The sequence below is a fragment of the Olea europaea genome, chromosome 7, assembly GCF_002742605.1.
Source record: "Olea europaea var. sylvestris chromosome 7, O_europaea_v1, whole genome shotgun sequence".
NCBI lineage: Eukaryota > Viridiplantae > Streptophyta > Magnoliopsida > Lamiales > Oleaceae > Olea > Olea europaea.
Genome location: NC_036243.1, coordinates 24432933 through 24505021, shown reverse-complemented (window position 1 = coordinate 24505021; position 72089 = coordinate 24432933). Strand labels below are relative to the sequence as shown.

Sequence of the window (72089 nt, the reverse complement as noted above, 5' to 3'; positions counted from 1 at the left end):
TAGAATAATTTTTACCCGTGAATCGCACACCGAAAGTTTCAGACATGTTGGTTGACATGATGTACGTAGTTAAAAACAAAAGAACCCAATATAAATTCAGCAAAACCAAAGTCCAGCAAAAAGCCCAATATAAACCGAGCCCAAGTAAACTTTAAGACCCAAATTAAACAATGGATAAATTCTCCAAGTAAACTTTAACACCCCAATTAAACAATGGATTAATTAGCCCAATAAACAGAGGTTAATATCAAACCTCTAATTCACGTCGGGTTCACAAGTCTCGGCCTCACGTTCACCGCACCAATCTTGGCCTCCACGTTCACCGCACGGTCTCGGCCACCATGGGAGCCACCACAGGAAATGCCGGCAGCACCAAAGAAATCCAAAAAATCGGACACCAAGTAGGACCCAAATGAACAGTCTTGACAAAACCCAAAGAAGGCGTCGCCAGTCACCACAGAAGATGCCGACAGCACCCAAGAGGTCGGAAAATTCCGACACCACCGAAAACCTACTCTATCGCACGAGAAACCACGAAGAAATTCAGAATTATGGCTCTGATACCATGTCAAGGTATTCAATTTATCCTTTGACTCGATAATCCTCATTGTGAGGGTTCCTTTGTATATATAGGAATAATAAGGCAAATTACACGGCTGAATGTTAGCTATCACTGTACACAAATGAAAACTAAGCAATTTTCTACCAATTACAACTATTATACAAGCTATACAAATCATTCTGGCGTTAATTACTCATCTAGTTGACAAAGAGTAGTGTGCTTTCTATAAAGTAAAATTGAAGAAGAAGAATGATTAATGAAATCTATGAAAATAATAAAGTTTTATTTATTTGTTTATTTTTGTAATGATAATTGACGCAATTATGCAAATGATAGTTTAGTATGTGCAGACCCAGTGATTAAGGTTGCACATAAACTACAAATATGCAACCTTGTAGTCATCGTCACTCAGTGTTATTCCAATTAAGCTCCTATTCGACAACCATTATTTGAGATAAATGGAGTTTTGAATAGTGATTGTTAGGAGAATGTGTGGTTAAAAAGTAAAGAAAAATTTTGAGTTTACATGTTGAATATTTTATTGTATGAATGTATGGTTAAAAATGAGTATGTAAAAAAAGAGTTTCAAAATAATGGTTGTCAAATAGGGACTAAGTGTGAGGATGCTTTTCTCCTTAAGAGACATGTACACATTTCGATACCATATCATCAAGTCTAAATGAGGAAAGAGGGTTTTATTTTTTTGGTGGCTGGTTGGTTTGGGACACCATGTTTGTGGTCGTGTTTTCCAAGGTTTCATTTTCTGAACTTTTCAACATCGTAGGTAACAAATAGAAACAAGACATGAGAGAATAAATGTGCTACAGTAAAAGTTGAAAGTTGGTGCTACCTCTAATTTTCCATAGCTTTTGTTGTTGAAATTTTGTGTTTCATAAGAAATTCGTTGACAAGGAATCAGAATAGCGAAAGTTTTCCAATTATAGCAGAAGGAAATGTAGGAACAAAACCAAAGATATTTTCTATTTTATTTTGAGAAGTAAATTTCGCTTTAGGCAGTGTTCTGAAAAGCTCTCGTAGCTGCAAAGATTGCCTTGCACCAACCATTAGGGGTAGACATTGTTCCATTTAGTTTTGGTTCTAAGAAAATTGAACCATGAACTAATGGTTTTTTTAAGATATGATTTGGTTTGGTTTTGGTTCATTACTTAAATTTTTTCCAATGATAAATGCAAATTAAAATCTATTACTACATCTATAAGTTAGTAACATATGCCTATATGAAAAAATGAACATAAAACAGTTAGCAAATTCAACTTTAAATTATCAATCATCAAATGAAATATTGTGTAATAAAATTCATTTAGAAAAGTCCAAACTAACGTACAAAACATAGTCACAATTTAAATACACAAACATCAAGTTTTCACTAATATATATGAATGAGTCACTTACAAAAGCTGATTTTTTTGGTACATAAAATAGCCTTTGTTTGGGCTCCAATAAAATTAAATTTTGGAGAAAATATATTTTGGAATAGTGATTTTTTGAAAAATGTGTGTTAAAAAAGAAGGAAAATTTTAGGACTTACGTGAAATATTATTTTATTGAAAAATTTGTGGCTAAAAAAGGGAGAAAAATATATTTTGAATAAAATGGAGCCCAAACACAAGCTTAATAAAAATTGAGTTTGGTTCTGATTCTAGAACTAGAACTAAATGGTTGATGGTTTTAAGAACCAAAATCGTTAAATTTTTTTTTTTTAGAATTGAACTGAATCGCTTGACTTGGCTCTAATCTGGTCATTTTGTCCATCCCTACCAACCATGTTCTGATCTAGTAAGGCCTTGGGTTTGCTTTTCAATGGTCATCAGTTCGAGTCTCCTCAGGGCCACTGAGGTGAGTATCCAACTGTAAATTTCAAAGTCTCGTGGAATTAGTCGACGTGCGCGTAAGCTGACCGAACACTCACGGTTATAAAATAATAATAATAATAAAAATCCACTTAGGCTACAAAAGCTTGAGTCTAACCTTGCTGTCTAATCATGCTTTATACTTTCTAGAATACCGCTTTAGATGATAAAGCCAAGTTTGTTAAATTGCAATACGAATTGTAGAATTGTACGATGCTATGGTTTAGGAAGATCAAAGCGATAAGGATTGAGTATGGAATCTCAATCTTTTAGATTCGCTATTAAAGTTGGTTCCAAGTCCTAAGATCAGAAGACTTGAAACTATTTGGACCTTGTTTGACCCCCTTTATGTAAATTCACTTTCAACTATACATTTTATGATATCTACAATTTATATCAATTTTCGACCTTATGTTTCATCAATTTTTATCAAAATTTACTAAAAATCTGGTTTTTTTAGCAGAATCAAACAAGGGTAGATAATAATAAGCTTAGCCCTCATTTGGCCCCCATTAAATTAAATTATATTTTTCTGTCTCATCTTTAATCAAGATTACGATCATGACAACCTTGGATAAAGCTTTGTAAGGCCTATGTGCTCTACAAGTCATTAGACATTATTAAGACAAGTCACCTTTGCCCATCTTATTAAGGAGCATAGATCAAATGAAACCTTTACTTGGAAGGGGGTGTTTTTTTGAAATAAAGTAATGGGAAAATTGGAACTTGAGAACGAATAAGATAACAGTAAGATGATTTGTAGGAATACACTCCCGAACTATCTAGACTTAAAAATCCTTCCATCAAATAGAAGGGTGAATTAAGCGTCAAACCAAGATCCTCTACTTTACATCGCATCAAGATACGCTGCCTATTTAACATTTTATATTGTAAAAATAGTGAAAATTGCAGGAAATAGACGCTTAATCTAAAATGTGGATATGGCTTTAGTTTCTATTTAATGTTAAACCATTGTTTGAGCCATATTATTTTTATAAGAATGCATTTTTGAATAGTGAATTAATGGGAAATGTATGGTTAAAAAATAAGAAAAAGTTTTAGATTTGCATGTAATATTATTTTACTGAAGAATGTGTGCTTAAAATGATGTCAAATAACTGCTTAAAAATGCAATTTTTTGAAAGAATGTTGGTTAAACAGGGCCTAAATATACTCTTCTACTCTTTAGGATTTTTAATTTGTTATCCGTTTCCGTTAATTATTTCAGGTATACAGATAGAAGGCAGAATGCTATTCATCACTTCAATCAGGCTTTGTCGATGGATCCATTATTATGGGCTGCTTATGAGGAACTCTGTATATTAGGTTGGAATGAAGAATACTGGTGCAATTTTAGAATCTTTTGTTGTTGACTTTCTCTGATTAGTTTGTTGTTTGTTAGGGTCATAAATTTACCCTTATAATCTAATTTTGACTACTGTACATATTGAGCTAGACCAGCTACGTTCCCTACGTCAAGTCAGAAGATGAATTAAGAAGTTGACTGTTGAAATTAATTTATTTTTGACTCATTTCTCGTTGATCTTAAATTTGCCACTTGCTCATTCGGTAACTAAGAAGATTGGGATATATCATTTGCGTGTGAGCAAAAATTTTCAGTAGATAACATGAGGTTGTTAATTGAATTCACTTGAATATATTAATGACTCTGAAATGCATAAAGCTGTTTTATTGCATTGCTGGGTTGTGATGTTATAACTATTAAGAGAAATGTTCTTAAGACATATATCCCGACTGCGATCAATTATATCATTTATGAATTAATAATATTAATGGGAAAAGAAAGTAGGTGGGTACAAAAATAAAAGATATGAAGTAGACAGCCTCAATAAATGAGTTTATGGTGGGTTTTTAAAACTTTAATTCACTCTACTGCCTTACAGGCTGTGGAAGGCTGCATTAGGACTTGATATAAAGAGTAAAGACTTGAGGGGTGAATATGAAGGCTTCCGGGCACAGCTTAGACTGTGACCCACAATATGTGATTGGTAACATTAGGAAAGAGCTTGATGATGAGATTTTTCTTGTTGGGTTGTCTGGGATTTATAATGAATGTTAAGAGATAAGTATAGAGAAAAAAATTTGAAGCAGTTGCAGTCACAATTAAATCCACACAAAATGTTAATTTTTAAGAAAGTTCAGTCTTTCCTTTTCTTTTTGTGCTTTTGTTCCACATCGAGCAGAAAACGAGACTTTTGCTTCTGATTTAGAAATGTCTCTGCCCTTTTTATATTCTTAAGCAGGCACAATTTATTTCCGTGTAGTTTATTCAAACAAACTGCTATGATTTGTTGCCGTACACACAGAAGCTATAAGTATCTCTCCCTGGTCTCACTGCATAGTCTGTACATACACTTGCATGATATATTTGGTTCTCAGTCCTCTATTTGTGTGCTTATTTATCTTGACTTTGTTCACACGTCTGTTAACTGGTGCAATGCTACTACCGTTGCTTTTCTTATTTGCTCAATCCGGTTATTACTTTTCTTATAATCTCAGGAGCAGCTGAAGAAGCAACTTCAATTTTTAGTGAAGGTGCTTCTCTATGCGTTGAAAAGCAATACATGCATGATGAATTGAGTTCCAAGAGTTTGCAAGCATCAATCGATGACCATATTGTTGTTCCTAACAGAAGTCCAATAGTAGAAGATGTTAGTCCAAGGCAATTGAAAGATATGCATGGCTATGATGTACGAGTTATCTCCCAGAACTATCATGGAGTAGCTTCTAACCAGCCTCTAAATGGCGGTTCTGCTAATTTTTCATTTTATAATACTCCTTCTCCAATGGCTACACATTCACAGGTATATTCCTACATATTGTGCATAGTTTCTTTCTTTGAGCTTACTCATTGTTGGGCGCACTCTTGACCTCTACCGTGTTTAATGGGTGACTAAGTTGTGCTACAAATATCTTTTTTACTTCATTGGCTCCATTTATGAATATCTTACAATGCTGGAGAGTCAATCCAGAAGTAGGACTTACAATTAATCTTGCACTTTCTAAGTTTTTTATTTGATAGTAATGGAATATCAAAATTTATATGTCCTATTGTGGTTTGAGGGTTAGTGGGCCATGCTGCCCAAATGGGCTAATTTCAAATAAACATTCACAATTTATGGTAAAATAAAAAGTTTTTTATTCAAGTTTTTGTCAAGTCCAGACGGGTCAACCCTCTAGGACTTGGTTATGGTGGGCTTGGGCAGCCCAACCCATATTACATCGTGGATTGTGGTTGCTTGCATCTCTCTAGTGATGAACTGAATGAAATAGCCAAAAAGGATTCATTTAGCTGGCCTCAATTTGGAATGAGACACAGGTTTTTGTTCAACATCAACCCATACGATTTCTCATATCCTTGATATTGTCTACTTGTTCAATTCTCCTATGAAAGCAACATATTTAATTATTGCTTCTATATCATCCATTTTTGATTTCTTTGTGTGTTATTAGTTGACTGATTTGCTATTCCATTTATCTTTAAAGATTATGCTGCCTAATGTTGCAATTGGCATATTGTAAACCCCTTTTTGTTCACGTTTGTAGGGATGGATACAATTGTGGTTCTACTCATTGCTTTCCCTCTCATTAGCGATGGCAATGGGCCGAGCTGGCTTGACTCTTTAACCCACCAGTTCGGCTCCGGCTCGTGGCGAGCTGAGTTCGAGCTCGGCTCGGCCCATGAGCTCAGGCTTGGGCTCGTCACGAGCACGAGCCGAGCGACCTAGCCGACGAGCCGCTTGGCCTGTTTGACATCCCTACCTCTCATGCATGAGCGCGCACAATTAAAAACAACCTCCACCACCTTAATCTCCCAAATTTGTACCATTTGAATTCCAGTTGCTTGTAGTGCTTGTCAAAGCTGTAGCTTCATAATTTTCACTCTGTTTTTGAATCACATTGAGGGCTTCAACTGATATTTGTTTAATTGCTACTAGATAATAAAACAGAGCAGTTTTCATAATTTGTTGTTCTTTCTTCATTGTATTCATGTGATCAAGCTTTAACCCTGCTGCTCCAATTTACCCCTTTTTGCTATTGTCCGGCTCCTTCAGTTCTTGAGTAATATGAATCATGTACTGAGTGATAGAGCATGACACTTTGACATATGTTATTTTTCCATTTTCCTTTTCCTCAACAATTCCTTCCTTTTGTTAGTCTGTGTTCATTTAACTCTTAATGGAAATAATATATGCTGTTTCTTCTTGGACTGTATTGAATTTGATTTTCCTATTTCAGGAAGGCACTTTATATATTCAGTTATATCTAGGAAAAACACGATTTGTCTGTATTTTCATACTGTTATGCTAAATGGTTTGATCTTAAACTCTTACATGCCTTGCAGTTGTCAGGTGTTGCTCCACCTCCAATATGTGAAAATGCTCAATTGAATGGCCAAAACCTGAGAGCATTAGGAGCTGATAATTCTCCACGATCAGTAGTGAACTCTGCTGTTCCTGGTCCTAGGAGAAAGTTTGTGGATGAAGGAAAATTAAGAAAGGTTGGGACTGTGTAAATTTTTCTGTTATATTTATATTTTGTTAATGATCGTTACATGATAGGCACTCCTTCATTTCATTGTTGTCATGATTCTTCCATTATCACTTGTACTTCCACTGTCTTGAAACGAAAAATTGAAAAATAGTAACAACACATGATATAATGCAATTCCGCAATGAGCCTAGGCCCGTGAGAGAGAGAGTGATGCAGGGTAAATAGAAAGAAATAAGAAGGAAAAAGGAGGAGAGGAGAAGAAGGGGAAACCGGGGGGGAAGAAAACACAAAGAGGAGAAAACGGGGCGGCAGCCAACTTTTTATTCAATCAATTCATTATCGTCTACTGAAATTATAACTGAAAACCATATAAATAGTAAAAGCATAACCCTATTAGTGATGAGTTTGGGTCAAACCAATAATACAAGCCCAATAACTAAAAAAAGTAAAATAGTGCGATAATAATATAATGATGTCCGCATCAGAGAGAGAGAGAGAGAGAGAGAGAGAGTTCTTTCATTGAATTACAATTCAACATGTAGTGGAATGAGCCACAGATCACTAAAACCATTTTATTTATTTATTTATTTATTATTATTATTTATTTTTGGGGTGGTTAATCAAGGGCCTAATATGGATTATGACGCCAATGACCCACTGGTAGAGCACTCAGTCGTCAATCACCCTAATGAAGTGTTCATTACCAAAATTTTAGCATAACCTCTTCATATGAAAGAAGGAACATTGACCGGCTAATGAAGTAACCACCTATCATCCCTCATAATCTCATCTCTACCAGCACTATATGAACTTAAAACACTAGCATTAGCCTTGAATGTGGGACGTCTTGGTCATATCATCTTCACAGGAATTTCACATTTGGACTTGTGTCTTTTTCTTTTTCTTAAGTTTGTATTTATAATTTCTTGGCGTAAGGTTGAAATAAAAATACTTCTTATGCTATTAGTTTATCATCTTCATCTTTTGATATCGACATATTTGGCAAGTGTTGTAAGAGAGAAGGAAAAGACCCAGTTACCATCAGTTCGGAAGAAGGAAGAGGCACCACCACAAGTGCCCCTACCCTCAAGCACTAAATGACCGGCGAACAACTTCTTGCCGCCCACCTTTTCCACCACACTATCTGATCCTATCCCATAATACCTCTATGAGCGCCTCTCCATGAAGTAGTACTCATCAACACATACCATGCAATACTGTTATTGCCAATTGACCTGGTCCAGTGTTTGTCGGAACCAAAACAAGCTGGTAGTGTTCTCCATGTAAAAGATATCCTTACCAGACCGGACTGTTCTGTTTGGTTCTTTGGGGCTTAAGCAATGGGTTAGACTAGGTGTGGCAGCATTGTAATTAGATCTACCTACTAATGAAAAATGCTCCTAAGCTGTTGAAACATGATACAATGAATGCACTAGAAGTTCACTCTGGGAAGGATGAACTTGGACAGCCACGTGGTGAGATAAGTGACCGTTTTTTTCTTTTTGCTCTTCATTGAAAAATGAAAAGATCAAATAAATAAACTGGTAAATGCTGTCCAGATCTGGTCCAGGTCCTGTTCCAGGTGTTGTTGCGTGCTGTCAATCGACTGCTGCAGTACCCTCCTCCCACATGTCTAGATCGCTTCTCTTCGAACCACTACTGCATGATCATGTTCAGGCCTAGAAATGTGAGAAAGATTGTTGTCCAGATACAATTTTTTCATTTTTTTTCCTTTTTCATTTGGTAATTAGTGCACACCCTCTAATACTAGGCAGTTGTAAGGGGTTCTTGAACATTATTGTTTCAGTTGGTGGAACTGGTTTGATGGTTATCTTTTATTTTATGTCAATGAAAGTTTAGACAGTTATGCAATGTCGTGGCGGACGAGGTATAACAGGTGTTGTTGGCTTGTGACATTTGCAGTCAGGCAGCACTGATTTTCTGAGATTGATGTGTTTATGGCGGTGGGGAGTTTAAAATGAAGCCATTTGTAATTTATTTAGTTCTTTTGTTTATGTTATGCGTAGCTAAGGGCAATTCAGTCATAAACTCTAGTTTGTCTGAGCGCATGAATTTTTGCTGGTAAATATGATAGCAATGCTAACAAATTGGGTGCACTGAGTTAAAATCTTTAGGGGACTGATGGCTTACTATACAAGAAATTATTGGTGAAAAGTTGTGCATGTAAAAGACTCAACAAATGCATACCATAAGCATTTAAGTGCTGTCTGGGCGTTTGGCAACTCTTCCCTGTGGATTTTAGGTCATGTAAGTACATTTGAAGAAGTATTGAGCATTTGGTGGGTCATTCTAGATGGATATGTCCATCTTTGAAATGTCCATTACAGACTAGTGAACTTTGGTGGTATACGTACTTTATTTTCCCCAAAAAATTTAGCTGGAAGAAACTTTTAATCCCAATTACTTCTCCAGGGGTAAGTTCACCAAATATCAAATATAGTGGAGATGCAGATCTGGTGAACTCCATTCTGTCAAAGCTGTCGACATGTTGATCGCTCATCCTAGAAGTTGTGGAAGACTATACCTACACACACACAGAGAGAGAGAGAGAATGATATGTGCCAGGCTCATTTTCGTGTTATGTTATTTTATATGGCCAGGAGTCTAATTTCACAGAATTTTAGGTTAAAACTTTAAAGTATCAATTACATTTGGGGATGTTTAAATAACTATTTTGCTGTATCAATGGCTGCTGCTTTAGGAGCGTGGAATACCTTGTTGTCTTGGTTGGGATTTTCCTTTATACTAGCTAATTATTACTTTTGAGAACTGTCATCAATCTAAAAATTACGAACTTCATAATATGTTTTCTGTGAACTATACATGCATAATTGTTTTTATTTCCAATTATTGTTTTCTTGCTTGCAACACCCACTTTGATATTTTTTACACTCACTTCGCTACTTTCCCCTTCTATAATTGTTTGCGTTGCGAGTATGCAGCTTCAAGTAAATTGGTTTGTGGTTCAACTGGTGCTTAGTCCATTTTTTTTTTTAGACGTTTGTATATGTTTGGAGTTTCAGAGATGATGTTAAGCTCATGAAAATTCTTACTTTCAAGCTTTATTCTTACTTTCGAGCTACAGCTTAGACTTACTCATTGATTTTGTTTCTTTTTCGTTCCACCATACAGTTTTTGTTCCTTTTTATGTTTCCTTTAAATATGACATGATTTTATCAGTTATATGTCTCTAATCCTATCAGCATCCCTTCTCTTTGTTCCTTTGATATGTACTTGAATGTCTCTTGATCTTATTCAATGTTGATGCCTTGTTGTGTTTTAGTTTACTGAGTCGTTAATCCATTTGCATTCAGGTATCTGAGAGGTTATTTTCTGAGTCCAGACAACGACGAAGCACGAGACTTGGTGGAGAATCTCTGGTCAACACAAATTCAAGTGCATCAGTAGCTTCTGGGAATGGAACAAACCACTCTTCTAAATATCTTGGGGGTTATAAGTCAAGCTCCGTGGTATCAAGTTCAGTGTCAATTCAAAAGGGACCGTCATGGGCTAGTGAAAATTCAGATGAAGGTGATCTCATTTGTACAACGTGAATTTCTTTTATGATTTCTGGTCTTTACACTATTTTGTAAGAAATGTCACTAGCTTTTTAATTAATGATGGAAAGCAAAACCCTCAGTGGCCTGGATTGACTCCAACAAATTGTTGGCTGAGTTTTTTATAAAATTTGTAGGTTCTTGATATGAGCAAGGTATATCCTGCAGTGGAAAGAAAGGGGGAGCAGGACCAGTTGATTTTGCTTTAGTTTGTGCTCTTAGATTTGCAATATTAGTTTTTTTAAATTGATTTATTTTGCATTTAGCCTCGGGCCATTAGATGTGAGACCCCCTAGAATTCATAACAGTACTTATTGATAAAATCAGACTGATATTGTTTGAATTAACTTAATTCAACAGTCTAAACCATAATATGAACTACAAAATAAAGAAAGTGAAGGGAAGAGTGGATAAAAAAATTAATATTATTTGATGCTATTTTGGTAATCTTTTGAGTTTGTATCCTCGCTAACCGAAGTAATCTTACTCTTATGGGGACTCATTGTGATATTTATGATGATTCTCGTTTAGATATTACGACGTCCAGTTTATCCTTCCGCAGTGATGCTAGATCTCTTGAGCAAGAAGGGGCCGTTAGGCCTTCAGGTCCAGCTGTTGTGAGTAGCTCAAGAGTCGCAGCTGGTGCTTCTGAAATATTGGGCCTCTTAATGATTCTTGGCGAAGGCTACAGGCTCTTGTGTATCTATAGATGCCAGGTAGTAAGACTCTTGTTTGGAAGTTAGACTAAGTGCCGTGTGAAAGCCTTCAGTAATTTAAGATCTTGAATAAAAATTGCTAGCAATTAATATTCTGACAATATGTTGAATTTTCTAATGCTTCTGCTGGAGCAGGATGCACTGGATACATTTATCAAACTTCCACAAAAGCAATATAATACTGGATGGGTGCTTTCTCAGGTAAAATTATGATTGCACTTCCATTATTTCATGGTTGGCGTGTTACACATCCTCCTAGAACTCCACACCTTGTACTTATTATCACTTTATTATTGTTAGCTTACAAAGAACATCAGTTTTTCTGAGGCTTGTTTGTTTTAACTTTTAACACACAATCTTAGCTGAGCTTGAACCAATTCCTTCCTAGTATGGATTCGCAAGCTTATCAGAAATAGAGATGCATGGCGTCAACACATTCGAAGTGTAACTTCCCAACTTTTCATAAACACTGGAGTGTTACGAAAAATTTATTTTTCCTTTTAATAAAATTCGGAATGACACAAATAAAATAAAATAAATTATTTATTTTCAACCACACATAATTAAAACACGAGATCTGAGTTTCTAAGATTTAAGCATAATCAAATGACTAATAAAACAAGTGGGTTTTTTGAGTAATTTAAGCTAACAATTAAAATTAAAAACATAGCAGCAGACTATTGTTTATTTCCTCTTTCCTTTATTTGATTCAATTGGCAGTTCGTCACGGTCTAATCGACTCGTACTAACTTAAAAAAATTTGTAAGAGTGAGTATTCGAAAACACCCAATAAGATACGTGCACTTTTCATATACAAATATATAACAATAAAAATTATATATTTCATACCACTCTGATCTTATGGAGTATATCGGTGACCAAGTGATACATCCATCTTATATCGTTTTATAATCCCGTAGGATTTCATATCTCTTTAAAAAAAAAATGAATGCCTACTGGTAATCCATGCATATTTAATTGAATATAAAAGCATAAGAAAACGAAAGCACTTGCACATAAAGTATCTTTTATATATATATAAGTATTTGAATGCACGTTCCAAAATTCCTTCCTCTACTCTGGTGAAAGATTTATTGACCGACAATGATAATTGAGGTATGAAAATTTCTGATTTCAAACACTCTTTCCTCTCTCTCTCTCTCTCTCTCTGCGCCGTATGTGTTATAAGAATTGGTGTAAGTAAACTATTTCATCATGCCTATATATATAGGTGTAGATTAGAGTAGTAGATAAACCAAAAATTTGATTTGATAGAGCCAAATCTTGCAATAAAGATCTATTCAAAATGTACTTTATTATTATCTATTCAACCACAACAATCCACTATCTGTCCCGTGCAGCAATCTATAAGTCTTAAAATCAAAACAAATAAAAATATATAAGCATCACCTTATTTATCTACTTGTGGCAGCACCCTCATTCAATCCAAGAAGTAATTTAGATGAAAAGATATTATTATCATTATTATTTTTTATAACTGCAATATCTTGGTGCTGGCTTATGTTAATTGATTTTTTTCTCGAGTCGAAGAGTTCTAATTAATTACAAGCTTTAAAATGAATCCAATATTGATGTACTTCATCCCTTTTTATCAAAAACTAATTATTTGGACAAGAAATAGTTTTTAACTAAACCTAATTAAGATCTCCTTAATATGTATCTACACGTGACAAACCATCCCTATCCATTCCCAAAAATCAAGGTACATAATATTAAAATAAGAGTACTTGATAATTCCTATCGATTCCCAAAATCAAGGCATTTAAATAATATAAAGAGAACCTACTTTTGCTAACCTTTCTACATGTGTCTATCATCTAAATGATTTCAAAGCCAACTCCGTTGATAATTGAGAGAAATTGACTCTTTTGGTTGCATAAAACGTGGTGTACAATGTACTACGCTAGCTAAGAAAGTACCTATAATATATTATATTAAATCATTCAAACAAGGAAAATTCTTCTTCATTTAAAGTAGCACACGTGAGGATGGATTTAAAGGGTCTAAAATCAATATTAACATAATGTAAATTTAGGTAATATATTTCAACCTCAATAACATGGGCATAACTTATTCGAAATAATTATTTCTTGAGCCCAAAATGCGTAATGAATTACGAGCTATCCAACGAGTACAATATTGATATAAAATTTAATTATTTGACCCAAATAAAATATAATTTAAAACATATTTCATTTTAGTCCTCAAATTTTTGAAATATAAAATTATAACATATAAAGCAAATACATTTTAATTCTAAAATTTTTTGGTATGTTACAAGTAGTGTTGGACATTTACCGTTTTCTGACCATGTGGCCTCATATATGGTCATTCAAAGACAGGTTGGAAAAGTGTACTATGAAATGGTTGATTATATGGAAGCAGATCGTGCCTTCAGTCTTGCAAGGTTGGCTTCTCCTCACAGTTTGGAAGGAATGGATATACATTCTACAGTTCTATATGTGTGTTTTTACCATTTAAGTAAGTTTTATTCATTATCTGAAATCACAATAATTCTTGAAGTTCTATTCATTATCTGAAATCACGAGAATTCTTATGCTATCTATGCAAAACGTACATAGATCTAAATTATTGTCTCTCACCGAATGCCCTGTACGTGTGTCTAATACAGCAATAATTTTCATTTGTATTGCTTAAAATAGATTCCTTTCCATTTTTGGTGGTATTGATATGAATCACCTGTTTGAGGAGGAGCATTATTTTCTACTAGTAGTTTGCAAAAACCCCAGTTTATAAGTCTGATAATATTATATGAATTTCTGAATTTATTGATTATTTAATTAATGAAGAAATTTAGTTTATACTTGATCTCAAGAGTTTCTTGTATCTTACCAATGGATATTGTTGCTCTATTTTACCTGTACAGTCATGGCTGTCGAGTCTTGGGTTTTGTGTGATCTAATCCCTTGTTGAATTGCAAATGGTTTCTGTTCTTATGTTGCTTTATGATCTACTTGTTCTTTTAGCTGCTGTCCATTTATTCAAGGTTCTATTGACAATCAATTTCACTTCCATGTTTCAGCATTTGAAGGAAGACATGAAATTGAGTTACCTGGCCCAGGAGCTGATATCCACCGATCGTTTAGCTCCTCAATCTTGGTACCTTTTCTTCTATTTGCTGTTTTTTTTCCTATCATTAATTTTGAGATACTAATTGTGGGCTATAGGCGTACATCATAGACTACGTATTTATATAGTGTTAAGTGGTCTTTATCACATGCTTAAAAAGTGTTGGTTGTGTATGTGCCATAGTTAGTTTTCCTGATTCTTGTAAGGCATAATGCTTAATTGGTAGACCCCATTACAGGGCATAAAACTAATATATGAAGTCATTATTGTTTACTTGTTGCTTCAGCGTTATTCTGATTTCATTAATATAATATGACAGGTGTGCTATTGGAAATTGCTATAGCTTGCAGAAAGATCATGAAACTGCTCTTAAGAATTTCCAGCGAGCAGTGCAACTAAATTCAAGATTTGCATATGCCCACACCCTTTGTGGCCACGAGTATGACGCCATGTATTTTGTCAGATGTACTCTTCATGCAATTTTTTTATTTTACACTGGTGTTTTATCTATATTCACAGATATGTGGCCTTGGAGGATTTCGAGAATGGCATTAAGAGCTTCCAAAATGCCCTCCGGATAGACTCCAGGCATTACAATGCCTGGCATGGACTTGGGATGGTTTATCTCCGGCAAGAGAAGTTTGAGATTTCAGAGCATCACTTCCGACTGGCCTTCCAAATCAATCCATGTTCCTCCGTTATAATGTCGTATCTTGGGACGGCTTTACATACATTGAAGGTTGGATCAAATCGTAGCATGTTGCTTGGATCTACTTTGGCTTTCAAAATTTCTGAGCATCTTCTTTTACAGAAAAATAAGGAAGCATTGGAGATGATGGATAGGGCTATTTTAGCAGATAAGAAGAATCCCCTCCATTTCTATCAGAAGGCTAACATTCTTGTGAGCATGGAAAATTTTGACGGGGCTTTAGCAGTTCTGGAGGAGCTTAAAGAGTTTGCCCCCCGTGAGTGCAGTATTTATGCATTAATGGGTAGGATTTATAAACGACGTAATATGTATGACAGAGCCATGCTTAATTTCGGACTTGCATTGGATTTGAAACCATCCGCGACAGATGTTGCTGCCATTAAGGTGACCAAGTTTCTTATTCATCTTCTTTGCTTGTGGACGGGTTTATTTTTTAAATCGGCTTTCACCTCCGTCTAATTTCTCATCTTTGTAACAGGCTGCCATTGAAAAGTTGCATGTACCAGACGAGCTAGAGGACAAGGATGCCCTGTGAATGAATTCAATAGCATTGCAGAATTAGAGACGAAGTCAACCTGCTTCCTGCTTGTGCTTTTGGGCAGATGCTCGACAAAATTTTCTTGACCTTGCACATTCATTATAATTGAACGGATATCCTTGCAGCTGGGCAGCCAGAAACAATCGGATAATGTGGGTGAAACAAATTATAACACTGCCTGAAGAGGCATGTCTCAGTAGCCAAGTTATTTTTCGTAAATATACCAATATTTGATTCTTTCTCAAATGTAGCAACGATTTATAGTATTTCGTTTTATATGTAGGCTCAAGTCAAAGTATTATTTCATTCAATGTCGTTTAATTAGTCCACGATTGGGTCAAGAATTGTGGTTCTGTTGTGTAGCTCACTGATAAATGCCGACATTCATAGTTTGCATGGAGATTTGCGGTCAAGAACTTGTGGTGTTCTAAAATAATAGATCACTCGTTTCTATTTTTATCAACACTAGATTGGAATCAATGATTCATCTTGATCTCAAGCTAGTATCTTAGTCAGAACTTGAATACACGTCTAGGGCTGTAAATGGATCGGACATGGATTAGATATGACCAAATCCGAACCGATTTGCTAAGAAAATTATCTTATCCGATCCGATAATCTGACGGATATTTGATTGTTAAATACATATCCGACCCGTCATGTTCTTGGATATCCAATCCGATAACCCAATCCGAAATTGAAAAAATTAGAAAAATAAAAGTTTTAATAAACTTCTAACCCTAGAATTAAAAGGCTTAGATAGTTTTTATCCTATTTCTTGGCCCATTTATTTATAGATTGTAAATTTGATGGTATTTTAGTGAGTATCCGATGTGGGAAGTGATAAGTTGAAAATAATGGAAACAATTTTAATGTTGGCTCCTTTGGTTGTTTAATTTATAAAATAAATTAATTATTATTTTTATCTTATTTTAATTAATAAAAAATTAAATCTCTTCATATATTTCAATTAACAACATTATACTATTATCTAATATTATTAGTTATTTGAAAATCATGTTTAAATATAATACAAGTTTCAAAATGAAAAAATAAAATAAAATTATGTGATAATATATAAAATATATTATATCATTATAATAAATTGGATTGGATTGATCTATATCCATATTTGCTCTATTTAGTTAACGGATTATCAAATTCGGATCTTAATTGGATTATCGGATTGATGTCCTAAATCCATCTATCGTTAAATTTCATAGGATTCATATTGGATTCCGATCAAAATTCAATCCATTGACATCCCTATATACGTCTCCTTAAGGAATTGTCCATGTAAACTTAGTAACCTTTTCTTAATGGGAAATAATTTCACAGATGATCTACAGGGCATTCACATGGGAGTAAGCCTCGTGAGAATATTGTATGGGGGTGGGCTTCAATACTGTCTGTATTCTGTAAAATATCTGTATAAGTGTAACACTGTTCTAATTAATTTAGCTTGGACCAAACTTAAATCCACTTGAGATGGTGCAAACAACATTTATGTTTATCTTTATTGTATAACAAAAAAAGAATTCAACTTGTACTGTAGTTAAATCTAAACACGAAGATGCTTAAAAACGTTTGTTTGAACTTTTTTCAATTTCAAATGATATTTTAATTAATTATGAATTTCATGAACGTTAATAGATTTTCATATAATCAATAAGAATCTTATAAAAAAAATGGTGAAATTGTGTAAGAGTTTATTACGTGCATTTTTAAGTTTGAAATTCTTGTAAATCCACGAGTTATTAGGGACCCCTAGATCTATCTACACTAGTTTTGTGCAAGTCATATGGATGAATGACTTTTCTCAACAATAGATGCATGTTAACAATTTATACCCTAAACTTCTTTCTTATTTGACAAGCATATATGACATTGGTCGGGTGTTGGTTTATTTATTTCAAAATTTAGGACTAAGCCCCCTAACCTTTACGTGAGGTATGACTCGCCAACCATTAATATTGAGGTCCGGACCTCAACTTCTTTAAATATATAAATTTGGGTCTCCACGTTATTGAGATCGTCATTGTTACATGTGACTCTCAATTGCTCAAAAGAGAAATTTTAATGACTCGACAATTCTGTCCTCCAACTTTAAGTCGTGTAAAAGTCTTTGTTATTTTGACGTTAACATTGACGTTGTTAGCATAACTGTGGGTTTGTACAAGAATTAGTGGGGTTGCTTAATTATAGGAATTCTAGCTGACCCCCCAATCATGTAGATATTTTTTGTATCTTACTTCTATATCATAGGTTCTCTTGCTTGAATAGGGTTTACCTTTGTGACTTCATTTTTTTTAAGTCTCTACTTTTTGGCTTTATGATAAAGAAAGCGAAAATATCTTCTTCAATTGTTACTAAAATCTCCAAACATATTGCCACCACTGTGAATAGTTCCTACTACAACTTATGGGCTCAATGAATGAAGAGTTCTCTTTTATAGGTGCAAACTTTAGAGCATTGTTATAGGTGATCTCATCAAACCCACTCGTGGGATCAATAAGACTGATGAAAAATATGAAGATCTTATTGAAGATTAGGATAGCAAGAACCATCATATCATCACCTGGTTTCGAAACAATTTGTTCATTTGATTTATATTCAATTTGCCACTTATGATATCGCAAAAGAGAGATGAGATTTCCTAGCTAACAGGTATAAAACTATTGACCTTACTCATTATTATCAATTGTGGACTAATGTGCATAATCTAAAACAAGATAGTGATATTTTTTTTTTTTTTTAACTATGGTACAACCTATTTGGATTTAACTATCTTAAGCTACTTATGAAATTGTTCTTGCCATTACTCATGCTAGACCCTCCTACCACAAAATAGAGATAAAGTTTTGTAAATATTGTCCCCCAAAATGGTCACTCACTCTCGGATCTTTCGATATTGAGTGTCAATACTACCATGAAAAATAGTCATATTCTTGAAAATAGTCCCATTCAACCACCAAGGCCTAAATGGGTAGTTACTAGGTCTAAACATTTCTCTAAGCCCAGATCTTCTTCTTCTGTTGTTGCTACTATTGCTTCTAACAATTCTACTGCCATCATTATGAATGGTTTTGAGACCTAAGGATGACAAAAAAATCGATCATACCCAATATTAATCTGGTAATTGGCTCGATAACGAGGTGGGGATGGGTAACAAGGGCCCGCCCCATTTAATTTTTTTTTTAAGAATTCAATACATTAAATAAAAAATTTCACGAAATTTCATTAATTTTAAAAGAAGATGGCAAATAAGATTATCAAAGGAATATGATAAACAATAAAGACCTTGATTTACCAAATATATTCGAATAATTTAACTTTTAAAAATAAATAAATTAATTAAAATTTAATAACTATATTATTGTCTCACTTACTAAACTTTTCGTTTATTAGCAGATTGGCTCAAACCTTTCATTTGTGCCACCAAAGGCATCAAACCTTTAAAAAAATCGCAGGGCCAGTCCAAAATGACGGTTTCTGTTTGTTTGACCACAAAAACTGTTAATTGACCCTAGTAATGATATTTTTAAGAATTTTCCCCAAATAAGTAAAGGGCAATCTAGGCATTACACATATTTCCCTCCTATTATACATTTCATTGTTCCTTTCCCTCCATTTTTTTTACCACTATAATACCTCACACCTTTTCCCCCGCAGGTAGTCATAAAAAGTTAGCACGCACATGAAGATGAATGTATGCAAGTGTGGTTTCCTAGTGGAGATGAAGACCTCATGGATGAACCTGAACCCAAGAAGAAGATTTCTCACTTGTCCTCGAAGCCACGGTTAGGGATGACAATTTGAACAGTTAAAATCGAAAACCTCAGTTAACCGAATCGAATGGGGTGAAAAAAACTGAATCGATGGTGTAATGGGACGGATATGGTATTTGATTTTAATGAACCGGTTCGTGGCGGTACGGGTATGGTATTTATGCCATCGAATCGAAATTGAACTGATTACCTGCTTAAAAAAAATCATTCTTTTATTAGGGATGTCAAGATTTATTGAGGAGGAAGTTGACGAAGAGAAACATTTTTTTTATTTAAATCATAGTTAAAACCATTTTGGATTAGGTAGTATCATTGTATTCTCTACTTACATTTCTTATTTATTATATAGGAATCAATTTTGAGTGCTGACATATGCTAGTAAGAGTTGTGGGGAATAATGAAGAATTGTTGAGCATGAATTAAGTAACTACAATGCACAAGAATCAAGAATGAAGGAAAAATTTAGTATTATTATATTCATAATATTGGTTTTTAAAATTGTATTTTGCAATTGGAATTTGGGATAATGTTTACATTTTCGTTTGAAATATTGTGTTTTTGTTTTCATTGACTCTTTTTTCATAAATTGTTTTATATCAATTTGACGGATGGACCCATAAAAATAAGTTATTTTAGTGGTTATTAACCAAACTGAATCGAATCGAAACTGAACCGAGCTGAATCGAGATGCAAACCGAACTGATTTATATGGTTATGGTGCGGTTATGGTATGACAAAAGATTTGACGGTTTGGTGATGGTTTTGACCGAACCGAACCGAAACCGAAATCGAACCATTTTTATCCCTAGCCACGGTGTGAGTAGATGCACATGTTATATGGTGTGACCCTCTAATGTGTGAGAGATTGAGGAAAGTGATTCTTGGCCTACTACGGGCTAGGAGGGAAGTGGATGCTGAAATCAACACCCTTCAAGCAACAAGACCAAATGTGTGGAAGATCTGGCTCTTTGGATTTGTGTATGGAGTGTTTGCAAAATGGGTTTGTTCCTAAGTATTAGAATCGGTTTCTAGATGTGGGTATTTAGCTTTAGAAATTTGTGTTTAGGGTTTTGACGTGGGGGCTTGTATTAGATGTTGTGAAATGCAGATATAAAATAACTAATTGTGCAGTATCTTTTTCCTTGAAATGAAGTGCCCCATTTTCTGTATTTAATGTTGCCTTAATGCTAGTTCCCTGTGACAACATTATCTTTCTGCCATTTCTTTAATATAGAATTAAAGAGTATTTGCAAATGGTGCATCATAGGTACCAAACCTTGTAATGATTCATAGAATCAGTACCAAACCTTTTGTAAAAGTTTCACTGAAAGTACCAAACGTTTGGTAACATTTACAGAAGAAATATCAAATATTTCTATATAATTCCTAATCGCCCACACTTAGATTTTTCAAATACAATTCGAAAAACTGATGAAAACCCAGCATAATACAAGAAATTCAACATCAACATTCTTCAAACATCTAACAATTCCATCAGAAATTCCAGTTAAATCTACAAAATAATAGCAATGGAAGCACATATTTCCAGCTCACATTACAAAAATCATGGTATTTAAAAAAAAGAAAAAGAAAAAAAAAACTAACTATACAAGAGAAACCACATGATGTTCGAGATTTCGATCCTCTACTCTTGAACTTTTTCATCTGTGACTTGGAGGTTTATGTTGAATGCGGTTTTCTCTTCCCCTTCATTGATCTTGATTGTGTATCTTCTTGGGACTCTTCTTGTATGGTTGGTTGTGATTGTTGCTATGAACTACCTTCACCAGGTAAATGTCTCTTACAACTTCTTTTGTTATGTCTAGACCCTCCACAGTATTTACATGTCATCTTCATTCCAGTCCTTCCCATCTTAACTCACGCAAGTGGCTCTGTCTGTGACCTCTTTTCTCTTTTTTTGGGTTTGCCAACTTGTTTTCTCTTTCGCGGTTAATTGAGAGGGTGATTTTCCAATTCTGGCCACATTTTAGATCCTGACATTGGGTGGATCTCTGGGGAGCATATATGCTAATATCCCTCTAAAGCATGCCTGATATTGCATGGAGACATGGTATTTCAGTGAGCTGACATTTTTTGCACGCACACTCATGTTTTGTCAAGTGAACGCTCCTCATCAATCCATCTCTGTTGCTTATCTTAAACTTATGATTACTTGCATAGTCTACCTTCAAATACCTTGCCTCAAACTTGTCATTCTCAATGATTTTCACAATTCTTGGCCCAAATACATGATCCCATCTCTGTGTTGATTCCCCTTTTGCATTCATTCTTATCATTTGCTGATGCCTGATTTTCTCTAGCATTGAGATGATGGGCTTGTCTCTAGCAACAACAATGGAATGATTGAATGCCTCACATAAGTTATTAAGAAGAATATCACATTTCAAATGCTCTTTGAAGTGGGATCTGCCCCACTGGGAATGAGGTTTTCCAATGAACCAGTTGTAAGCCTCTTCACTTATATCTTTCAACTCATTCATTGCACTCCTTTACTCTGACACTGTTCTTGCTCTTGCTGTAGCCCAAAACAGGTTCTTAAGGGTTAGACCTTTGTGTGCCAAGGTAAAATTTCTATATAGATGTCTAGCACAACACCTTTGCTTCGTCCATTCACAGTTTGACTTATAGAATCCACCAAAATCCCTTTGTTTATCGAAAATGAATGTCCAAGCTCAAGGGTTGTGCATTCCTATGTCATCAACCAACAACTCTATAAACCATTGCCAATTTGTTTTGTTTTAAGCATGCACGATTGCCCATCTATGGGAACATACAATTCTCACCATTAATGACAACAACTGCTAGCAACTACCAACCTTCTACAGATTTTATAAAGCAACCATCCAACCCAACAACTAGTCTGCACCCATCCTTAAACCCTTCTTTACAAGCCCCTAAACAAATGTACAATCTCTTAAAAGTATAACCTGAACTTTCAATCAGCGTTGTACTACTAAGATTTGTTCTCTTTACTTCCTCACTATAGTCCCATAAAATTTTGTATTGTCCAGCAACAATCCCATGAATAACTTCTGTACATTTAGATATTGTCTTGTAGAACTGATGCTTTGAAATCTTATACTTGCAGTCATTTTTTATAGTATCCATAAAACTGCTCATTGGAATGTTGAGATCAAACCTAAACTTTCTTACGTATTTTTTTTGCCAGATAACCTGAATTAACCCTTTTATTTTGCCACACCATGGTACATGTGTCCTCATATCTCAATATGTTAATTCTAGGACTCTTATGTGGTTGTTAGTATGCATATAGAACCCAAGGGTGGTTATCTTGACATCGAACTCTCAACTGTCTCCTCATATTTTTCACGTATCTTAGTTACCTAGAATTTTTAACTGAGTAATGAACTACTGCAGTCCTTAGAATCTTGATATTGTCAAATTTCTTCCCTATAAAAAATGAACATAACATATTCTCATGCTCTGCATCTCCAATACCCACATTAGTTTTACCGTGATTAGGTTCTATTTCATGCATTGTAGTCTCTTCAACGTCATCTCCTGTAAAGATAACTTCCTCTTCATTTGCTTCCATGTCATCTACTTTATCAAATACGTACATGTCATTACCTTCTACTGATTCATCATAAATCTCAATAGCATAGCATGGCTACTGCTCATTCACTGGTTTATCATGTACTCCAAACTTCTAAACCTTTACCAACTCCTCACCAGTTTCATAGTCAACCACTTAAACATCCTTCTGTTCTATTTCATCCCGTGGCAACTCTAAAACCTCAACCAAGCAAGCAATATAGTTTAGCTATCCTATTATCACCAAGCCACTTCACTATTTTCATAAAATCTGAATCTTTAAACAACCAGAATGATGTTATGCTCATTCTCTTTTACTTCATCTTGTACAGATATTTGATTTTATCAAAAATATCCTAACATCTTCATGGCATTGTCTAGAAGAAATCAGGGTCAACATAGTTTATATAACTTATTTTTCCATGCTCATACATGAAATTTCTCATCTTTTCAAATAAAATTCCACCATGATGAAGTCATATGCTGGAGCATTTTGAATTTTTCCTGAACAAAGCAACAAAAAAAGAAAGTTTATGCCCTAACCCTTTTCAGTTCGAGCAATGAACATGTACAGAACAGATATTACATAGTACATGATGTTCGAAGTCATCAAATCACTCAAAATTTTCGAATTTCCCACTACGTGAAGATAATCGAAACCGATAGCTTAATAATCAAAGAACTTTATACCGTAAAAAGGAAAAAAGGGAAACACACTTACTATACACAGGTTGGGGAAGTGAGCCTTGAATGTAGGTTCCAATATTTGATGGATGTTCATCTTCTTCGTCGTATGTTTCGTTTTCTTCGTGGGTTTTTGCAGGGTCCATAATGGATAGTGAGTGGAATAAAGATGGAACTAACGTTTTTTATTTNGTACTATTGGTTTCTGACTGGTTGCTCTTTGAACTTTGCAGATACTCCTATGAGTCCGCCCGTTGTGGCAACGTCTTCTCGCTTGGACAAGGGGAAGTACTCACGAATGGATGAGTCGTTGGTGGCCAGCTTGGCTGAGGGTGCGCCATCTTCTACGATTGTCGACGAGGTAGTTTTTTTCTTTGCCCCATTCCTATTTCCAACTTGTTCGTTGTAACGAATATTTTTAATGTTGGCAGTCTTCTTTGCAGGATGCTGACAGGATTGTTCGTTCTATCCAGGATTTGTTCGCTTCCTGGGGGCAGGTCCATATGCCTCGCCCTGATCCATCTGATCATCCTGCTGCTTCTTCAGAAGAGGACTTGAAGTTCTTGAAGGAGTTGGTATTTGAGTACGTGTCCTTCATGGACATGGACATTGGAAGGGCTAGTGCTGCCAGACACAAGGATGAACTTGAACTCTTAAGTGCGAAATTAGAGCAAGCACTGACGCTTCCGTCGCTCAATCTTTCTGCGGACTTTAAAGCGACGTTGAAGGTCATTCACTCCGAGGTCCTTACTATGCTGGCCAAGAATGCTGAACTAAAGGCCAAGCGTACTCAATATCTTTGAACCGTAGCCGAGAAAGAGTCTCTGTGCTTGGAGATCAACAAGGCTAAGGACGAGTTGCAAGAAATCTCTTCCGAAGTCATGATTGAAGACTCCTTGATGGTTAACTTGGCTGCTCAGATGAGGAAACTTCAAGCCAAAATGGACGATTGCAGGGCGAGGATGGCTCTTGGTCGAGCATCTGGCTGATGAACGTTGGGTGATCTTCTCCTTCATTGCCAATATTTACTTTGATCAGAGGGTTTTGTGCTTGAGCGTATCCAGGCTTGGCAATCCGCATCACTTTGTCGTCCAGTTCTTTCGTAAGTACTTCCTCCCATTTTTTTGATTTCTCGGCCAAGGCTTTGCTCTAACTCGAATACTGCCAACTTGTCCTTCAACACTTTTAGGGCAGTCTCTTCCTTTGCTTTGTCATTGCATTCCTTATTGAAACCCATCAGTCTGGCTTTGAAGGCCTGAATATCCGCCATTTGCTTTTGCAATTCAGAATCCATTCAAGATTCCTTGATTATCCTTTTGCTAATCACTGGCTCTCCTAAGGCCACTATATTTGGCCTCATTTGTTTGAACATCTCAGTGAGTGCGTCCACTGAGAATGGTTCTTCGCTTTGTGCGACAACTTGAGTTTCTTCCCCGTCTTGCACCACTCTGACAGGTCCATAGTTTCCTTCGTACATAAATTTTTCCACTGAGTTTGCTTCTGTGATAAAAGGCCTATGATCGGCCTGCACCACTTCTGCTTCGCCTTTGTCATTCCAAAAAATCAGGCATTGATGGAGCGACGAGGGTATACATCGACTTCCGTGTATCCAATCCCTTCCTAAGAGCACGTTGTAACTAGTAGGACCATCTATTACAAAGAAGACCGTGGTCCTAGTAGTCGTTCCTACAGTTATGTCCAATGGCATAACTCCCTTAGCTGAAGTTACTCCTTCATTGAAGCTGGTGAGAATGACTTCTGTAGGAATCATATCACCCTCTGTCTTTGCGAGCTTTCTCATCATTCTGGATGGAATGGTGTTTATAGCTGCTCCATTGTCGATAAGCACTTTTGCCACTGGGACGCCGTTAACTAAAGCTTTAACGTATAATGGCCTCAGGTGTTTTGTCAACTTCATGGCTGGCCGTTTAAAAACAACCTTTTCGGCAGCCTCTATTTCTACCTCTTGCTTGTTTTCTGTCGAATTATCCCCTTGTGATAGGTCGACGTGCAGTATGTCGCACTGATCCTCTGTCTCCTGAATCTCCTTCTTGCTTTTTTCTAATGCTTCCTCATCAGTTATCCAAGCTGTGGGAGGAGGCATCATTTTTGCTTCCTCATCAGTTATCCAACCTGTGGGAGGAGGCATTATTTTTGGAGGTGACCCGTACTTCTCAGAGCGAGGTACTCTCTTCTTCCTTTTGGGTGTCCCATACAGTACGTAGAAATCGAAAGGACGCCCAGATGGCTCCCCCAATAAGTCTACTTCGCGGACTCCCTTTTGATGTAATTGCTTAAACAGAGTATTGCGCGATACTCCTCTCTTTTTCCTTTCTGCTTCTAGATCAATTTCCTCTTCAATGTCTGTCATCCCATCGTCCTCTTCATCGTTGTAGGCCTCTTCAGAAGTCTGGCCTTCTTCACACACCAGCATGCAGGCTTCTCCTTCGTTGTCCTCCCTCTCTTCTTCTTTTTCCTTATTTTTAAACTCATTGGCCAGTAGGTAATTATTGGCCATGACAGAAGGCAACGTACCGAATTGGATAGCAAGGGGCTCATCTGGATCTTCTTCATCCCTTTTATCTCTCTCAAACTTTGATCTCCCAGAAGAGGTCTCTGCCAATTCTTTCATTGATTCATCTGTACCAGTTTCTTTATTACTCTTTAGGACGTTTTGATTGGCTACCTTGAGTAGTAAAGATACTTTAGGGTGTGGCATTCCTTGTTGCTGCCTCATCATCCGTCCGTAGTTTCGCTGGAAACGCCTTTGTTGAGTCCTGGTCATCTCATCGAAGGGTATTGCTCTTCCTGCAGTGTACTGGAATGAATGCCATACATTTGGCTGGCGAGGTTGGGGCTTAAATGTTCTTCCAACATCTATTAGCTGGCAATTCTTTCATTGATTCATCTGTACCAGTTTCTTTATTACTCTTTAGGACGTTTTGATTGGCTACCTTGAGTAGTAGAGGTGCTTTAGGGTGTGGCATTCCTTGTTGCTGCCTCATCATTCGTCCGTAGTTTCGCTGGAAACGCCTTTGTTGAGTCCTGGTCATCTCATCGAAGGGTATTGCTCTTCCTGCAGTGTACTGGAATGAATGCCATACATTTGGCCGGCGAGGTTGCGGCCTAAATGTTCTTCCAACATCTGTTGGTCTGAACTGCCTTTCAAAAGGCGGTCCTCTATAGAATGATGTACCTCGTCCTCTACCAGGCTGAACGTTTGGGAAGAAAACAGGGCGACGAGGATGCTGCCATGTCTCTGGTTTCTCCGTGTTTCCATTTACTTCCCTTTTACATCTTGCACTTTACACCTTGCACACAGGACGTTTTCGTCCTTTTTTGGTTCTTTTCCTTTAATACGTTCAAAGACACTGGGATATGGTTTAGGATCTTCTTCTCCGTCATCTATGACTAACTTGAATTTTGGTAACTTGTTTTTGAATCCAGATGTTACCATGTTTACCCCAAGTGGCTGTGGGAAAGGATTCTCGTCCACTGCCATCTTTCTCTTATCGTCGAACGTAATTCGTCCTGACTCAATAGCATCCTGCAATACGTGACGAAAAACCAAGCAATTGTTAGTCAAATGTGACCATGCATTATGCCACTTAGACAATTATTTGAGCTCACCTCTCTTTATTATAAAAGGATTAGCTGCTACAACTTCTAGTTCTTCATTGTATCAATGGCACCTCTATTTAAAGATTAAGGAGCTCACTCCTAATTCCTCCTTTTTTTCTCTTTTTAAAATTATTTTCATTAAAATTAAATATTATTCAGTTTTCCATCATGTTATCCCTATATATTTAAATGAGTGACTTCCTGTTGGCATTATTTCTATGGATGTTATCCCAAGCTGTAATGAAAATTTAAGCAGATCATTCAACTTTAGAAAATGAGAGCCAAATAGGAGCTAAGTGGAAAACTTCTCATTTTCAGGGTAAAGATTCATATATGATCGAGGGTCCTCATTTATTATTCATTTTTTTGTGTTTAAATACAATTTAAAGATAACAATATAATAACAAAATCAAATAAAGTAAACTATAAGTGTTGGAACAATTTAGGAGTGTAGACCATATTTTTCATCCCCGTTCCATTTGTCTGATGGAACGAGGTGATATGAGAGCTTGATAATTCGTTATCCTTACCTCTGATGTATCATTTTTTGACCTTGACTTGACCAAAAATTCTCCAAAACACCAACTTAAACTCAAATTAAAAATGCACTTCAAAATAAATCGGTATGATTTTTCTAATTAAATATACTAGTTATTGCAGTAAGGATAAGATTTCGTCAAAGGAGATTGCTATGAATTATTTATATTCCTACATTCTTTATTCAAATTTTAAGCATATGAACATTAATATATGCCCTCAAAAGGTACTTTCACGATTGTTTATAGGGATGTCAAAAGGATCGAGCGGCTCGTTGGCTCGTAGGTGGTTGGGGCTCGTCATTTGAGCCCGAGCTGAGTAGGGTGCTCAATCCCATGAGCTGAGCGTGGGCCATGTGCCCTCGAGCCATTTTTGATGAGCGGGCTTGTCAAAAAATGTATAAAAAAAAAAATTTAAAAACTTTTAGAAAATCACGAGCTGCGGGCTTGTCAAAAAATGTATAAAAAAAAAAATTTAAAAACTTTTAGAAAATCACGAGCTCGCGAGCAATTATTGGGCTCGGCTCAGCTCGCCACGAGCCCAATCCGAGCTCGGGGTTAAAGGGCCAAGTTGGCTCGATTCGACCCATTGCCATCACTAGTTGTTTATAGAATGGAAGTCACCAATGTCACTTCTTAAATTCACCACTCAAAAATTAGAGAATCTTGAAAAATTTATTAATTCAAGTCAAGGAACCCAAAATATAAACTCTCGTCTATAACTTTTCAGTTATTAGCATCAAAACATGAAATAATCTTACTTTTCACTTGAGAAGATTAGAAATTTTGAATTTCAAAATGTTTCGCGCGTGTTAATTCGCTAACAATTAAAGAGGATCAGACGATTGTGTAAGGGACGAAACCTCTTGAGACAAAGTCCCAAAAATGGGTGTTCTTTTTATTGGCGATGAACTTTACAATTGGAAACGGAAAACAACGTGCCTCCAAGGGGCGCAAGCACACGAGTTACAAAAAAGGAAATGTTTAAGTCTAAAAGCTAAAGGAATGAAAATTACATATTCTCTGTTCGAGAGTTTTGGATTCGGTCATTTGCTTCTAAGTTCTTTCTCCCTTTTATACTTCATAGACGATCCCTTTGTGATTAACTGCTCTAAAAAACTGCTTGATCGCCCTATAACTACCCACTTTCTTTGTAGTGGCCATTTGTCATGAAACTGTCCTTTTAACTGCTGCCATTATCTTGCATCGTTCAACCGCTTTCGATTGAACCCCTTGAGTCGTGGAACGTGATAAAAGTTACTTTAGCAACTGCCTCAATAACTGCATCATAATGCGTTGTGTTTTCTGATACCTTGGGCGACTTGAAGATTTGGGCGAGACTCTGGACGACCGTTCGTTCAGACTCTGAGCGACTTGCAAACTTGGACGATGTCGTTACCGCACTATTGGACTCCTTATTTGGGCATTCACCTTGATTCGTTCAATTGGATTTCGTTCTTTGGGCTATCTGATTTGGAGATCTTCCAATAGGGCTTTACTCTCTGGGCTGTTCGATTTGGGCTGAATTTTTATGTGTCAACAAAAAAATGCGCTACTACAAGACTATTTTCCTAGTTTTGGAGACATTAAGGCCCTGTTTGACCTACATTTATTTTTTAAAAAAAAAATACATTTTAAATAATGATTTGATAACATTTCAATCACATATTCTTCAATAAAATAATATTACACGTAAATTCAAAACTTTTTTATTTTTTAACTTTACATTTTTATCAATATACTAATTCTTATGGAAATAATTTGACTCAAACAAGAGCTAAAAGAACAAGAAAAAGCAATATCATAATAATATTAAAAGGATGTTTGGTGGGGATTAAAATTAAAATTTTTAAGTTGTGATAGAATTTTTTGAAATGTATGGTTGAAGAATTGTGGAACCCATAAAAGATATTGTTAATATTGATTGTTTAAGTTTGATAAAAATTAAAATTAAATTTTAATCAGAACCAAACATCGCCTAATTTTACATAAAAACAAATACATCCAAAATTTGACATTGCCCTTATTTGAGACTGTACCCATTTTGGTTTTGATTAAAATTAATCAAAATTTTATTTTAATCTAAATTAAAGTCAAACAATCAATATTAGAGGGTGTTTGGTGGAAATTAAAATTAGATTTTTTAGTAGATTGTGATATGAATTTTTGAAATGTGTGATTGAAAAATTGTAGAACTCATAAAAGATGTGGTTAATATTAATTGTTTGACTTTGTTGAATTAAAATTAGATTTTAATCCTTTCCAAACAGGCGTTAAATCACATCTTCGTAGGTTAATTATATGAATGGTTATTGAACTTTTTCCTATGTTACTACTTAATCACTGAACTTAAAAATGTAACTCAATGGTCACTGGACTTTGCCAAGTGTTACTAGTTCATAATCAAATTTTAAAATGTATCTCAATGATCATCGAATTTTGCACCGTGTTACCTATTCGTCACTCGAATAGAAAAATCCGTTAAGTCCAACAAACGGCGTCAACTTGAGTGACGGATGGGTAACACAGTGCAAAGTTCTATGACCATTGAGATACATTTTAAAGTTCGGTTATGAAGTAGTAATACTTGGTAAAGTACAATGACCATTGAGTTACGTTTTTAAGTTCAATGACTAAGTAGTGACATAGGGCAAAGTTCAGTGATCATTAAGATATATTTTCAAAATTGAATTATTTGACATCATTCAACCACACATTCTTCAATAAAATAATATTAACGCAAATTTAAAATTTTTTCTTATTTTTTAACTACACATTTTTCATCAATACACTATTCGAAAATTCATTTTATCCCTCGAAATTGAGATCAAACACGAGCTAAATTTCTCAAATCGACCTCTATGAAAAAAGAAATCAAAGATAATGAAGGGAAAAAAGAAGAAAAAGAAAATCAGAGACATATAAATTAAATAAAAATAGAATTATTGCTAATATTCATCCATCACGGTGAAAAAGTACGTTTGATTTTTAGATTAACTGATATCAGTTCACTGTATCTCAAACTCCGTATAAATAGATTGAAAGATAAACAATTGGAACACTAAAAGAAATTGAAAAAAAATTAAATAAAAGTACAAAAATGTTCAAATAGTGTCAATGTAACTGAGGTCAATTTGATTTTTGAACTATGTTACTACTTAGTCACTAAACTTAAAAACGTAACTCAATGGTCACTGAATTTCGTCAAATATTACTACTTCATAATCGAATTTTAAAATATATCTTAATGGTCATCGAACTTTGCACTGTGTTACCTATTCATCACTCAAGTTGACGCTGTTTGTTGGACTTAACGAATTTTTCCATTTGAGTGACGGAAGGGTCACACAGTGCAAAATTTGATGACCATTGAGATATATTTTATAATTTGATTATAAAGTAATAATACTTGACAAAATTCAGTGATCAATGAGTTATGTTTTTAAGTTCAATATAACAAACTAATATCGTTCAATGACCATTCATATAATTAACCCCATCTTCGCAGATCGGATAACTTTTGGATCGCACATATCAAAGATTCTACTAAAAAAAAATTAATTTTAATCTCACCAAACATCTATATCTCGCTCGCTCGCTCGCTCGCTCTCCCACCAAACAACGTTTTGCCATACGGAAGAATTAAGATCACCCTCTGAGTCACTGTTACGCAAAAATCGGAAATGGGAAGGGAGGTATCAGAGAGCTGTTTGGAGAGTCTACTCACGGAGATAGTCTCTTCCTATTGCAATGGCTTTTATGCCAACAAGCCCGAGCTTGCTGCCCGAAGGATCGAGGCTATTGGCTTTCAGGTCGGTCACCAACTCTCAGAAAGGTAAATTTCATTGCAACTATTTCGATTTATGCAATTACTAATTAGATTTCAGTCCATTTTCATTTGATTAATATATGCCACAGATAAAATTTGATTTGAAATGGTACTTGAGCTGTGGCAGTTTAGGATTTATTGGGCTTCCAGTTTCTGTCTGAAATTTTAAACATAGAGGGAGTTACGCAATAAGTGGGTACATTTTCACAACACAAACTACTTCAGTGCTTTTTCGTATAGATAATTCTGTAGCACCGACATCGGTTTCTTATACTTGTTTACAACCATTCATTTGTGATCTGTGGAGTAAATTTTCACTAGCGTAAGTAGTTTAGCGAAGCTACTCCTAGCATACTGCATTTTTTACTAGCTGCCGAATTGGGTTCTTGTACTTTTCCGATCCATGCAGTAGGTAGGTGGCTGGCCTTTTTCTTCTATGTTTTGGTGGAGGGAGGGTGGGTGAGTAAGGCAATGACCAGAAGCAAATGAGAGAAAATAATTACAAAAAGGTATTCTGTTCTACCAATGCAATAAAGTAAAACTAGGTGGCCAATTGGGTTCTTATACTTGTTCAATGAACCATTCATTGCGGTTTATGCAGTAGATAGGGTTGACCTTGTCTTTGTTTCCTTTGGTGGAGGAAGGGTGGATGAATAAGGCAAAGACCAGAAGCAAATGATAGCAAATAATTATAAACAAGTATCCTATCCCAACATGCTTTTCTAGAAATCATTCTTGATCTTGACATAACACTTTTTGCTCTTACTTTCTTGTTATTCTACCTATACCATAAAGCAATAATTAATAAGAGTTTCAACATATCATTTTCTTTATTCTTGTTACAGCATTCGGTTCATTGTTGTTGAATTGTTATGTGTTGCTTACATCTGCCATCACTCATAAATCCGTCACCATATATAATCTAGCATCAAGCAATCATCATGTTGTGGCATTGAAAGTGCAGTAATGTTTTCTAAGTGCAGTATACTTCTCAAGATGACCACCAATCAGAGTTGCGTATTATTATACCCCGTCTCCGTTTTGAGCTCTTTTTATGAGCTTCTTTTCTTGCCATTACTTTTTTATTGTACTCTACTATATAGCATTTAATCCATTATGCTTCATGATTAAATGAGAGAATGGTATTTTGATTGATTAAATCTGATACCCAAGTGATGGAATAATGTCGTATCATTAAAAGGTTTATACTAACTTTCCTATTGATTACTTATAGATAAATGGTTTAGGTGAATGTTGCAAAATGAAAATTACATACTTTACAGAGAGGACTTTCTTTAATAATATTCAACGCCATAAAATATATCAGCAAATCTTGGTAATGTTTCGTTTTTTATCTGCTTTTTGTCGATTAAAGAAATAGTTGTTGGTGCTGGATGATTTTTTATTCTCAACATTAGGTCACACACTAAGACATGCATATGTATTGTATGTTGTATGCAGACTGCTAATCTTTCTGGCATTCTCAACAGTGACTAGATCAGCATATCTTTCTTGTACTAGTTTATACATATTGATTCAGTACGAATAAAGATGCATGATGGTATTTTCGTTAGCACTTTGGTCCAACCAATCATTGGGCTGTCTCAGGTTGTATATTTCACGTTTGTATGTTTTTGGTTGAAGTTGCCTCTACTATTGCACTGTTTTCATATGTCTTGTTCTTCTGCGCAGCTCTGGATAACAGTTTGGCATCTTTGACCTCAGAAATTGTACCAAAATTGTAAACTTTGACTCATAAATATAGTACAAGTTATATTCGAAGTGTAAATATTTACAGATAAATCAGACAACAAAACATAACTGAAATAAACCATGAATCACCTCAAAAATGTAACACGGCACACAAGGGCTCTTCCTATGCTGCATATTCTTTTCAGTCGTATCTACCTCCTCGTTGCTGTCCCTCTTAAAAATAATAAAAGAGGAAAAGAGCAATTATTCTCATCCTGTACAAGTACTTCCCAATATTTGGAAACGTATCTCAATTCTTCTTAGATACACAAGACACATTGTGCTTTTATATACAAATCTAGGCCTTTTCCCTATAAATTTGCAGTTGGAGACATGAATCCTTTTTTGCTACTCTGTTCAGTTTATTGCTAGATGCTATGCTTGTGTATCCTCTAACTTTTTTCAATAGAAATGTGCACTTGACTTGAGTAATTCCTTCTGTTTTTAATCCTCTTTTGTCCTTATTAGATTTTGTTCTTTTGAATTTTTTTCACTTTCTGTTTCTTCTGTTACGGTAGTTTGGCACTTCCTGTGAATATATGTTTTCTGAGTTTCTTATGAGAATGGTGGTAAAAACTGATCTTTTCTGTGAAGCAGCCACATGAATTTAGTTGAATGATAACTTTATCCATTGTACTTAAAGTAAATAATTTGCACGAGAAATAAAGTTGGGATCTCTCTCTGAATATTTGATGTTTCAATTCACCAAATTTGGCGATTTCCAGCTTTTCAAGTTCTGATGTTTATGCTCATTCTGATGTCATGCCTTTTCTGACAGATACACAATTGATGGGCCAAGGTTTACTGATCACCTGGAGGCTATCAAGTTTATCTGCAAGGACTTTTGGTCTGAACTCTTCAAGAAGCAAATAGACAACTTAAAGACCAATCATAGAGTATGTACGAGTATCTGAACTGTATTTTAGATTAATTAAAGGAAGATGACGATGAGTTGGGTTATCTTTCGCTGCAGGGTACTTTTGTATTGCAAGACAATCAGTTTCGGTGGCTAGCACACATGTCAGTTGATCCATCACGGGATGCATCTGCTTCTATTCAAGACCCTTCTGCAATGGCTGAAAATAGAGCAGCGCAAGCAACCGGCATGCATCTTTACTTTCCTTGTGGAATTATAAGGGGAGCACTCTCAAACTTGGGAATACCATGTGCAGTTTCTGCTGATATATCGAACCTCCCTGCTTGTGAGTATATAACTTTATTTAAATGCCAGAGTTAAGCTTTTGTAATATTTTTCTGAAGAAAAGACAGTCTTGGCTATATTACATATCAATAACCATTAAAAACTATTAGGCCACTAAACTTCAGTCTTTCCCATATATATACCTGCTTAGGAAGGATTCTGCTGTGGATTTTGATGAGGATCATATGGAAAATGAGTATGATGACGGGTTTGGCTCATCATTTTCAATAGATCCAGAGGCTTCCACCTTGAGTTGCGCCTCATGTGAAGCCTTAGTTAAGAGCTTCAAAGCTTATGCTTTGAGTGCTATTTATCAAGGCTTACACCTTGACTTGTTCAGGCACATGTAACCCAGTATGTGTGCACTTCTTAATTAGTTTCTCTCTTGGGATTTGTCAATTGTCACTGGTCCAAACTTATTGGCCTGTTTTTTGGTAACCTAGGATGCTATAAGGTTTCTTGGGTTATTTTAAACTTATTCGTAAAATCCCATATATGGCATCAAGATATGGTCTTAGTGGAGCATTGTCGGAATTCTCATTCAAGTTGTTATATTTTCACCAATGAAAGTGTGGCAACTTGTCTATGATGGAGCCAGCCTAGATTGGATCACAATATGCTTCCATGCTCATGCGATTATTTTTCGAGAAAAAACAAAATCTACAAAGCATTTTAAGCAACGCAAGGTCTTAATTTATTTATTATTATTATTATTATTATTTTTTGGCCCTGTATGAGTAGAGTGCATAAAGTAACAAATTACAGTTTGCTAAGGCAATGTCTCCTTTGTTGTGACACAATAATAATCTTGGTGATAAGATTTTGATATCTGTCATTATCTCCGTTTCTAATGCTGTCCCAAGTTCATAGTTCATATCCTTGGGAGTTCTAGCTAGCTTGCGACCCAATATAACTGCATCTTTCAAAAGATTCATATTGTTCTCTTGAGACACAGATTCCTATTTGAGATGTAACAACTTCAATACATAAGAAATACCTTAGGCACTGTAGATCTTTATACTCATATTTACATGCAAGATGATGTTTCAAATTTCTTCAGATCCTTGTCCATAATAACAGCATCAATTTACACTTAGAATGGTAGCTTTACAATTTTGAGTTGTTTGAGGAATAGTGTATTGTAACCTTTGCTTTGTGGTTTGTGCGTATTCGACTTATGAACAAATTTTGTAAACTCTTCAAATTAATGGAGATTGCTTTAAATTATAGAGAAATAGTTTCAATCTGAACACCGTTGTCCCATAAATTACCTAAGAACTTTGAGGACATCTGCAAATATTTCTACTTCATGGAGATATGCATTCTTCACATCCAGTTGATGCAAATATTACTCTAGGTTAGTTGCTGAGGGCAATATTACCAGCATAAAATCCATCTTTGTATTGGCACAATTATCTTCTGGTAGTCTATTTCATTGGCCAGAGTGAATCCATTAGCATTTATTCATCGTTTGTCAGCATGCCGCTTCTGTGAAATCCCACTTACATCCAACTGTTTTCTTTTGCGGTGTTAGTTTCACATATTCTTGGGTATTGATTTTGCGTAAAACGTTCAGCTTTTCAGGAATTGCTTCTCCGCACTTTGGATCTTAAGTTTATTGAGTACATTTAGGAACATCCACGTGAGATAGATTACTGATAAAAGGCTTGAGAAATCAATGATAGGAGACAAACAAATTATTGGATGATGAGTACACGACCATAAATATCAGAATAAGAAGGTAAAATAAAATCAAGATTACTTGTGTTTCTTTGAATCCCTAAGTCCATGTTAGTAGTTTGGCAATGCGACGAGAAGTTTTCCCGTCCTTATTTACTTTGTTTAGATTATACTATCATGGTTCCTACTGCAAATTATGGGACTTGGATCCCACCTTGAAAGTATGGGCTTTCGGAGAGTGGTTTATATATAGACTTGAGCTCTCCAAATTTAACCACTAGTTTTTGAGGTATGACTCTCCCATGATTTATAACAATGGTATTAGAGCAGGCACCATGTCTTTCTGCAATTGAGTGGCACCATCCAACCATAGCAGTGTTCGTCTGGGACTAGTCTTGGGCTAGTGCAGAGCCAGTTTGAAATGGATGCGGGATCTCGGTGGTGTGTCATGGTTTTCATTGCAAGTTATGAGATTTGGATCTCACATTGAAAATATGTGTTTTCGGTCTGTTGTTTATATAGATTTGAGGTCTCCAACTTCAACAGCTAGTTTTTGAGGTAAGGCTCTCCGAAGATCTATAAATATACCTACAACTCGTTTGAGCCTCTCTATCTATCTTTAGAGATTGGAAAATATTGTCTATTTTGAGTGAGAACTTGAAGGACTGATAAAAGATTAGAAAGGACTAGTAAGATAGTTGAGAACTGATTATAAGAGATTAATTAGGTAGAACAGCCTGAGATTGATCATTTACACTAATTTGATATTTGGTAGAATAAAACATGTTTACAAAGAAAGTTGTGTTTCATAGTAGCATATTTTCCAGTAGAAAAGCAGTCTCAATATTATACCTTGAAGAACATCCACGATTTTTAGCACAAGATTTTGAGACTGGCATGTCTACCATTTCACTACCAAGGCATCTGGAAAGTAAATCCTATTTCATGAATATGATATCTATCTAGTGTAATGTATGGAGTATATGACAAGGGTGGGTGTTTTTATTGATCAGCCAGAGTTGGTCATCCAATTGCTTCAATATGAGTTATCTAGAGAATGTTTTTCCTATATTTTGATTCAATAGAAGCTCGAAGAAGTGAATAGGGTCACAAATAACAAGAGATATGGAAAAAGCTGGTATGAATACACTTATTCCTAATCTTTAATGGAATGGAACAATATAAGGATCTATATGTAAATATAATATCTATTTATGTACGCCCAAATGACCCCTTGAGAATGTAAATAACCTTGTTCCAGTTTGGTCTGGTATGGAATGACCTTATAATCATGGAATCGACTTGAAGTTCAAATTATATGTTCATAGCCTTAGCCATTCCCATAATGATCGAAACAGATCTAATTTTTAAATTCCAGTTAGTGAGAGGGATCTTAAACTAATAAGTAGACCTTAGAAGCTAAAAAAAAGTTAATATGAGCAATTGCAATAGTCGGATTCATCGATATTCTTGGCATAGTAGATGTAATCACACAAACATACTCAATTTGATGGAACGAAAACATATATAACTATGTTGTGTAGGTGAATAACATAGATAGACACCTATCAAAAAATAACATAGATAGAGCATGTTTATTTCTCATTTTCATAGTAAAAATGCATTTTGTAATGGTGATTGTTGAAAAATGTGTGGTTAAAAAATAAGGAAAAGTTTTAGTTTTGCGTGTAATATTATTTTATTGAAGAGTGTATGGTTGAAAATAAGAGAGAGAAAAATGTATTTTGAGAAAAATGGGTACCAAACAAGGGCATGGACATACCTCAAAGACCTAGTTTCTAACTTATAATGTGCTTACAAATGTGAAGAAATGCAACACATTCAAATATCATAGGAGGAAGGACAAGACCATGAGAGTGAAGGTTTTAGCGAATTTTAAACTCTAGAAGGCATTTAGTTGAACAAGTACGTTGCACTCATCATAGCTTCCCCCAATTCTGTTTGGTTACACTCAAGGTAAACATTAAGGCCTGAATTAACTTCTTGGTAATCATACTCAATTCAATGGAACGAAAACGTATATAACTGTAATGTAGGTGAATAACATAGAAAGACGCACATCAAAGACCTAGTTTCTAACTTATAATGTGCTTACAAATGTGAAGAAATGCAACACATTCAGATACCATAAGAGGAAGGACAAGACTATGAAAGTGAGAGTAACATTTTTTGATGAGGGATTGTGCCCTTCCCAGCAACCGTAGTCAAAGAGCCATTTACAATCTTAATTTTTTGATGACGTGCATGGAGTGTAAGTGGGAAACAAATTGGACAAACCAATCATATGATAGTGGCCCAAAAATCAATGATTCGATTACAGATTTTTAAGAATCCTATGTAGACCTTTTAAAGGGTAGCCTGCTTGGCTAAGTCTGAAAGGGAAGAGGTATTTACAGATAACTGGACTTAGCTCTTGTTTGGTACGAATTAAAATTCAGATTTTAATCTAAGTTAAAATCAATAATTAATTTTAAACCTCACATTTTATGAGATCCACAACTTTTCAACCACACATTTCATCAACTTTTATCAAAATCTATTAAAAATCTGATTTTAACCTCCACCAAACAGGACCTAGACTAAATTTTTTGCTTCAGCTCTGCTAAGCCGGCATTCTTAGTGATAACACAAATAAATGCTTTATAATCCCTAGGAAGGAATATGTCATAAAGGGGAATAAAAAACTCTTGTGGTTCCCGATACCATTTGAACTATTGCGATAAAAGCTCAAGCTCTTGGACAGGGGACAAATAGTTTTTGTTGTGAACAGTCACAGGTATCCGCTTTTGTTTCAAATATCAGTTCTTCCTTAGACTTTGGCGCTCTTAGTTTCTCAAATGTATATCTCACATTTTCAACACCTTTTGACCTTTGCTTCAGTTCTGCTAAGCCTCACAGAAATTTCTTTTGGCATTCTTAGTGATAAAACAAATAAATGCTTTATAATCCCTAGGAAGGAATATGTCATAAAGGGGAATAAAACACTCTTGTGGTTCCCGATACCATTTGAACTATCGCAATAAAAGCTCAAGCCCTTGGAAAGGGGACAAATAATTTTTGTTGTGAACAGTCACAGGTATCCGCTTTTGTTTCAAATATCAGTTCTTCCTTGGACTTTGGCGCACTTAGTTTCTCAAATGTATCACATTTTCAACACCTTTTGACTTCTGTGGCACAACTCTTAAACCTTGTTAGCTCCCATTTGGTCTCCATTAATTTTCATTCCATTACATTCTATTTTTCTCTCACCTGTTTTTAATCACATAATCTTCTATAAAATAATATTATATGTAAATTGAAAACTTTTTTTTCTTTTTCTATCACTCATTTTTCAAAAAAAATACTATTCCACGCATTATCATTTCCAAAAAATGGGGGCCAAACGGGGAATGTAGACTTTATTTTTTTGGAATTATTGATCTTGAAGGATGGAATTGCTTTAAACCGAACACCTTCTAAGAAAAATTCTTTCCATTTATCTGGTTCTTGAGTAAGTTAAACACCAATGACACCAATATCCTGTTACAAATGTGATAGCTTTCCATTGGGTAAATGTCTTTCCATTTAGCAGATTATGCATGTGCACACTGGCACAAATTAACATAAATTCCATGTGAAGTTCCTAATTTTTTCTTTATTGTCAATGACAGGTTCCTTCATGGTCCGTATAAAGGTCTGATGAGGTTCTTATGTTAGTTTTCTCCTACTCAGAATCAAAGCAGAATTGTTGTTGATACTATTGTTTTTGAAAGTCGAAGGGGAGTACTATAAATTGAGCATTTTCCCTTTTATAAGATGATTTGGGTGTATTATTCATATGCAAAGGGTAACTTGATTAATAGTGGTTGAGACATTCTCTATGGTATGCTAAATTGAATTTTCAAGCGGCTATTTTGGGCCAAAATCCATGTTTGGTGGTGTACAAGTCAGGGTATGAGTACCATACTTTGGTACCATAACTAGTTTACAAAATAGGTTGGTGTATCGTATCGTACGGATGGGGCAGCTCCTTAAGAAAAATGACTTATCAAAACTATACAAGCCTTAAAGTCAGTTGCCGCCCCATATTGCACCCAAACAAACCCAGCTCGTGCAAGGATACCCTCCAACAAGTTGGTACCAACATTCCTCTTAAGGGGAAGTTTCGAGTTTGAACAGTTGAGGATGCGAAAGAACATCACATTAGGTCCAACTTTCACAGATAGTAGTTTCGAACATGAGTTTTACTTAAGTTGAATGCTAGTACCAATTGGGAACAAAACTGACTTGTTTAAGGAAACTATTTTTGATGCAAAGTTTTTCGACCGTTAAAAGACAGCATACATGCTCCCACTCGATATACCAGTAACTCAGCATACATGCTCCCACTCGATATACCAGTAACTGAAATTACAATGAAAGCCGTGGTTTTCTGAGATGAAACATAAATTAGTGAGATTTGACTATGAATGTATTAATAGTGTATCAAAAACAGTTTAAATATGTTAAAACCTTTGTTGGTCACTTTACAAATGATCCCTTGGACCTTTGAGCACAAAAAGAGGTTTCATCTCTTGCTCTACAGCACCTACCAAGTAACCCACTGTTTCTTCTCAAAAATGCAGCCAAAGGGGATTGATTCTCTTTACATAATTGCAGCCAAGCCAATAGAATCTCCTTCATCGACATTGGTTTCACGACTAGAACCCAAATTGTGAGGCCTCGCTGTAAAATTATAGGTATGTCAAGATCAACATTTCTTAAGAACTAAATTATAACAATAATAGAGATCACTCACTGACCTGTAACATTTGTAATTACATTCACGCTTTTCTGAGACGCGAGAGCTTTTAACTTGTCTCCAGCTGCCAATACTAATAAACTTCTCATGTGCTGCTTTTGCTCTTTGGGACTACTTGTCTTTGTTAAAGCTTCTTCGAAAGCAAGCAGATCTTGGGGCGTACTGCCAAGAGAGAGCAAAATCTGCAACAGCAGATTTAAGAAGATTACTTCTATAAACTTCAAAAATACGGATAGAGCAAATGAAATAAGGGTAGGTTTCACTGACCTCCCTGGGTTTTGGGTCTCTATCAGACAGGTAGACGAAGATTTCCCGACAGAGACCAACTAATTCAGCACTTATTATAGCATTTGACTCAAGTGTCAAACCTTGGATAATTGCAGAAAACAGGTCTTTACATACAAATTCTCTGAGCTCCACATCGTTAGTAGAAATTGCAAGGAGAATTACTAGTCCACAGAAAGAAGAAACCCTTGTCACAGCTTCACCATGTGGCCAACTGAATGATTCCAGACATATCTGCAGGACTGGAAGCGCAAGGCTTTTATTCTTCAGTGTAAATCTGCAAACAAATTACAATTGAAAAGATCTTAAACAGTACAGAGTAAAGAGAAAAAAAATACCCCTCCAAGGAAAAATATGCAATTGCCATACCCAACCACAGAGCTTGAGGTAAAGGTATCCAAGCCTTTGAGAGAAGAAACATCCCCGCGGCTGATTTGGCCAGCATGCTCTAATGAAGGAAGCCCAGCATTAAGTCCAGGAGAAGCAAGAACAGCAAGGAGAGAACAAATCTCACGAGTCAAACCCCGAAGAAGCTTCTCCTCCATTAATTCCACACTCAAGTTTGACCCATCATCTATCCCATGGAGATCTGGAACCATTGCTTTTCCATCTCGTAAAAAACTAGACCATGAACAGCTAAGAGCCTGCTGAGCATGGATAAATAATGGACGCAGGAGGTTTTGCAGCCACATCTCCCATTCATTTGGAGGACAGGATCTAACTAAGGGAATCAGCACCAAGTGAACAAGCTGCTTTATATGCCTGAACTCCATGTATTGTATATTTTCCATCAGTGCTGAACTAACAGAATGAGAGTCTCTGCCTCCGAAAAATGAATCACCAATTGTGGCTGATAAACCTAAAACACTATAGCTGGAGCAAGAAAAAGTGTATTAGAGTAAAATAAACATCAACCATGGTTCATAAAACGTCCTTTGGGGAACAACTTTTCCAATTATGTCTACATGCTTGCAAGAAAACGACCATGTTCTTCCTTCATATTGAGAAATAAACAACTTAAAAGCTGAAAGTACTGTCTACTGCCAATGTCATTCGCAAATATAGTCATCTAATGCAAAAATGACTGCAGTGATAAAGTTGAAGAGAAATAGAAGGAAGGAGAACATTTGAAGAACACCTAAGCATGTTAAATGTTGACAGAAAATTTTCTTTAGTGCATGGAAATTAGCATTACATATCACACAATCATAGAGATGATCAGTCGTTAGTACGATCAAGAAAAAAAACGTAACATGTTGTACATCAAAGGTTATCATAACCATTAATTCTGCAAGATCAGGAGTCAATGGATTTAAAAAAGCAACTCTGTTGAAATTAGATTGAAGAGAAAAAAATAATAAGGGGTACATGCAAGAAACTATTCCCTAAAAAATTTAGATACTAATTTCAGCTTCTAAAAATAAATAATCTCCATGTTGTGCAGTATCTAAGTATCAAAGCGTGTGAAGAACGAAGTCAATGAAATACTACATGAATGAATAAACTTTGATCAGGGAAAAAACAGTATAGAAAATTCAATGAAAACCTATAATATCCAGCATGCTATGTTGACATCAGAAGAACATTCATACCCGCTATCTCTTATTCCTTTCAACCAATTTCGTAGGTCAGTTTCAGCTGGCTCTGAATAGCCTTCCATACTGATATCAAAATGAGATCCATCAGTGAAAGCTAATGCACCCTTGGGCTGTTTAAGGCTTCCTTCCCCAGTAAAACTGGATCTTTCAACGTCGCTCATAATCATTGCAGCTTTTATTTCTCCAGGGAGGGCTTGAATCACAGGTGGAGACCAAAGAGAATGGATTGCACGAAGTAGCTGATTATAAAAGACATGCAATAACTATATGTTATCATAGAGAATAGGAGGGTCATAGCTAGATGCTATCTTGTAACATAAATAGTAAAGAAAATTGAAATAGAATGTTGTTGGAGCAGCATATTTACTCTAAGGAGAGGTGGCAGCATCCACGAAAGATGGGAAGCCATTGGATGTGTAACAGGAGAATTTTTTATTGGAATATTTTGTGAACTTATACTGCCTTTTCTAAAACCACTTCTCTTTAGTGCCTTCTCAAAGAATGTGACAGTGTGGAATATTGACCACATAAATTGAGTCTCAGTACAGAGGCGAACTAAGGTGGTTGGGTTAGACAAGTATGCTTCTTGCCAGTCTGGCTGCATCCATTGCCTGTGCAAAGGTTCAAGCAACCAGACCAAAACTTCCTGTTGCTGTTGAACCCTGCACCAAGTTTGAATTTTGCAGAAGTAAACATATGTGCAAACTCTAGGAGTGACACAAAAATGATCTCTTTCTTAAAGAAATTACCCAGCAACAGATGCCATAACAAGACACGCTTCAGCTAGAAGGTTATGCTCTGCCCAAAGCAAAAGGCCTTCCTTTTGCAAATATGTCATTTTGTCAGCAATCCCCTGTGAGATAATACCACTAAAATGAGTGAACAACTTGAAGTCTTGTAGTGAGCACTAACTATCCGAATTCGTTTAATTCACCATTATATTACAATAGTGCAAGTATTTTCAGATTGAAACAGTTTCCCTCACTAGTACAGGCAGAAACTGAATGTTCAATGAGCTTAAAATTGATTTATAGGAAGTACAATAAGAACAGTTCATAAATCAACAGGTTTACTGAGACATTGGGACATCAATATTAAAGAAAATTGTATTTATCTGGTGAAGAAAAGAGAAGGGACTGAGGCGTATTGCCGAAACATGAAGACAACAGACAACCTCTCTCTCTTCTTTTAAGACTAAATTGTAACTAACAATCAGTTACTGACCGAAGCAGGCAAGCAGTTGATATAGGAATAATTGCCTCCACCAATGATGATTGACGCCAGGTACACATACTGTATTCGTAGAAGCAGCTAAAATACAATGCATAGTATCAGGCCATAACCAAGTCTTTCACTAATTTTATTTCTTTGACTGATTTCCGTCTTGACACTAAATATACTTTTCTATTAGCTTTTTCTTTGATATTACATCTCTACATTGGGTCTTTTCTTTCTTCCACTTCAGCTGTGTATATCCTTCTTTGTCTACTTTTAATTTATTGACATAAATAGATCTTTCTGAAGTTCTGTATTGGACAATGCCTTAATGTCCTTTGTGAGAGAGAGAGAATATAATTTTTAACATACAAATCTACTGAATTTTGCATAAATATTTATAGTTGTGGCAAAATCATGAAGACCACCTTCTTGTAAGTGGAACCACTGCCAATTACTTGTTTATCGCCCTTTACCTAAACTTGATACATAATGGAGGTCTTATTTAAGGTAGAATACTAATATGCATTACTGAACATTTCTTCCCTCTCAAATAAATTGAAGTTGCACCATAATGCATTAGTTCTACTCCTCGATGTTTAGTACGCGAGATTCGTGGTTTATGCATCACCAGGAAACTCCACGACTATTATCTCTGAAGTTAAACTTTGCCTTCCCCATCCTCCTCCACATCAATGGCTTTAACTTTTGGGACTGGTTAAAATCAACATTATTACTTGGTAGCCCGGTCCCACTCTATAAGCTATTTTAACATGGTAGCAATGATAGATTTCAGTGTACAACTTTCAAATTTCCTGTGAAACTTTACTTACCAAGTGATGATTTTACGCCACTGCATTAGAATGTGCTTCGACATAGATAACTTTTTCATTATTCTAACACAAATGAAAATGCAATTAATCCATACTCTTCAACCAGTATGCATCTCCTTCCAATTAACAAGAGAAAATGCATTACCATCATGTGAGGCAGAAGGCTTTCATTGGCGGCCTTTGCAATTCGAATAAAAGATGTACATATCTGCAATCTCGCATGCCGAGCAGTACTAGTTGAAGGATCCTAAAAAAATCAGTTGGATATTATGCTTGCATAAGGTGTATATCTTTACCATATCCAATACTTAAGAGGAGGAAAAATGACAACCTTAACCATAAAAGGCAGAGAGGTCAAAAGTTCGAAGAGTTTATTGATGACAATGCCAATGGCATCAGGCCGGTGCCTCAGAAGTGGACCCAATGCATCTAAATAGTGACCAAGAACTTCTACAAGTTCCGGTTCAGTCCATTTTAAAGAAATAAGATGTTGAAGTAGACCTTCAGTTGAGAGTAACAAGAATTTTCAGGTGAGAACCCTAGATAAAAGCTTTTAAATACATGTAAATAGAAATCAACGAAATAAAATTATCAAACCTTCAAATATTTGACATAATATAAGATGAACTTCATGGCTACTATTGCCAAATTCATTTAAACCATCAAAAACTACGCTGACAACATTTTCTAGAACCAACTGCAAGCTTTCCATCACAGCCAAATCCTGCATTTAAAAGCCGTAAACTGGTCAGGTAAGTAATAGGGAAGATTGGTTCATTGCAGAGCACACACTAATGCAATTGTGAGTAGATTTGAGATTTAAACAAGTGACCTGGGGTGGGGGGTTGGGTGGGGGGGAACCAAAGAAGTGTCTGCAGACCTACCTTAGCAGGTATTGGGACAAGGACAGGACTTCTAATAATTTCAGTGATTCTCTCAGAAACTTTAGCAGCAGCAACAACGGGCTTATCAGATGCAATAAGACGGAACAGCTCCAACTGCACGAAAAAAGAAATTGATAAAACTGCCAATAATGATTTGGAAAACAACAATATATTCTCTTGCAGCTAGTTTAATTTAGTCTGCATTCCTTTTCTACCAACCTGACTTACACTACCGTATGCCATGCTAAAATGCTTCTTCTATGAATTTCTTTCATAATCAATAATAATAAAGTGCTTTTGTATTTTGTCCAATATTCTGCCTTTCACCCCCCCAACCAAGACCAATAAGACGGAACAGCTCCAACTGCACGAAAAAAGAAATTGATAAAACTGCCAATAATGATTTGGAAAACAACAATATATTCTGCCTTCCTTTTCTACCAACCTGACTTACACTACCGTATGCCATGCTAAAATGCTTCTTCTATGAATTTCTTTCATAATCAATAATAATAAAGTGCTTTTGTATTTTGTCCAATATTCTGCCTTTCACCCCCCCAACCAAGAAGCTTCTAGGTATTCCTCCGACATCTACTACAGACTATTGCAAGGTGCAGTGGTCAGTATAGATCTGATCATCCCAAATATTCATAAATAAATTAATCACAAATTCAGTGGAAACAGAATCACGGAAAAAATTGTTTTGGCTGGGACATAGATCAGAAGACTATGGAGGCTATTGTAAAGAAGCTCAACAGTCAAGGTAGAAGAATACCATATCCTTACATGCTTAAAAAGAAAATTTGGACAAGAGCATGTCCATTCTTCAATTACTAAATTTTATTTGAAGGACGTAATATAATTTTATTATGCTTCACCGATTACCGGGATCTAAAGGGAGAGGGGAGAACACAGAAATACTTGATGTTCCAAAACACAATTTTCCTTGTTTTCTTCTCTCTTATATTTTCTTAGTTCAATGCGTGTTGCATTGCTTTAATGCAATGAACAGGGTTGATTTTTGCATCAAAGTGGAATCTTATAATTGAGAAATTTCACACCAGTGAAAAATAGGGATTGAATGCGATATTGACTATTATTTAGTTTGCAGCAGTAGTGTAGTATTTTGGATTCAAAAATATCCCTTGCCAAGTCTCTGCAGCCTTCCACGTGTAAAACAACACTGACAGATGACAATACGTACATATAATGAGAAATCCTACCAAAGAGCCAAAAACTGAATAACTTGCCATCCCCTTTAAATATCTATTAACCAAATATTCAAGACATGACTATGTGTGCAGCTTTAAACTATAAATAAACCTGTTTTACCAATGGTGGAAATGTTGAAGTTCCATTCTGTCCCAAAAAAGCAAAACCTGCATATCTCGTAAGAAGCTTTCCCTCTTGTGCAAGTGCAGCATTACTACTTGGCAAAACCTCAAAACCGCTTTGGACATACCTTTTGATCCTTTAGAATAAGTTACTAGCAGAGAAAATTCTCCACCAAGACAATGACTTATTTTAGCTCATGGGGTAGTAATACGCTATCACACTCTCCATAAATCCCTTTACCAAATGTCACAATTCATTTAGGAATGGAACTGCATGGCACTCCCATTTTAGAGAAGCTAAACTTCACTTATTGAAAGCATAAATAGTCCACACATACAGGCAGAACACTAATAAGGCCAAGTTTAAATAGGCAAAGGTCAAGGCTCAGAATACCATTTTCCAAATGTGACAATATGATTAGGATGAGGATCTAAAAGAAGAGTTAGCTTAATAATTCAGGTAACCTAGAATGGTATCCAAAACTATCTTCTGATGCTCTTTCTTCTTCCTTGAAATCCAAAAATTGATTCCCATGCTTGCTTCGACAACTTAAATATAATGCAAAATCCAGCCACAAATCCAAAATCTCATTACAGGTTACAATATCCACACTTGAATACTTAAGAATGGATATTATAATCATAACCATTCAGTTCTCTTCCACATGAACACTACTTTCTATTCTGCAGAAGTTAGTTGGCCACATAGTACGCTAGTCTCTTTCTTATTTCCCCAAAAAAAAAAATAATAATAATAAATAAATAATAATAATAATAATAATAATAATAATAATAATAATAATAATAATAATAATAATAATAATTATTATTATTATTATTATTATTATTATTTAGCGATAGGGAGTGAATTGGTGGAAAGCCAGTTTAGAGATGCTGAACTTAAGCAAGAGCAAGTTCGATGGCTGGGCAGCTTACAACACAGAAAAGCAGGTAATCTATGAAGTCTTTTGGCTCCCATTTTGTAGAGTTAAAAATGGATGGAATAGTATTTTTTTGAAAAATGAGTTGTTAAAAGGGAAGGAAAATTTTTCGATTTACGTATAATATTATTTTATGGAAGATTATGTGGTTGAAAATAGGATAGAGAAAAATGTAATGTAATGTAATATAATAGAAATTAATGGGGGCCAAACGGGGGCTTACTCGCCTATTCTTTTCCTTCTTTAAGAATCCAGTAAAATCATTGAAAGCTACTGTAAACTAGTTCAAATATAAAAATAGCCATGTAGAACATACCAGCCGTGAACGGTATTGACTGAAATCTATTTTGCTGTCAAAATCATCACTCCACAACTCCAAAGTTCCATCATGAAGTGCCATCCCAGGATTAACTTTTTCTTTCTTCAGCATGCGTTGGAAAGATGTATCCAACATAGCATTACAGATATCATCATTTACTAAATCTAACATCTTTCTCTTTTCACTATGAGCTTGTGTTGTGCCTGAGCTCAGGTTGTTGTCTCTTATGCCAGCAGTCTTAGATTTGAACAGCAAGTCACGCATCAATGCCTGTCATAGCAGAAATAAGCGCAAAAAAATTATTCAGAAACCTTATATGCCAATAAATTTCGTTATCCACACATCAAATTTACATGTAAATCATACCAGCCAAAAGAGTAGAGATTGATAATGAAGCGCAAGCTTAGAATGTTGGAAAAAACCGAGCATCTGAAAGTCAAAAAACAAATGGAAGAGAAGAACCAAAGATTCAGATCCAAAAACTCAATTAACTTTTGTCAGTATATGTTCAGAGGTGGAAACGCATCAAAGAATGCAAAACAAGCAAACACCACAAGGGCCACGCGGTAAAAGAATAAGAAAAATTCTCAAGTTCACAAGATTGACAAATTTAGAATGTGTGAGAATGGTATTTGGATTCATGAGGATCTCCTGATGGGAAAACAAACTTGGGCTAAGTTCAAATACCCTACATAAAGACAGAAAACTCCATTATTTATCCAGAAAACATAGTAAATGAGTATATATAGAACGCATCATCAAATAAATTCCATTACCTCAACTAGACCACAGTTTTCCAGAAAGGGAAGCATGCAGAAGCGCAGAGAGAGAGAATTATAATACTTTAAACAACAAATTTTGGATTGAATATATATTCAAACAACTCCAATCCTTTACACTTTTAACAGCTTAGATGATTTCAGAAAGCTGTTATCACCTGATATTTCAACTTTACTAGAATATCTGAATGGATGTATTAGAAGTTCTTAGTTCTTTAGAACCTATGTGGTTGTATTCCAATTGCGTTCCTTGTATTATTCTATTTCTTATTCACAACTTTAAAGCAACTTATATTGGTGAGTCCATGTCTTGGATGAATAACTTAGAAACCTGCTAGATGCATGAAACATGTGTATGACATAAACTACTGTCTCTGCCTTGACTTTGTCATTTAACATTGTGTATTATAAATAAGAAATGAGAAATTTGTGCATTTTACAAGAAATGACAAATGAACTATTCAGAAGCATTGAAACATGTCATTGCAAAAACTAACAAATGATCGTAAACACAAATCTCCTCAACATGGATATTAACCAATATTTTGCAAACAGAACTTACATAAACCACCAAACCATAGTATACTGAAGACTGGAACATAACCTGTTGAAGGTAAAAGGAGAGAACTGTGCTATCACAGACCAAGCACTGCAAGTGGGTAGAACCCAATGAAACCATACTTTCACATATGTATTCCACGAATTCAAATTCGCTTTCATCAAAACTAGCACCAGAGCTCGATTTCAGCAAGAAATCTTTTGCAATATTCATTAAAATCTGAAAAACATTACACATTGCAGAATCAAAGTCTGAAGTGGCTTCTATTGGTCTTTTCCTGCAAGCCAAACAAATAATAGTAACTATCGTCAGATTTGTTCCAAAGTTCGTAATTCTGGCAAATGACATGAAAAGAAAGAAACTATGAATCCTACCTTGGTGAGACAAGTTTGAAAAACTCACATGCATGAAGACGAAAGTCAGGAGCATTGAGTAAGAACCCGCAACTGTTTATATTTGAGCGTGCGCACGCGAGAAGAGAGAGAAAGAGAGAAAGTGAGAGGAATTCAGCTCTATCTGAAAACTGTTTATTGCCGAAAAAAATAAAGGAAATCATACCCTTGTATAATTTTATATTTCGCAAGCTCTGGTAAAGGAGCCCACTCAGCATATGCATTAACAGCATTAAGAGTAGCTGTTACAGTTGCTGCATGCTGTTTTGCAATATCCATTTGTTGCCTACTTGCTTCAGCAAGTGCAGCTCCATAATGTGTCTCTAATAACTAATAAGGAAGAGGGCATCAAAATAAGACTAGAATAGGTTCCTATACTGATATTGGCAGGCAAAACTTACAGTGTATAACAGTGGCAAAATGTCAGTCAAAGATTGAGCTAATCCACGTAATAAAAGCCTGCGCCTATCACCTAAATTAGGAACATCGAGAATAAATTAAAAAAAGGCAAGCAGAAAAGAAATGCATATAAACAAATCCTGAAGATTAAGATAAATGCCAATAGAAAACACAAAATTCAATAAAATATTGGTTCAAGACTAAATATTCTCATTTATAAAACAAAAATTTAGAACAATAAATTAAAAAGTGAAGCTTTCAAATCTGAAGGTAAAAAAAAATTGAGGCAAACAGAACAGCCAAAGTTTTATTTACAGAATATACACTCGTGCCTCCATCCACAGACCTTCTAAATCTTCATTATGAACAGTAATGTCTTCGGGAAGCCACCTTAGCATCATTGCTACCAGCTCAGCCTGAGTAGAAAGAAGCTTCATAACTATCTACATATAGGACCAAAGATCGTAAACAAGTGAATCTACAGCCAGCACACAAAAAATGATGTGGATTACTTGGATAGGACCAGTGCTAGAGAAGGGAATTATTATTGGAAGAAGTTCCTGCCATAAACTTAAGCCTTCTCTCCGAACCATCTGCAAAAAAGTGAAACAAATGGGCATTAACAACAAGAAAAGAGGCAAAAACTTGGCGAAAGTCGAAGAGGGAATAGTGAAGAACCTCAGCAACAAGAGCAGCTGTCTGACTTTTCAAAGCCCATTCTTCGCAGGGGTTTGCAATTTCAGACATTAGATTGACAGCCGTACTTGCAAAGTTCCTTCGCTCTGTAGGGGTTAACTCGTCCCACCGCAACCGCACTAAATGCTGCAATCGACATGAAACATTGATAGTGAGGACTTAGGATGTCAAATAAATTGAGGCAGGTGGTATATACTCACCCTTATTCAAAGATCATGAAGCCCCTGTTTGACCCCCATTTTTAAGGTAATATGCATTTTGGTATAGCGAAATTTTTTGAAGAATGTGTTAAAAAATAATGAAAAGTTATGGGTTTACATGTAAAATTATTTTATGGGAGAATGTGTCATTAAAAATGAATTTTGAAAAAAATAGTTTTTGGAAAATTGGAGCCAAACAAGGACTGAAAAAAAAAAAAAAAAAAAAATTCTCTGGGGACCTCCCTCACTCTCTTTGCATAGAAAATTTCATTAACTTCTATAAACAGAAAACAATCTTTCCTAGAATCCTAAATAAAGACATGTAATAAATAGGGATACTGGACAAAGGTTGATTTGATAGGTGTTAATCATCCTCTTTAGACAAAAACAATTTTTTCCATCTAATCTCTTAGAAACAGTTTCAACCATCAGAGACCAGAAATCTCAGCAAGGGTTATCACCCAAATGATGACCTATTTATTCCAAATGTCACTCCCTGCTGAAGGTGAAGCGTTTAAAAAGACAAAGCCATACTTCAAAAGTATTCCTTAGACGCTTTTAGGTGAAAAAGTGTGTCACTAGCGGATTGTAAATGAGACATAGACACTTCATCCCTACCCACTTCAAATCCTTCAATCAAAGTATTTAAAAAAAAAATGGTGATCAAGGGTACCAATGTCTTAATCCCTTGATATCCTAACACTCTCAGTCTACCACTAATAAAAACAACAATATGTAGTGGATGGGAGGATTCCTAGTGATGTTCTCATGAATTAAGGAATTTTCCATTCAGTACTTTCCCTATTTCACGGTTAAGTTGGCTGACAATAAGGCTTTGCTTTATTGATAGTTGTAGAAAAGGACCAAATATGGGAAGGGGACACGTTATAGTAATAATATTGTTGTTTTTGGTAGGATAATTTTCTTCCTAACTTAGAAAATTAGTTTCCTTTTTTCTTATTCATCTTATGTGTATATATATATTGGTTGTAATCAATACTTTTGATATATCGAAAAGTGAGAAAGTTCCTCTCAATCGTGTTTCTTCATGGTATCAAAGCCAGAGGCTCTAATCGAGCAAACCATGGCAGAATTCCCCGCCCACAGTACTGCATCTAAAATGTCGGACGCCAAAACAGAGGGTAATTCCTTAATTGGTCACAATGCATTCGATAATTCCTCATTTCAGCTCACTGTCGAGAAATTGAACGGGAAAAACTACCGCGAATGGGCCCAGTCGATAAAATTGGTAATTAATGAAAAAGGGGAGCTGGGCTACCTTACCGGTGAAACGAAGAAACCGACCGACGCTGCCCTGCTGCAACGATGACACTTTGAAAACTCTATGGTAATTGCTTGGCTAGCGAACTCGATGAAGCCTTCTATAGGGAAAAGCTATCTATTTCTTCCTACAACAAAAGATGTATGGGACGCTGTAAAAAAAACTTACTCAGACGTCGAAAACGCTTCATAAATCTTTAAACTGAAAACTAGCTTATGGCAGACCAAACAAGGGACAAGAGATGTCACAGAATACTTCATGGAGATGACATCTTTTTGGCAAGATCTGGATCTCAGCAGTGAAGAAGAATCGAAGTGTCCAGATGAAATCACCTTATACAAGAAGAAGTAAGAAAACAAAAGGGCCTATGAATTTATCGCCGATCTGAATTGCAAACTCGACGAAGTCCGAGGCCGAATTCTTGGATGCCACCTACTATCGTCCACTCGAGAGGTGCATGCGAAGGTGCGTCGTGAAGAGGCTCACCGACAGGGGATGATAAAGGAGGTTGTCTCTGGAGAAGTTTCAGCCTTGGCTGGGAAGAGAAATGGAACTCCAAAGAATACGTTTTTTGGGCTAGGAAGTAGTAAGCGTACTGGGCCAACATTTGGGCTAGAATTTGAACACATTAATGCACTTTCAAATGGAAGTGACGGTTTGGGCTTTTCAATAGGGGTTATAAATGGGCCAACTCAGAAACAACGGGGTCATTCTTGGTACGAGAATTGTCATAGGCCGGGTCATAAAATAGACACATGCTGGTTAATTAATGCGAAACTCAACGATTGGAAGCCGAAGTAAAACACGAGGAGTTGGGGATATCAGGTTGAAACAAAAAATAATCCAACTTCAAGCGGTACATTTAATTCCGAGCAACTGGAACAACTCTATCAATTGTTCTCGAGCTTTCAAACATTTAGTCAGTCTTCCCCTGAAGGTCCGTCTAGCTTACTAACCCACAAAGGTAACTTTCTTAAAGCCTTAAATGCTTCAAGATAAACAAATGCTTGGATTATTGACTCTGGTACATCCTATCATATGACGGATTCGTATCATCTATTCACTTCATACTCAACTTGTCTTGGCAACATTCGAGTTAAAATTGCAGATGACTCACTCTCATCTATTGTAGAAAAATGGAGTATTCGAATATCTAAGTCTCTAACATTGGAATCTATTCTTCATGTTCCTAATCTGTCTTGTAACTTATATGTCAGTCAATTAACAAAAAATTCCAATTGTTTTGCTAATTTCTTTCCATCTTATTGTGTCTTTCAGGACCTTTCATTGGAGAAGATGATTGGCAGTGCTAAAGAATGCGATGGGCTGTACTACTTTGAGGAAGCTGATGTGAGTTCATTAGGTCAACTTTCACAATGTAATTTTACATCTACGTTTACAGATAATGAAATCTTGTTATGGTCCAATAGAATAGGTCATCCTAGCTTACAATATTTAAAACATTTTCTTCCTTCAATTTTCTTCCTTCAATTTTCATGAATAAAATACATATTGCATTTCAATGTGAAAATTATGAATTTGCAAAACATTAGTGTACATCTCTTAAAAAATCAATGTATAAACCATCCAAACCATTTGCCATGATTCACAATGATCTATGGGGACCTTCTTGCACTCCTAACCGTACCCAAACAAAGTGGTTTGTCACATTTATCGACGATCACAATCGAGTATGTTGGGTTTATCTAGTTAAAGAAAAAATCGATGCTCGATCAGTATTTATGAACTTTCATTCCATAATCCCGACACAATTTCAAACACAACTTCAAATCCTTCGCATTGATAATGGCACTAAATATTTCAATGCTACTTTGCAAGACTATTTAAAAACACATGGAATAGTCCACCAAAGTTGGTAAGCTGATCAACCTTTCGCACACTAGGCTAGACATTACTTTTGCCGTCAGCATGGTTAGTCAGTATATGCATTCTCCTAAGGAGGTTCACCTGGAAGCGGCATATAAAATTCTCGAATATCTAAAAGGAACTTTTGGAAAGGGTCTGTTCTTTGGAAAATATCAAAAGAAAGAGTAGAAATATTCACAGATGCAGATTCGGCTGGATCAATAGAAGATAGAAAATCTACTATTGGCTACTGCACATTTGTGTGGGGAAATATGACAACTCGGAGAAGTAAGAAACAAAATGTGGTAGTTAGAAGCAGTGCTGATGTTGAATTTAGAGCAGTTGCACAAGGAATATGTAAAGGATTTTGGATAAAGAAACTCTTGGAAGGACTAAAAGTCAGAGTGGAATTTCCATTAAACTCTATTGTGACAATAAAGTAGCCATTAATATCTCTCTCAACCCAGTACAACATGATAGAACCAAACATGTAGAAATGGACAGACATTTAATAAAAGAAAAGGTGGACGATGGGATCATTTGTATGACATATATTCCTACAAAAGATCAAACGGCAGATATATTCACAAAAGGATTATCTAGACCAGTATTTGACAATCTTATTCACAAGTTGAACATGATCAACATCGACAATTCAACTTGAGGGGGAGTGTAGAAAAGGATTAATTATGGAAAGGGGACAAGTCATAGTAATTAGTGATTATAATCCTGTAGTTTTTGGTAGGATAATTTTCTTCCTAACTTAGACGATTAGTTTCCTTTTTCTTATTCATCTTATGTATATATATTGGTTGTAATCAATACTTTTGATATATCGAAAAGTGAGAAAGATCCTCTCAATCGTGTTTCTTCAATAGTACCAAAGGACTTGTAGGAAGTTATGCTACTAGCACCTCACTGCTTTATCGCGGGTCAATTGGAGACAAGGAATTAGGGAAGCTTTCAATGAATTGAGAACAACGATTAAAGGCCTTTCTTCTCCTGTTTAATTTTGTAAAGCACCTAAACTTCCAACTTGCACAATTAATTGATGGATATTTTGGAGAAGAATTACAACAGTGTGTTCCCGTCCCCCTTCCTCTTCTTCCTTACAGTAAGCATATCCTCTCCTTACACAGTGTTCGTTTTGCTGCTAATTGATAGAATATGGATTCATTAGGAAAAAGAGAAAAATGAAAAGTACTCGAGTCGAAGGTAATTTTTACGTGGTATCTGAAACCAAAAAATATGAGTCTACATAAATAGAAGCACGTGCAGGATTCAGCAAAAAATCAGTAATTGGCAATTTCAAAAACAATTATGCATGTTGAAAGACTAATTATAAAAGTAACTTTCATACTATAACATTAAGGGCTATAATCATCGTTCGCAACAATTTTTTTACCCGTTTGCATCAAGGATAACAAGAATAATGTACATGTCAATTTCACACTATTTAATCAATTAAAAAACACTAACAGAAGCGAATATATCTCCTTGTGAAAAATAGAATACTCCTCTATAGAAAGAAGGAAAAAAGTTAAAGTCAGCCAAGTTCCTTTCGTTTTTTATTTTTATAAAATAAACTAAAAGTAAATCTGAATGAGAATGGACCTGGAGCATTTTGAAAGCATGCAACCGGATTTCAGAAGACCAATCTCTCTTAACTAAAAGAAAGGATGTATTTGCCAAGATATGGACATCCCCGGCTTTTATCTGCAACACAATAAGAGTTAACATATTAACAATGTGTTTGAAATTGGAAGGACTTGGATATTAAAATGCTTTAGACAGCAGTAATCAAATGAAAGAAAATCTTTGAATAGAAATTTGATTTTAAACTAATTATTTATGTGGCTGCAATGACCAAAAATAACATTAAGGCAAGAATTCCAGAATAAAAGTTAGCAACAGATGCATTCAACAACAGTGTACTTTAAAAAGCAGTATGGTGCAATGCTACGAAATCCTATTCCTCATGCATGGTAAGCATGTTTGAGGAAGCAACACCCAAAGTGCAGACCAGAAACTAGCAAATCAGCTACATCTAAGACTAGGTTTGGCTCAAGTTTATAAACGCTCAAAGCAACATTTTACCCACAGATTTCGAGGGACCAACAAGTACTGTCCACTTATCTACCCACCCATTTCTATCTATTTACAATTTAAACTATTTATAAACACTTCCCAAACATGTTTAGTAATTCACTTCACTAAGAAACTTAACAGATGCATTTGCATTTTACAGACTATCCAGAATACAACAATATTGGGAAGTCTTAGAAAATAAATGTAGCTTTGAATTGACCCAAGGTTTACTGCTTGCTTCCATGAACACCAAAATGAACCCACCCTGACAATACGGATATGGAAGCTATAGAAAGAAGCGAAAGAAGGACTTTCCATTAACCGAGCCCATCAGTAATAAGAATGGGAAATCAGAAATGACCATGATGTGACTTCCTAAGAGAAATTATATACTGAAGGAATTACAGGTCCTAACTCTACATGAAAAGGTGTAGATTAAGTTGCAGCAGTATAGTATTTTTCTCGAAAAGAGTTTAAGAACAAAAGTCAATATTTTGACAAGTTCTACAAATTTACATAAAGTTCTAAAGATGTCTACTATTCAGCGTATAAAAGTGAAATTAACTTACAATGTCCAGGATTTATGAATTTGAAGCATTGAAATCTCAAGCAAAAGATATGGAAGCTGAGAAAAATATTAAAATTAAATTCCAATACTTTATTACTAAGCCTAACATTAAGGCTGGTATCATAGCAGAAACCTCCCACAAACAAAAGAAAATAAAAGGCTTCTAAGACTTTGATCAAACCTTGTGAACTTTAATATCCAAGATTTATCAAAACGAAAAGAATAGATATCTTTGCATGCATATGAAAGAGTTTACATTTCAACAATTTTCACCCCAATGATCTCATGGTCATCAATAAACATTTGGTAACGAACCTTCCCCACCTCCCCCAATTATCAAATGAACACAGCTGAATCCAATAAAGTCCCGTTTCATACTTTTTTCAGCTGGGCAGCCAAATATCACAAGTAACTAAGAAAACAAGAGAAGGTTGGATAGATGTATCATCATCCCTAAAATTTTCATCTGGGGATTTTTCTTATTTATTTATTTTTTTCAAATTCATGTAACAGAGTAAACAATGAAATGCAAACAAAACTATGAACAGATAAAAAAACTTGAAGAAGTACTGTACAAAACCACAGTCCCCATATGCCCAGGTAATTGAAAGGATCAGCATTTAAACTTATACACCTTCGTCACCCACCATCCATCTATACTTTATTTCACCTTAAAACTTTTGAAAAGGAAAACAGCACAAATTGAAAACCACAGTTACCGAATTCAGGGGAAGTTTTTTTAAATTCCTGGCAGACAATAAACAATGAAATGCTAACAAGACCTTAAGTTGATTTAAAAAAAAAATAAAAATAAAAATAAAAATTGAAGAAATACTGTACAGAATCACAATCCCGCATGCCCGAGTAAATGAAAAGATCAGCTTCTAAACTTTCACACCGTGGTCACCAATAATCTATATATAATTATTTCACCTTAAAACTGTTAAAAGGAAAATAACACAAATTGCAACCGCAAAATGATATTAAAGACAGCAACTAAGATTACAAAAGAAAATAAAACATGATGAGCTTACAGATTCTAAGTAGGAATAGGCAACATTGCGAGCCTCTGGAGAGGACTTCCAGTCAAGGGCAGCGAGTATGGCTCGAGCCACGTTGTTTGCTATTCCACTTTCCTCCATTTTTCCCAAGTAATTTCAACTTCACCGAATGAAACAGGAAAAAGGGTTTCTCTAAATTCTGAGCAAACAAAAAAACCAGACGATACTTCTTGAAGAAGAAGAAAGGAGAATTCAGACAGAAGCCACTGAGTGAATATAAAGAGAAATTAGAGGGAGGAGAGGACGGCCATACTTTCCCTTTTAAAATTAAGCCCGTTTGCCCTGTTTCGTAGAAATGAAACTGAGTGGAAAAGTGTTTTTATGTTAAAAAAAGAAAAAGAAAGTATAATATTATTTTATGGAAAATTGTATGATTAAAAATAGATGAGAGAAAAATGATATAATGGAATGAAAATTAATAGGGGCTAAACGGGGGCTAAAACGATATCGAATTATTTGCCTTTTTTGTGAGTGCAGAGCATGTGTGATTAAAAAATATAAAATATTAAATTTTATGAGTAAAATTATTTTATTGAAAAATGTAATATTGGAAATGATTTTGGAATAAAATGAATTTTTGGAAAATGGGGATCAAATTGGGACGCGCTTAATATTTTTGCAATTGTGTATTAATATCAATGTCAATCTTTCTGGTTAATTTCATCGACACTCATTTTAAATTTGAACAAAATTCCAATTGAAATTAATTTTAGAGCTCGATGGATTTTTTAGAATAGATTTTGTGATAATTATAATATATATCCCTATTAAATATATTAAAATTTTAAAAATTTACTATTTTCATTCGGGTCACATTTCAATATTGCTCTTGTTACTCGTTTAAGCCATATTTTTATGAAATTCTTATAATAAGAATGAATCTTTGAATAGTGTATTGATAGGAAATGTGTGATTAAAAAAGAGGAAAAAGTTTTGAATTTGCGTGTGATATTATTGTATTGAAAAATGTGTAGTTAAAATGATGTTAAAACACTGTTTAAAAATATATTTTTTTCAAAGAATGAGAATAAAAAAATGAATGTATTTTTAAATTTATATGCCTTTTTTGATTCTCATTCATCCACATAAAATGAACTTCTAAAAGAATGGGATAAGGCTTATTTTGTGTTTTTTTGTTATTTTAGTTTTATCGTTATGTTAGGTAATTTGTTGTCAAACGACCTCCCCGATCTATGATGCTATTCGATTTTAATTTTCAGTCGGCTTAACCAAATGGCTAAACGAAAATTGTAACGTCACAATCGAGACAACACGACCCAAAGATTAATTGGGTCATTTGAAGTAATAAAAATATTTTAGTATTATTTATGGCCCAACCCACTTTCTTGGATGGCCAAAAATGAGAGAGAATTTACTTGGCAGCCCATTTGTCTACTTTTGGACCTTTACTTGACCCAACTACTAACCTAGTTCTACTTACCTTATTTGGGCTACTTGGCTTAATATTGGGTCTCTCTTCTTAATTGCAAGAAACTGTCCCGCCTCTTTCACTTTGTGAACTCTTAGCCTCTGTTATTTTTTCTACTTCTCTGCCTCCTTTCGATCTCTAACTTTTGTCGTGATTATATATGAGATATTGTATATCATTGTGGTCTTCTAAGTGAACTATTTCTTTGGCTACAGAAAGTGGAAGCTTGGTTTTATCTTGGGTCGTTTGTTGTCGGGTTGTGGTGTATTGATTGGAATAAACTGGGCTTGAGCCAACCTTGGTGATCATTATACACTTTACACGTTCAATGATAATTTGAATGCAATCATTATGAGAATATGAAAAGCATTAACAGTTACCCAAGTATATGAAGAGATGAGGATTTAGACTTATCATGAACAAAATTACGAATTTGATGCTTTTACTATTTAGCATTAATGAATGTATTTGTTGATCGAAGAGTGAAGAGACCAGTTAATTTATATGCCACCAAATGCTTGTTGATCCTTGTGCAATCGCACTCCTCGTCCCAGCCCAAAAAACAGATCAAAAAAGGCTGACGTGGACTTTTAACCAAATAAAACAAATGCATTTTTGCCCAGCACACACGCACAGTCTCTCTCTCTCTCTCCACGAGCCAAAACCAAAACGGAAGCCCCAAATTCCAAATCCTAAGCATAACTCCCCATCTCCGGTCGCGTTCCCAGCCGCAGTAATGACACGCCCATCTTTGACAAACGTTTCATTGTGGGTCAACCTACCATATCCAGTTGTTGTCAAAGCCCTCAGGCTCTCCAACCGTCGACGTGTTCTCTGTATCGGCGTCCAACGAAATAAGTCAATCTTTTTCCAGTGTTGCTCAGGTAGTATGCTATTTATTTCTTCATAAAGTGATTTTTCTTGTAGCTGTCATGCGTTTAGTTGGGGTTTTCGACGGATTAGTAGGGGGTATTTAGTATTTAATCAATTTCGAAACTATATGAATTGGTGCGTTATTAACTACATTGAATTGTGTCTAAATTTCGAACTATATTGAATATTGAATTGGTGGATTGGTGACTTCATTTTCTTGTTGGTGGTTGACATGAAGTATTCGACAGATTTCAGTGGGGGGTTTTATTGTGTTTAATAAGCTGCGATTAATTGTATTATTAAATTTTTCTCTTTTTTATTACGATTTGGAGTGGAGCTTAGATTTTTAAGTGATAACTACTCATCAACATTGAAGCCTCTTGTAGTTTATGCATATGAGCAAGTCCCCATTTGATACTTCAGGAGAAAACAGAGGTAGCATGATAATTTGTTCTGTGTAATATAAGGGAGGTAAATTTATTTAAGAGGAAATCATAAGCCATTGTTAACTGTTTTGAGGTCTCAATTTTAATTTTGATGTTCTTTGACACGACAAGCCAAATTATTACGTTTCTTGTGGACGATGTTATTTACCTGAAATATATATTTGATTTGTGTACATAATTCAGCTAAATTTGAAATGAAGATGGTAAGCTTGAACCCAATTCCTTCCCCATAATCTTGCTTTATCCTAAGTAGAAACCTTTTAGATTGTATTTGTACATTTTTCTCTGACTTTATCTAGTCGAATAAGATTACTGACTTCATCTTTGTTGTTGGTGGTGGATTCCATGTTAGTATGTCCATTAGGAACTCTGGAGTCTTGTCATAGTTGTAGAGCTAAAGATCACTTCTTTGCTGAGTATAGAAGGGAACGCCCTTGCACACTATGTAAGCATGGATTCGAAAAATATTTTGTTGTGAAAAAGGAGACTAAAAAAAATGGGAAATTATTTTTTTACTGCAGTAACAATTGTGGATTTTAGGGGTGGATTGTAAATGAAAAATCAAGCGATCCATCGATGAACCCTGCGAAGAATGAAACAGTTGAAGAAATGTCCCATTCGTTCCAATCTCAAGTTTGAATAAGTGACGATAAATAGCTGCAGATTTCAATGAATGTGACAGTCCAAGCTGAATAAGTAAGCGTGCAAGGGAATCCGAAAGGGGAGCAGCCTGCTTGATCAGTAGATAATGATCGAATAGGTTTTTCAGAAATTTTTGTATGTATGTGACTGAGTTATGTACGAACTCTTGTAATAAAAAGGTCTTTACGAAATCTTACAACTGCATTTGATTATTTAACACATTGTCTTTGTCTAGTATGAATATTTTTTGCAGTAGAATTAACATGAGCATTGGTATTAGCTTGTCTTTGAGCTGGTTGAGGTATTAGCTTGTCTTTGATATGGTTTAGAAACTAGCATCCACAATAGACATTTCAGGATTATCATCAAAGAAAATGGTTGGGTATTAAAATCCAATAGTCTCTTTTCTCTTGAAGTATGTTTCTACTAAAATGCCCATGTACTCACACATTGTCATAAAAATCGAGAATTTAATTAAAAGCAAAATTTAAAATAAGGCTAGTAGAATACAGGAATGTTCACAGATCTTTTTAATTTGTTTAAATGGATCTCTGTGAATACATACCAAGGCAATTTTGTTTATCAATAGTAACGTGCTTTGAGCAAATCAGATGAGTCAAAATCAAAACGAAAGCAAGACTATTTTGTTTATTCCGCAACTAATACAATAATGCTCATTCCGGCAGTTCAGATGTTTCCAAATCTCGCCCATCATCTTTAGGGAATTAGTTTGCGAGTTTTCTTTTGCCTTTGAAAGAAAAAAAATATTACTATATTACCACCTAGTTTTCATAGAAAAGAAATTCTTTTTTCTCTGTATATACACGAAAGCGACACCAGTAGAAATAAAAACTAAGATTTTGCCATCATCATGCATATGCTTCAACCTGTATCTGAATTCTTTTGCATCACATCATCACCCGAGAGAAAGAATAAGAACAAAATCGCAAAAAAAAATAAAATAAAATAAAAAAATAATAATAATAATAAAAATACTTAAGTGCACAGATACACACCCTCAATGCAGACACATAGAAAACAAACATTAACAAAAAGCCTTCTTCTAATAGAAAGTCATCATGCAATTACCAAACGTCGAAGAGAAGAGTTACAAATTTATTTGATGTCTCTCAATACAGAAATTAATACACATATGGTTCTGAATATTTCAAGATATTTAAAATGGCTAATACTAATGCATAAACATAACTACTTCCTGCAAACCACAATCAAATGTAATAACTTCATGGAAGAGTTACAAATGGAATAACCACCATCAAATGCCTCGGTCATCTTCATCCGGTAAGCTTGGATAGTATAACGGCACATATTGACCTACATTAACATACAATGTAAATGGTTAATGGCGCAATCATGATTAAATGAAGTTCTAATTCATATATAAGAGAAATCTTTATACCTTGCGAAATATACATAAAGTTCGCTGACGACGGATTGATCAAATTGTACTTTGTGAGACATGTTGTGAGAGGGAGAATGGTGTGGGGATGAAAAACTGTGAAAGTGAGAATGGCATTGGTGTGAACATGGAATATTGTTTCTAGAGGGGTGTTTTATGTTGACGCTCACAGTATTTGATAAATCAATGCATTGAGTGTTAACACACATAGTATTTTGTGAAATGAGATTACTTCCTGCGCTCGATTTTGTGGTCGTAAGCTCTTTACATAGAAATTTTATCCACTCCATGATTGAACTTGAACACATTTCATCATTTGCTGAGAGGTTTGCCACCTACACAAAATTGTTAGACATTCATACTCAATTATGCAAGAGTGCTAACTAACCCGTCATAGTTTATCGTGACCCTCGTGTGTGTTCTTTGAACATCTCTCCTTTACCTTCGCAGTATGTACCTTTCTGGAATATGTGTCACGTCATTCCATACTAGCACTATGATCGCATGTCTACAAGTATTCCCCAAAACTCAAACAAATAACAGGTGCAAACAATATCACATTTATTTCTCGCGAATGACACGATAAATGTCTTTCTCTTTCTAGAACCCTCGTACATTACTGTCTCTCTTACTTTATAGGTCGCACAAAAACATTCGTCCGAAGTAGACAACTCGTCGCAGTACACCTTTCCTGTGAAGTCTTCTTGAACTTCATGAAATTTCGAAATGATGTAAACTGATTGAAATTATTGCTCCATTTCAAATTGTGTTGTACATGGCATCATTTGTGAAAAGGACCTGAAATCAGCTTGGACCTCTTTCTCAACCTTATTTTTAAATGAACATAGCCATTGAAGAACGTATTCATACTCTCACTTCTCTGTGTAGTTAACATCCCAGCCCAAAAAGTGATTTTCAAGAAGCAAGGAACCCAACATCCTTTATTCTCGTACAATCCCGATAGCCATCATTCTCATGCAATCTATACATATCAATCATTATTCTCCAATCATCTTTGAATTCTTCACTGGACTGTAAATCATATACTATCGAATGCTTATCCATGTGGTAGCCAAAATTCTCCGACAACTTCTTCAAAATGTGGTACAAACATCATCTATGTTTGGTATTTGGAAATACAATCTAAATTACATATTGCATTGCCCTGTCTTGATCGATAATTATACCATGTGGAGTTTGACTGTGCATGCACTGAAACCATGTTTTGAACAACCATACAAAAGTATTTGTATCTTCATTCGACACCAAACCACAACCCAGCACTATCGATTGTTCGTGATGATTTACACTAACAAAAAGAGCGAACAACATGTTGTACTTATTAGGAAGATAAGTAGTATCAAATGAAACAACATCACCAAACTCCTTGTATGCTTACCTATACTGATTATCTGCTAAACACACTTCTCAACCACGACTCCTCGTCCAAATCAATATTAAAATAAAATCCCGAATATTGTGCTTGCATTTTGGAAAAGTAGGATTGAATTGCTGCAACATCTTCTCTAAATTCGTAATCGCCTCACGCGTTCTACATAGTTCCAATAATAACTTTCAATACAAGTCATGTTCTCATATCCAATTGCTTCTACAACTACGGAGTTGTAACTTTTATGCAGCGCAATTCTTGCCAAATCATTCACCCGAAGCATTCATTTCACAGCTGCACTCAATTGTCTATTGCATCGATATAACTGGGATTTAGAAGGACTTGTATCATGATTGTGTTTGAGGTTTACTGCAAATTCTCTAGTTTTCTAGAACATTGCAAGATGCATATATTGTAGCTTTACAACCCATCTTCACTATTGGATGCGGCTTCAAAGAATCGCTACTATTATCGATGCTTCCACCTTCACGGCTACATGTCAACGTCAAATATCTTAAAACTCCATCCTCCCCCTTTTTCAAACTCCTTTTCTTAACTAGAAAACCTATTGTACAAGCATATTTTTTGTAGAAATAATACATATCTTGTTCATTTTTGAATAATATTCCCACTTCGTGTACAATTACACCATCCCCTTAATGTTTCACCACCAACTTCGCTCACGAACTCCGTAACATTCTCATTCTCTAATGGCTCCAAAACATCGTCGTGCTTGTCTTCAACATCGTTCATACTCTATCTTACTGCAAAAAAACAAAAAAAAAAAAAAAAAACAAAAACAAAAAAAAAAAATTGGTCATGTTCATTTCATTATATTATATTGCAAAGAAAATTACAAGTCCAAGCACAAGTTAATACGGTAGCAGAATTACAACCCTATTGCAAAAGTGATACTGTAAGGAAAAGTATCAAGGGACCCATTAATTATAGCTAGGCTTCAGTAATCATGTTTAAGTAAATACAGTGTTTAAGATGGCACCGGCCATGGCCGGCCTCTTCAATAGTAAATTTTCACTAAAATGTCATTTTTAAAATTGGACTCTATGAAATCACTACTTGCTATAGAGAAATTTGAGTTTATTTTAAGCAAAATCTTTTAAAGCTTTTCTTACAGAGATCAAATAATTCCCAAAAAAAAAAAAATGAATACATAAACTAAAAAAAAAAACTACTTGTCGGTACCTTCAAATTTCTGGTATCGTCAAAATGGTTGTAATTGCAAAAATTTTCCCCAATGTCGATGCTCAAAGAAAGTGAAGTGGGAGTGCTGCTGTGTTTTGGGTTTCCCACGACGTTACCAGAGTTCAAACCTACTTGTCGGCACCTTCAAATTTTCGATTATTGTCAAAATGGTTGTAATTGCAAAAATTTTCCCCAACGTCGGTGCTCTAAGAAAGAGGAATGGGAGTGCTATAGTCTTTTATTTGTTTCCTTTCCTCCAAATTTCATGGACATGTCACTTTTTTGAAACCCTGTTTTCTAATCTGTTTTTGTGCCTGTCCAACTAGCATTATTTGATCCTTGTGATGGATGAAAATTTCTCCCTTATCTCTTCTAACATCTTTCCAACGTTGTCTCTTCCATTGTTTACTAAATTATGTTCATTGGAGTTCTAATTATTGAATTCGAATGGTTTTTTTTTTTTTTTCATTGTCAGGTAGGAAGAAGGAAAAAAGGACTTAAATCATAGTCTAATTGATTTTATAGGCTTATTTGTCATTTATTAGAATTTCATACATAGACAAAATTTCGAATCAAATCATTTTTTCTCGAGCAGTACGAGGACAAAACTTTCTATACATTTCTACATCTATCTCAATGAGCCATCTCTCAAATCGTTGCAATTGATGTTCAATCCCGAAGAGAAGGAAAAGATCTTCGAAAAGTGGGTTTTTATGATCCATTGAAGTATCAAACTTATTTAAATATTCCTACTATTCTATATTTCCTTGAAAAGAGTGCTCAACCTATAGGAACTATTCGAGATATTTTAAAGAATGCAGAAATTTTTAAGGAACTTCGACCTAATCAAAAAAAAATTCAATTAAAAAAATATTTAGGGGTAGTGATTTGTATATAACTTTGTATAACTTTTCTCTACTTTTTTTTTTATTTCCCCATTAATCCTGCTTTATTCGTATCTATTTCTCATTGCTGGCGACCTGGTTGAATTAGGAGTAGTAGTAGGTATTATTATAGAGCAATCGATTGGAGAATCGAGTTTTTCTATCAATGGATAGAATGGAAAGACGAGTACAAGTTTTTTATTATTCGTCTATAAATATCCAAATTTTGATACCCAAGACCCCATAGGATCAAATCAAATCTTTTTTGAACTTCTATACGTGTAATTCCCTTAACACCTTTTTTTAATAATATGTGATAAAGAATTCACATGTATATTATTTTATTAAGAAATATATTTTTAATAATAAGCTATTTTTCTTTTTCTTCTTTTTAACCACACATTCTTTTTCTATTTCTGTCAACTACACATTTTTCAAAAAATTGTTATTCCAAAGTACATTTTCCCCTTATATTAGTTGAGCCAAAACATGGGCTAAATTAAAACAAAAAAAAAAAGATTATTAAATAATTTTTACAAAACAAGAACTTTAATTAAAATTCAAATTCACATAATTGCATATAAAATTACTCCAATATTTTCTTGAAAAAAGATGAAAAGACATAGATATAGGACCTTTTTTCTTGAACATATAACAAGTCAAACTATTGAGAAGTTATTTAGCATCTGTTTAGTAACTATTCTTTCAAAACATTTTTTTAATACTTATTTTTAACGACATATTTTATAATAAAATATTTTTCACGTAAATCCAAAACTTGTCCGTGTTTTTAACCCCTCATCATCTAAAAAAATTATGGTACACTTGGTTTGTTGTTTTCAAATCATTTTCAATTTTACAAAATAATGAAAACCTGTTTGATCTCTTATTTCTAAAAATGCATTTTCGAAAATAATATCAAAATTATAAATAAAACTCAAAACACATTTTTGATGTTTTAAATACTTTCATTGAAAATTTTAAAAATACTCAAAAGATGGAAAACAAGTATTAAAATAAAATTTAAAAAATTAAAATTTTTACAAAACAAAATATAAATTCTAACAAATAATTTTTTTGAAAACTAAAATTCAAAAAATAAAAATCGATAAATTAAAAAACATAAAAATAAAAATATTGAGAAAATTAAATCTAAAATTCTAAAAATTTATAAAAAAAATAAAAAATAAAAATTGTCCAAGCTCTTAATGATTATTTACATAAAATTTCTAAAAAATGAATGCAAACAAAAATATTTTTAGTCCACGTCAACAAAATTTATTTTTATTTCCTATATTTTAAAATCAATTTATTATTTTAATTTTAATTTTGTAGTATATATGAAAACCTTGATCCAAGACCAAGTGCATGTCGCAATCCGTAGAAGTCACTTAAAAAAAATGTAAAATTTACCAACTTTAAAATGTATATATTACTTAATCAACCTTGAAATTAGATGTGCTACTTAAATTGACAAATTAAATGAGGGGTAAAATAATAAATTTATATTTTCTATAATAAATCAATTAAATAAAAATAGAAAATGAACTATTCATCTTCTCCTACTCCCTATCCCCTCATCCCCACCAGCCCCCCAAAAGCGAAAACCAAAAAACTTGTCACCTTCGCCACTACATGTACCGCATGATAAGTGTATTTCGTACACTTATTTAAGCCATCAAATTATAATATTTGTTGGATATTTTGATGAATTATAGTTTAACTCTGTGTATTGTGTTGTCAAGTACAAATCGGACATAAATGGCGAAATTAGAGAAAAAGGACTGAAAAGGGACTCAATTACAAGAAATTTAAAGTTTAGGGACTAAAATACAATTTATCAAAAAGATGATGATTCAAGAGTTCTAAGAGACAATTTGATGAGAATAGAAGGCAATAGGATGAAAAGGAACGAAGAACTAAAAAAGCATACATGGAAAAGTTCAAAGATCTATTTGCACAATTGGTCCCAAAAGCTAAAGTCATATATATGTGCATGCAAGCATTTTGTATACACGGCCATCAATAAGCTGAATTGGAGTATGTGCGCTACTATGCCATAGGTACGTATGGCCTTTCGGCTGAGAAAGATTTTCTTTCCTTTTTCTTGCTTTGACTCTTTATGATATGATATGTTACACCTTTCTAACATACAAAGAGCTATCCATAACATAATTGGATATTATTATCACATATTTTATCATTGAAGTGACGTCAAACAAGAGCTTTAGAGATAATTAACACAAGGAGTTGAAGATTCAAGGCACAAATCGAAGGAAAAGTGCAAAAAAATTGATTTCTCAAACTTCCACATCCATGCTTTGAATTGAGGATGTCTTTTCTTAACTTCTTGTGGAATTTAGAAACAATTATGTTTGCCTAAACTTCTCTTTTATGTTTGATGAATAAAATTCTCTTGTGTATTGGATAAATGATGAACATTTTGAGTTATATTTCTAATTCAAGACTTATCGTATTTTAATTATTTTTTGTATTTACAATTAAGCATAAATGAATGTTTTGTTATTTGATTGCTTAGCAACCAATTAGATAACTTATTGCTTATTCATGGTGTTGGAAGACTCAAAATAAGTATAATATTTCATATTTGACACGTCGGCATTAGGTATTAGGAATAATATTTAGGGTGTGTGCAATCGTGTATGATAATCACGTGATTGAATAATTACATTGTATATGAATTTGGATTTGAAATACGGTCGGGTCATGCTAATGATATGTTTAATGTATTTTTAAAAAGAATATTAGATATTAGTGGATTATTGATTGTCATGAATACTCGAATAACACTAACTTACACATAAGTCGAGAATTTGAAATAGAAACAAATAGGTGGATTTTGAAATTCAATACATTCATCTCATTATATTATAAAAACAATCTTTTACCGTGTTCTTAGTTTAGTTTCGAATAATTACAAAACAACCAACTCTTTTGTGTCACGTAGATCGAATTTGGTAGAAATTGGTTCTCTATAATTAACATCTATCCCTCATGAGATGATAATGCTACTCATCACATTATTATTTGCCAATGAACTCCCTACGCTTGCTGATTTTTTCGAACAAGTTTTTGGCAAGTTTGCGGAGAATAATTTTGTTTAATTATAGTTTATTAGTTTATATTAGACTTGATTTTCCTTTATTACATGCTATTCATCACTTTGCCTAAATTCTTTTGTGTTTTTTTTTGTAAGACTCAAGCAATCACCAATTTTATGCAAGATTCTGAAGAGGTTGAGCTCACTCCATTAGATCTTAAGATCGAAAGAACATTCAAACAATTCAAAAAAGAACAAAAAATAGCAAGGAACATTGTTGAAAATTAAAGTCAAAACCAAAATCGGGTTTAGGATCCACTTTAGTTACCACAAATAGTTCAGCAAAGGGTTGTCGCCAATGAAGGCCCTATATTAGTTGAAGATTATGTGAATCCTATGCCTGAATCCATGACATTCACATTCGACTAGATGTCATCAATCTCTATCAAAATCATTAAGACATCAAATGCTTTGGAAATTCTTCAAAAAAATCTACATGAGCATATACGAGCTTTTCTGATGTTGTGTAAAATCATTAGCCATGGAGAGATGTTGGCAGATGCCTTTCGAATGTATTTATTCCCTCACACCTTAAAGGATGGTACAAGAGAATGGCTTTATTCCTTAGCTATCGGGAATATTATGTCATGTAATGATATGGTAAAGAAATTTAGACGAAGTTCTTTTCACCATCTCAAGTTCATAAAATTCTGAATGAAGTCCATGTTTTCAAGTAGAAGGACCTCGAGAGCTATCCAAAGGCATGGGAGAAGTTCAAGGACTTATTTAAAGAGTCTCCAAATCTTGATATTCATAAGCAGGTGAAGGTATATATCTTCTACTATGGACTACGACCAGGACATCATAATATGGCAGATGCTTCATCAAGAAGTTCAATGATAAAGATGGACATTGATGATGCCCACGAGCTATATAAGAGGATTGTTGCAAATCAAGCTAATTAGTTGACCGACAAGGACTTTTCTAATAAATCGGTTAGTATTCATAATGTTGAGGCAATGACAACATTGGCAACACAGATAAAGGTGGTAACAAAGAAGCTAGACAACTTGACTCCGTCTATGAATATGGTACACCAGCTATAACTAGTTTGCATAGGTTGTAGGATAGATCATACTACTATAAGTCATCTACTAGCTTCCATTCATATAGTTCAGTCTGCAATAGTCAGCGACGTACATAATTCATAAAAACAGCAGAACAATCCATACTTCAACACGTATAATCCAGTTTAGAAATATCATCCTAACTTCTCATGTGCTAATAATTAGGTCAAGAAAATTAAGTTTAGGGTAACCCACCAGATTTTCATCAGCAACAAGAGAAGAGGTTATCTTTGGATGATCTACTTGTCAAATACATCATAAAGACTGAGACTGAGATAAATACATCATATAGACTGAGACTGAATCAGCATGCCTCTATTAAAAATTTGGAAAATCAGTTGTGGCAGATAATAGCTACTTTGTCCAATAAAACACATGGTACCCTATCGAAGGACATAGAAAAGAACCTACGAGAGCAGGTATTGGTAATTGAAGGATGAACTATGTAGTTATTGAACTAATTCCTTTGTTTGAGCTTATGTACCACATATTCCATTTCCTCAAAGGTTGCAAAGGCTACCAAAAGATGAATATATTCAGGGGATTATAACTGAGAGTGGAATTCAGGTGCTAAAGATTAGCACAAAAAGGAAATAGACTGGTACTTACCATTGGCGAAAAATATTTGGAGCAATCTAAAGATTCAACAAAGATGAATCAGTAGAAGCTTTCAAAGAGTACATATGTTAAGGCAATCGTTCTTGTCAATACACTTGCACCTATAGTTCTATTTTCTTAAAGGTTGCATGATATCAAGTTGGAGAAGCAGATCGCAAAGTTCTTGGAAACCTTCAAAAAACTACAAGTCAATATTCATTCCATTGAAGTAATCTTGCAAATTCCAAACTATGCCAAGTTTTTGAACGGATGTTGACTAAGAACAAAAAGTAGCTCGAAAATGAGACAATTACAATATTTGAAGAGTCCAATGCAATCCCCAACATAAGCTTTTGCCTAAGCTAAAAGATCCAGGGAGTTTCATTATACCTTGTTCTATAGGAGATTCACAAGACATTAATGCTTTAATTGACTCTAGAGCAATTATTAATTTAATGTCCTTAACCATTTGTGGGAAATTAGAATTAGGATAACCAAATGAGAATCAATCACACTACAGCTAGTTGATAGGTCAATAAAAGACCTTTGAAGAGCAGTTCAAGACAAGCTTATCAAAGCCAAAGATTTCATTTTTCCAGCTGATTTACTAGTTCTTGAAGAGAATCGAAATATGCCAGTGATCTTAAGAA

General features: G+C 34.9%; 4 protein-coding genes and 1 long non-coding RNA gene across 10 annotated transcripts in view; 3 read left to right on the top strand and 2 right to left on the bottom strand.

The window, feature by feature from the left end:
* Window positions 1-16000, top strand: part of LOC111397540 (cell division cycle protein 27 homolog B-like) — a 21784-nt gene extending 5784 nt beyond the window's left edge. For 2 of the 5 annotated variants that reach the window (XM_023024522.1, XM_023024524.1), the window contains 12 exons: window positions 3662-3759; window positions 4954-5258; window positions 6800-6955; window positions 10284-10500; window positions 11058-11242; window positions 11378-11443; window positions 13606-13725; window positions 14307-14383; window positions 14673-14792; window positions 14873-15092; window positions 15165-15446; window positions 15541-16000. In XM_023024522.1, the coding sequence (XP_022880290.1) occupies window positions 3662-3759; window positions 4954-5258; window positions 6800-6955; window positions 10284-10500; window positions 11058-11242; window positions 11378-11443; window positions 13606-13725; window positions 14307-14383; window positions 14673-14792; window positions 14873-15092; window positions 15165-15446; window positions 15541-15597 (1903 nt within the window). In that variant the 3' untranslated portion in view covers window positions 15598-16000. Of the gene's footprint in view, window positions 1-3661; window positions 3760-4953; window positions 5259-6799; window positions 6956-10283; window positions 10501-11019; window positions 11243-11377; window positions 11444-13605; window positions 13726-14306; window positions 14384-14672; window positions 14793-14872; window positions 15093-15164; window positions 15447-15540 lie in introns of all 5 variants that reach the window. The other 3 variants (XM_023024523.1, XM_023024526.1, XM_023024525.1) reach the window with 3 other exon arrangements.
* A 15310-nt stretch (window positions 16001-31310) lies between these two features.
* On the top strand, window positions 31311-40196 carry LOC111397539 (trafficking protein particle complex subunit 6B). Its single transcript, XM_023024521.1, has 4 exons — window positions 31311-31640; window positions 34165-34282; window positions 34360-34588; window positions 39939-40196. The coding sequence occupies exons 1-4, from the start codon at window positions 31489-31491 to the stop codon at window positions 39965-39967; spliced, it is 528 nt and encodes a 175-aa protein (XP_022880289.1). The 5' UTR covers window positions 31311-31488; the 3' UTR covers window positions 39968-40196.
* Window positions 40197-40683: 487 nt separating this feature from the next.
* On the bottom strand, window positions 40684-58644 carry LOC111397538 (protein HASTY 1). Its single transcript, XM_023024520.1, has 22 exons — window positions 58341-58644; window positions 56265-56366; window positions 51285-51428; window positions 51119-51199; window positions 50953-51022; window positions 50609-50679; window positions 50374-50537; window positions 50190-50261; window positions 49861-50092; window positions 48844-48906; window positions 48475-48747; window positions 45884-45997; window positions 45597-45723; window positions 45331-45500; window positions 45145-45246; window positions 43701-43804; window positions 43319-43613; window positions 42946-43190; window positions 41723-42226; window positions 41336-41630; window positions 41070-41250; window positions 40684-40992 (listed from the first exon to the last, which is right to left on the bottom strand). The coding sequence occupies exons 1-22, from the start codon at window positions 58446-58448 to the stop codon at window positions 40913-40915; spliced, it is 3597 nt and encodes a 1198-aa protein (XP_022880288.1). The 5' UTR covers window positions 58449-58644; the 3' UTR covers window positions 40684-40912.
* A 1668-nt stretch (window positions 58645-60312) lies between these two features.
* LOC111397537 lies at window positions 60313-61974 on the top strand. Of its 2 annotated transcripts, XM_023024519.1 has the most exons (3): window positions 60349-60680; window positions 61468-61560; window positions 61656-61974. In XM_023024519.1, the coding sequence occupies exons 1-3, from the start codon at window positions 60404-60406 to the stop codon at window positions 61670-61672; spliced, it is 387 nt and encodes a 128-aa protein (XP_022880287.1). In that variant the 5' UTR covers window positions 60349-60403; the 3' UTR covers window positions 61673-61974. The 2 variants fall into 2 exon arrangements, 1 of the variants encoding a protein (XP_022880287.1); XR_002703262.1 differs by having other exon boundaries at window positions 60313-61560; window positions 61637-61974.
* Window positions 61975-62819: 845 nt separating this feature from the next.
* LOC111397536 lies at window positions 62820-66145 on the bottom strand. The gene is made up of 3 exons (XR_002703261.1): window positions 65771-66145; window positions 63178-65331; window positions 62820-63092 (listed from the first exon to the last, which is right to left on the bottom strand). It is a non-coding gene; the product is annotated as an uncharacterized LOC111397536 (long non-coding RNA).
* Between the last annotated feature and the right edge of the window lie 5944 nt (window positions 66146-72089).

Excerpts from the sequence above, each read along its gene's own strand:
- LOC111397539 (XM_023024521.1), top strand. The coding sequence starts at position 31,489 with ATGGGAAGGGAGGTATCAGAGAGCTGTTTGGAGAGTCTACTCACGGAG. Across the intron at positions 34,283-34,359 it reads ACTTAAAGACCAATCATAGA|GGTACTTTTGTATTGCAAGA; the intron begins GTATGTACGAGT and ends CTTTCGCTGCAG. Across the intron at positions 34,589-39,938 it reads TATATCGAACCTCCCTGCTT|GTTCCTTCATGGTCCGTATA; the intron begins GTGAGTATATAA and ends TGTCAATGACAG.
- LOC111397538 (XM_023024520.1), bottom strand. The coding sequence starts at position 58,448 with ATGGAGGAAAGTGGAATAGCAAACAACGTGGCTCGAGCCATACTCGCT. Across the intron at positions 43,805-45,144 it reads GCCTTCTGCCTCACATGATG|GGGATTGCTGACAAAATGAC; the intron begins GTAATGCATTTT and ends ATTATCTCACAG. Across the intron at positions 42,227-42,945 it reads AAAGGAATAAGAGATAGCGG|CTATAGTGTTTTAGGTTTAT; the intron begins GTATGAATGTTC and ends TTCTTGCTCCAG.
- LOC111397537 (XM_023024519.1), top strand. The coding sequence starts at position 60,404 with ATGCATTTTTGCCCAGCACACACGCACAGTCTCTCTCTCTCTCTCCAC. Across the intron at positions 60,681-61,467 it reads CTTTTTCCAGTGTTGCTCAG|TATGTCCATTAGGAACTCTG; the intron begins GTAGTATGCTAT and ends ATTCCATGTTAG.